The 65955-nt window shown below is 39.8% G+C and overlaps 1 protein-coding gene across 1 annotated transcript; it reads right to left on the bottom strand.

Annotated features, from left to right (window-relative positions):
- Window positions 1-6503: 6503 nt before the first annotated feature.
- On the bottom strand, window positions 6504-58338 carry IL6ST (interleukin 6 cytokine family signal transducer). Its single transcript, XM_048291263.1, has 18 exons — window positions 58138-58338; window positions 49356-49457; window positions 39619-39832; window positions 32490-32570; window positions 31590-31901; window positions 29646-29778; window positions 28240-28400; window positions 27751-27902; window positions 25155-25314; window positions 22734-22816; window positions 21649-21868; window positions 18991-19167; window positions 18187-18285; window positions 17179-17325; window positions 16107-16247; window positions 14829-14925; window positions 13444-13525; window positions 6504-12618 (listed from the first exon to the last, which is right to left on the bottom strand). The coding sequence occupies exons 1-18, from the start codon at window positions 58336-58338 to the stop codon at window positions 11893-11895; spliced, it is 3288 nt and encodes a 1095-aa protein (XP_048147220.1). The 3' UTR covers window positions 6504-11892.
- Window positions 58339-65955: the final 7617 nt, after the last annotated feature.

The following is a 65955-nucleotide window of genomic DNA, read 5'->3' as shown; positions in this document are numbered from 1 at the left end:
GGCCCTTGAGCAGAAACCGTAGCCTGTTGAGCTTTTGACGGGGTACCTTTCCTTCTCAGAACAGGGTAGAAGAGCAGAGGAAGCTGCTGTTCCGCTAAGTTCTTTATTTCATAGTCTCACAGCTTTCTTGAAGGCAGAGTTCAAGGGGGGGGGGGGGTTGGTTACATGATAAAACCAAGCAGCAACAGCAGGCAGAAGACAGCTGCTGCTTCTAATTCTAGTTTCCTCTATATTTTTTTTCTTACGGAAGTGTGGATTATATTTGTTAATTGACCAATAAGATTAACACACAATTCTAGTTTTTCTGTTCTTAACCTATCCTGGTCTAATTCTAACAATCGTAAGTTTTACACAAGTGTTACACAGGTATCACACAGATTTGGGTGTACAGTTTCTATCAGTTCTTATTGTTTATGTGAACTCTATTTAAAAAATGTGAACAGTATAGTTCTATCTGTATTTTGTCTGAAGTAAAGAATTCTGTGAAAAGGTAACACTGCTGCAGTAAGAACTGTATTTAAGGTCTCTGCTGCAGCTTTTTAATGTTTAAGGCACTTAGCATATATTTCTACTAAAAGTTAAAAAATCTGTATTTCTATTTCACTTTGGTGTGGCTTCATGTATCTCAGCTTGTCCAAAGGTTTTAATTCAGCCCCTGTGCTTTGGCTTCCCTGTGGGCCTGAGTCCAGAGAACCTTTCACTCCAACACTAGCCCATGTTTGTGCTGTATCTGTTGCTGTGCTTTTAGATTGAGGCTCCTTGCTTTTGAGTTTCCTGCATGAGGAGGTGACTGACTCCCTCCACCCACAGTTCAGTGCAGACCAGCACTCGGACAGTCTGGATGCTCAGGAAGCTTTAGACACATGGAGGCTCAAGTCCAGAACTACAGGGTGGGAGTATCACCCATTGCTCCCATGATAACAGGCAGTTTTTAAGATCAACAGTAAGATGGTCCTATGGAGTAGGTGAAGACTCTTGAGTTTGAACGTCTGTTTGAACGTCTGAATGTATCTTTCTCAGCCTCTTAGGTTGCCTTGATTTCCAGGCACTGCTCAGCTCCACACTGATGAGCAGCAAGCCTGCTGAGCCAAGTAGTGTATTGTTCCTGTATGACCGGCCAGAACTGAATTTTCTGAGTACTTATTTCTTGGAAAAGCAGCCTTATTTATATTTCCTGGGTTTGTCATTGCTATGCTCAGAGAGCAGTAGTAGCCTAGCCAAGACTAACTTCTGTAGAATTTTCACCACTCCATGAGTAACTGTATGTCTAAGAAGTTTAACAAAGAAGTAACATTTTCATAATCACATTATGCAATAGTACCTAGGGATGTCAGAGACAACGAGCATAAGATTATAATCACAGTTAATGCTCTGGGATGTCCACTTAGAACATCACTGATCTAAACCAAACACTTTATTCTGAAGCAAAAGAGCATAAAAGACTTTCTAAAATGTTACTATGGCGAATTATGTCCTAATGCAAGAAATTTCTTTAATTATACCAAATGAGCCCAGCACAATTCTGCAGTGAATCTTCTCATAGCTAGTGTCTGCTAAGTCTGGGCATGGACTCTATGTTGTATTTCTGTACTGTCTTAAACAGTTAGCTGAGAGGGTTTGAGCTGGGAGGGGTTTTAGTTTTTGTTTCTTTTTCCATTTTGGTTATGTTTTGTTCCCCTTTTGTGGTAGGAATTTATGCCAGCATCAATAGTTTATGAGCTACAGATACTTTTATTTATAAAATGTGTTTCTAAATCCTCTGAACACAAAAAGATTTGAACAGTGGGGGATGGTGTCTTTGCTTTGAATGTAAAGCTTTTTTGTCACTAGCATACTGCCCAGAAATATCCATACCCAGCTGTGTTCACGGCTTGCTGCCTTTGCTGCCTGCTTCTCTCTCCCATGACCTTACACCTCCTTCAAACATGCTCCATGCATTTAGTTTCATCTCCAGCAATTCTTTTGTTTTATACCTTGGCTCCCAAAGAGGCTTGGATATTGCTTGTCTTTAGGGACTGCATCTCTCTTTTGCTTTTATTTCCTGGAGAGCTTAATTGCTTTTACACTTCTGATGAAAGGTTTCTACAGTTTTTGGACCAGATAAGGTTTCCCAACGTCTGATCTGCAAGAAAGGAAGCAGGGGAGTGTTGAATTATTTTGTGTGAAAAGGAAAGCACGGGAGTTTAGATTTTGCTATTTTTCACCTTTCTTCCAGCATGCAGGGCTGGTTCTCTGTTTATGAGTACAGTCTTTATAAAGTAAAGGACGATCCTGGAAATAAGCTGTGCACTACACCTCCTGATACACTGTGGTGAGAGGGAGAGGAGATGCTTGATCTCAAATAGGGATGACCCCATCCTTTGCTCCCATGCCTTCTTACCCTTCCTGTGTACATTCCCACTTCCCCAGCCCCACTGTCTCAATGCAAAACTACCAAACAGATTGCTGTGAAATTACCTAAGCCTTGGGTTCATTAGCAGGTCTGCTAATGAACCAGGTTCCTGATCTAAGGTAGGAGCAAGGTACCTCATTCCTCGGGGAGTGAACTGGCGGTGCTGTGTCTAATATGGATAGGAGCATGCATGTGTGGGGTAAATCCCTCATGTGCCCCTGCTTGCTTTGTGGGGACTGGGTTTTTTTGTAGCCATGTCTTCAGATAAATTCTTGGATGTATTGTCTCCAGCTTGTGGTTGTTGTGCTACCATGACTGAGATTTAATTTTGTAAGGACTAATTTTTTCTTTAATGATAGGGCTAACTAGAGTTTCTCTCTAGAATCCCATGTTGTGCAATTTATCTCTGTTTACTCTAGTTTTTGTGGCTGAGCCTGAGTTTTACTGCCTTTACCTTTAAAGGCAGTGAAAGGAATTTGTACTCTGTCAGTGTTTATTTTTGGTGTTTTTATGCTGACATTTTTATTTAAGTTACTCCACATGCTGCACTCTCACAGAGTCTGACCTTTTTCTTGCATTACGTTCAAGCTAATTTTAAAGGCTGATACAAGATCCCTTATTCTTCAAGCTCACAAAATAATTCAATTTGCTTCCATTTATAGATGTGTATCTATGCATTATCTATCTAAATGGAATTAATTTATATAAATTAGTAAAGTGGAGAGGCTTTCTGACACTTTCAAGTATGTTAATAGTTTCACTTAAGGAAGATATCCAGCAGAGGAGTAAAAACATGTGCAGCAAATGGAGCATAACAGGGATGTGCTAGAAGACCTGTGCCCTGAGCAGGCTCTGGAGACATCTGCTATTGCCCTGGGGCTATTGGCAAGCTCTTGTGTCTGAAAAAAGAAGGTGGGGAGGGAAGGAGGGATGCTCTTCAGGTGTCTGGCTGAAAATGGTACGTTTCATGTAATACCTGATAAAGGATGATCAGAATATGTTTTAAAGTTTATTACAGTGACTCCATTTAGGAAAGTTGTCTTAATACCAAAATAGCATCCTTGCCTCGTCCACAACCAAGTCCTGAGTGGTGGTGGGGAGAGGCAGTGTGTGTGGTGGGGTGGTCCCCGTGGGTCTTTGGTGCACGTGCAGCCACATTTGCCAATGACGCATCTCCTCCAAATGGGGAAAAGCTGTATCTGTTCAAGCAGAAGAGTTGTGCTGCCACAGGTTTAGTCCAGAAAAGGTCTTCAGGAGCCTCGTGTTTTCTCCCAAAGCACGTGGGTCAGTGGTGATTACTCATCTGGGCAGAGCAGGGCAGTGATTCAGGCTGCAGTAGTGCATGAGAACAGGCTTCCTGTCAGCAAACCCCAGCATGACCTTCAGCCCGCAGGGACAAGGAACCGGTAATTGGGGCCTGTTTCATATGGACCGACTATTGTGCCGCCCCATCTGGGGGGAGGTGTGTCAAGGGTGTGACCTGCATGGCAACAGGTACGCAATGACCCTGCCCATGACCTGGATTTATTAATGCACTCAGGATTGCGGGTGATGGAAAAACTTAACAAGGGTCAAGGCTTTTGCTCACAAAGGAAGAGGAAGAAGAGACATCAAGGGGACTTGCTAAACTGCCAGAAAATAAATACTAAAACCATTTCAGGAGCTAGTGCTGGAGAAGTCAGCCTGCCGGCTATTACAAGCAACACGTGCTGCCATCTCCTGGCACGGTCCTGGCGGGCTGAACGGGAGGGCCGTGGGGTGCTGCCAGAAGCGCCGTGAGACGCCAGGAGCGGGGCTGTGCTGCTGAGAGCAGCGGATCTGCAGTGTGCTGGGTCCCCAGGTGCTGGCCAGGCTGCCCCTCTGCCCCAACACCACGGTGCTCCCTCGCTGGTCCCAGTTAACGCTGCCAGTTTGTCTGCTGCTCGGCTGCATCCTAGAGATAATGAGTGCCCCAGGCAGTCACAGCCCTCCACGGCATTCTCTGAGGACCTTTATTTGGAATTCTGGTGCCCAGAACCTGCTGTGTGACATGATGCACTCAGGTAACAGCCTATGCCAGCACCAGCAGAGGACCAGCTGAGAGAGGCTGGAGCTGGGTAGGTGGTTCCTGCAGAACTCTCACTGAAACCTGTTCCTGGTGATGCCTAAAGTGGCCACCTAAAAACAGAGACTAGACAAGAATAAGATAATAATAGTAGGTATTTATTTGAAGGGCCTTCAAAGGTACACCCTGGGCAGTCAAAAGGCTACACCCAAGATGGACCTCTGGGTCATGAGTTCTTTACCCTTTTATAAGCTTGGTTCATTTGCATATCAGGGTTAATTCTCCAATTATAACTTTAGCTAATGATGTAATTTCCCTAAGTTTACCCTCCCCCCCCCCACCTTAAGATTTTAGTTTACACATTTTGGGCCTAGAACAATCTCGGTGTCCTTGGAGAGCAAACTTAGAGAAGTTTGCTATGTCTAACCAGCATGAGAGAACAGCAGCTAACAGGCCACTAGAAACTTCAGAGTTACACACTAGGCAGCACAGGATTTGAAAAATATAGAAGTTAAAACCTAAGGCATCATTCACCCTGACCCAGCTCAGTGTCCAGGCTGGCTGTGTGACTCAGCAGTTATCACAAAAGGAAAGCCAGGGTGATGCCTAGTACACCAGTGCACAGAACGTTTCCACTTACAGGCGAGCCTGGAGTCAGATTACTCACTGGGAAGTCATCCTGCATCTCCCGGTTGGATCACTAGCACTCAGCCTCCTTGGCGGATGCAGGAGTTTCCTAGCTATTTTGTAGGGAGTGGGAGGAGTATTTTGGCTCTGCTAGTTGTTTCGTACAGATGGAGTCTGCTGGGAAACCAGAAAGGCACTGTATTACTCTGCCATGAATAGCACAAATGACTGGAAAATACATGTAAGATGGTTTAGATGGTTTTGCAGAGAGGTTCAATGTTACTGTGGTTATCGGGGTCAGAAGGAAGCAGAGATCCCCCAGCCGCACTGCAACCACATCGCCCGGAGCTGGGCAGGGCTGGCAGGGCTCCCATGCACCTCTCCAAGGCTGTTGAGCTGTATTGCTGCTCAGTGCCAATCGTGGCTGGACAGACCTAGGCTACTCCAAAGGTAGAACGTGGTTAGGCACACCCCCTGCTCCTCTGCAGCACTCTGTTGGCCCCTGCCACAGGGCTGGGGAACTGTGTCCAGGAACCTCGCTGCTGCTGGCCTTCTGAGTGTGCACTGCACAAGCATGTGTTTCCTGGCTGCCCTGGCAGCTGGGAGCAGCCTGTAAAAGACAAACTGCTGTCCCCTCTTCTGCACACGCTTTGCCCTGCACTGGTGGAGCTCCACTGCACTAATGCTCATCAGCTGTGAGCGCAGGGGAGCCGGACACACAAAAATGCTACGCCTCTGCAGAAAGGTGCAGGGCCTTATGTGAAACAGGGGTTAGTGAACTACTGTGTAGTAAACCAACATTTTGGAAAAGGAGTCTTTGCATCTAACACCGCCAAGCATTAACTCATGCATGACATGCCTCGGATGGCTCTTCCGTGGCAGTAATAATTTCTGGTGATGTATAATGGAACGCCCCCTTCCCCCCCCACTGCGCCCTCAGTTTTACAGGGGTTTGTCTATTCAAATAAGGACTTCAGGCAGGAAGGGGAAGCAGTCCTTCCCCAGCTGCCCACCTTAAAGCCTTTTGTAAAGGTGACCAGCCTTTCAAGAACCAACTCTGCTTTTTTAGTACTGTGATATAAGTTAGTAATTTTTAGTACTGAGATAAAAGCCTGTGAAGGTCCTCCACCCATGAGAAACAAATGAACTAAACCAGGTGGGACTGAGAGCAGTGCCAGACATAGCCAGGTCAGTGATGCCTTTCTTGGAAATGAGATGGTGTGGGAACAGAAACATTTTTTCTGTTTCCAGAGCAATTACAACGGGAGGACTAAAAGACCATTCACCTGCTGCTGAACATGGATTTACCTGCTAGGTGAGGTAGCTTTTATCCAGGTGTCATGGCCATGTATCTGTTTCTTGCATATGAGGCAGTGGCCCAGACTCTTCTGTGGTTACTACTTGGTCAGCCTTACAAAACACTGACTCCAGCACACCAGGTAAGTATGGACTTTTGTTTTGTTTTCTTTCTGCGTATTATGTACTACAGAAATGCAACATTCAGGCTCAGTCAGGTAACAAAGAGGAAGACATTCAAAACTGACCATAAAATAAATTGTAGAAAGCAGATTTTATATGACAGTACACATGCAGCTTGCAAAAGAATAAAGACAGTGAACAGATATTAAAACACATTTCCATACAGAGACAGCTTATGCAGCAATTTACAAGTTTAACCTCTGGCTGGAGTACGCAAGCCCTTTAAAGCTGGCATTCAAATTACCACTAGCTTAATCAGCCATACTTACTTAAGTACACAGCAAAATTTAACTTAATGTTTACATTCACTAGCCATCCAATCCAGCATCAAGGCACTTTCCTTGTTGGTACATCTGTTCCTGTGTCGCACACCTCCGCTTACCTGGATGCATATATTGGCACAGCAAACTGGGTGACCAGTAACTTCTTATCCCCAAATAAAAGCAGTTGGTTACTAGACAATCCCTGGCTGTATCAAAGTGTCAGGCTATAAGTGACACTGTAAACAAAACTGGTGTGTTAAAAAAAACACGACAAGTTGACTGGATCCATTACCAAATGTGCTTTGATGATGAAAAATGATGGGTGGTATCAGTTCCCACTCTGCAGAGAATGCACATCGGCCACGCCCGTGATGCCTGGAGAACAGCTGACACTTTAGTCTGAGCAGGAGGATGTGGATGAGGAGCTTTCCAGCCATCAGTCAACGGTTGTGCCATAAGTGTTTCTCATCTATTGTTACAGAAGTGTGCTTCTGCAGAGTAGCAATGACATTATTGCATATATCCCCTTCAGGTTGTTTTTGCAAATAAATACAAGTACTGGCTAAGGCTGCATGCTGGGAGGTGCTTGCTGCCCACCCTCTCTCTGCACTACAGTTAAGAGGCAGGGAAGCAGACAATTGTTGAAATCTGGCCCTTCATTATTATTTTTAGGTTTGTTTTATCAAATCTTGTGGCCTTAGAAACGCATCCTTGTGCATTAAGTCAGCACTGCTTTTATTTTCAAGAATGGCTCAGATTGCACAAGTCCTACAAACGAAGCAACAGTGAAAGCAAATCAAATACACATGAATTTTAGCTTTTGTTTGTTTGTTTTACTAATGCTTTCACTTTAAAGGAAGAGAAATGGGAATTCATGAGTCCAATGCAAAATACTTAATTTCAACCTCCTCCAGACTGTTGTATTTATACCTCCACTTTACTGCAGTTTTCTGGATCAAAAGCAAAGCTGAAGACTTGGGTTGGCTGCAATTCCCTAACAGGTGTTTCATGAGAAAAGACTCAACATTTTTATATGGACTTCTCCTGTATAACATTACAAGCAACTCCTGGAACTTAAAATGGCTGTGTGAATCCATCCTTGCAGACAGACAAGAGGTTACAGGGATTAATGAACTCTTACAGTTGATCAGTCAAGAGAACTTTTTAACACAGTTAAAGGAATGCATTCAAATAACAGTTATTCTCAACTACACTCACTGTCTAATGGGGAAAATAAACTAGTGTATTTAGTCCCACTTAATGCACACAAATTACGATGTAAAATGTGTATGTCCTGGAGTGGGGCAGACTATTAACAACCTGACAGTCTTTGGAGTTTCAGATCCCACTGAGAAGTCAATTCCATAGCAGCATATACTGATATGGATCTTGGGTATTTGAGACCTGGCTCTAATTAAACAAGCTCAATTACTGAATTGAAACCAGCACGGTGATCCCCACATACTGGGCATACTGACGTAAGTTTTAACCACCTGACAAAGCTCACAAAGGTGAAAGCTCCAAGCCCCACCCAGGTGACAGGGCTTCTCCAGAACCCAAGAATGGGATTCAGCCCTTGCATGCAAACTCCCTCATCCCCCCGGGCCAAGGTTTTTTCCAGTTTTTGCCAGGCTCCTGTACCACAGACAAGCAAATACTTGTCATAAACTCTCCAGAACAAAGTTCAAAAAAATTTTTGCTCTGCTGTGCTTGTGCTGCCACATTAAGGCTTAACAGGCAGCTTAGTTTTCTACAGTAGTATGTATGAAACAATCCCAACAATTTTGCTACAGCGGGAGAGGATATTCCTAGACTATCTGCCCTTGAAGTGAGCCAATACACTCCAGAAAACAATACCAATCATCTCCTGGTCTAACAGAACCACCACAATAGAACTACAAAGGTAATATATTCACTTCTCTTGTAAACAGAGGAGCATTAGCCAGCTTGCATTTAAGAGGTTTTTCAAATATGCTAATATATTTCTCCTAGCCTCCCTTCCCTACCACCAAATTAACAGTTCTTACAACTATTCTTCCACCTGTACCTGAAAAATTCCAGTCCAGGAAATCAAGCTGGACATGAAAGTGTCTATACTGAAATGTGACTTTAATAATGCCTTTATTTTGTTACATGCACCAATAGCTATTGGTGAAGGGGGGGGGGGGAATGGGGGAGGGAGAAAACTTTTTCTTTAGTTACTGTGTTAGGGCCAAGCTCAGAAAATTTCAGTGGATTGATGTAATCACACTACAGATACCCTTAAAAACCTGTATGCAACTGTTTGACACAATTAGATTCTTACAGTCCAAAGTAGAAAAAATCTTGTTAAACCCTGAACACTGCATGATATATTTGGCACATAGGTTTATGAACTAGCTGCAAACCTGTTATTTGTATGTACAGTGGCTTCTACAAGCTGTTCACCCACGAGGAGCTCCTGCTTAGTCTTTAGTATTTCAGCCCTAGATAAATGCACTATCTCAAAAGAGAGCATGTCACTGCTAGCCAGCCAGAACTCTCTCTAGGCTCCACTCCTGCACAATTCTGTGAGTTTACTACCACTGGCCCATAAACAACAATGAAAGATGCCAGAAGTGACAGACCAGAACTCTTGCTAGCACACACTTTAAAAATCAGAATCTCTTTAAGCTGTTTAACATTAGTTAAGTCCTGAATGGTCCATGATTAACAGCAACTGAGAAGAAAACGCCTCCCCTTTACAGAAAAGCAAGTAGCAACTTAAGGAATAATTGACATTCTCCCTCAAGTAACATATGCTATCAAAAGTTAGTATTACTGAATCACAAGAACATAATTAAAAAAAAAATCATCAGCATGCTCTTGAAAACATCCAGACCTTTGCAGCAATGTTTAGACTATGTAGCCAGGTTGTGGCCTACAATATTTCAGAGATGAGAAGATGGATTAAAAGCACGTGGCTGCTGGGCAGTTCTAATAAGCATGCACACTGCTCAACAGACACTTTCCCTTCTACTTGTGGTTTCTACAGTCACTATGAAGTTTGCATAGAAAAGATAACCCATCCCCCACTAAGTAACTGCTATTTTTTCCAAGAGGAATACATTCTGAAAAAGGAATGCTCCCTTAACCTCTGAAAAATGAAAGATGGTCTCTGCTGTCTCATGTCAGCATAGTTTTCATTATGCCTTTGACCTCTGGGAGGGAGTTTGAAGGTGCTGAGGTGCAGTGGGGTGAAAAGGAAGAGGACTGATCTGAAGAGAGATGTAATTATAGTAAACTGCAACATGGCCTTTTTTTAAAAAAGTGCTTAGATACAGAAAAATACTGTCAGGAGAAAGGAACTGTGGAATACTGAAATGTTATTAAAGATTCTGCATTCTTTATCTGTTTAAATATTCCAGACTTCAAGAGGTAATATTACGAAGTTACTCTTGCACTTAATTTCTTTGTAACAAAAGCAGAAGACACGTGGACATTTACATGTATACCCATCCTTCCATGCAAGCTTGCAGACAAGGACAAGGGAAGATGAAATGATACTGACACCTGCCATTCAAGGGCTTTTAGCAAGTGCTCTGCAGAACAGCAGTACCAGAGGTCACAGCACAAAAGGTTTCAGGTGGTTTTCAATACATAGTTACTTTGCTGAAGGAGAAATAAAACACTTGTTTTAGTCTCACAAAACAGCATTTAGTGTTTTGAAATGAAGTTTTAGTAGTGTCAGATTAGAAAGCTGACTAGCCTGTATTAGATTTAAAATTAATTTAAAAAAAAAAATCTTTACGAGTGCCCTAACATTTCTGGTTATCATTGGAGAAAGTGTTATTGTAATGCCATTTAATTTTTGTTTAAGCACTGGCAGAGGAAGTTTCCAAGAAATGTAGCTTCCTCAAAAAAATGTGAACTGTATGACCAGGAAAAAGTGAGGCATTAAGAAAAAAAAATATGGAATTTTAACAACCATTTAAGTGTTTTTTGTGGCTCATGATTGCTAACAGATACATACTACCAGCAAAGTTCAAATTCAGCATACAGGTTTTGGTTTTAGTTCCAAGAGTGTCAATGACTTCAATGCTTTGGCTGCTTTCAGGTTCAAGGATGTCCTGCAGTATTAGCAGTGAGGTTAGAGCACACTAATAGCTGCAGCCTGTCAAGAGGAAGGTCGTATTCCCTTTCTCCTGAGTACTTAGAAAAATGGTAAAAGCTTACAGCTTGTTACTTGAGCTGTACACAGCAAAGGTGCACTTATTAAACAAAGGCATAATATGACCACAGAAGTTTCATATAATCAGACAGTGATTGGAGCACAAAGCCTTTAAATAACTTCTGACCTGTGCTGTCATCTGATTTCCAAACTTTTGAATATGAGACTGAATTGCTGTGCGTCAAGTTGCAAGGCACATATTTTAGGCCAAATTACTCTATAGTTCATGTGTACACATATCTAAATAAAGGTAAAGTATCAATTACTATAGTAGCAGATTCAGATTCAAGCAATCTTTGTGTTTTCCTATTTGTACACCATAGCAAGTTCTATTTAATTTTTATAGTTTTTAAACAGGGATGAACATGACTTGCAGGTCTGGTAAGCTGAAAACTGAGGCACTGGGCCATGTCAAAATTCAGTAAGTCAATCAAGTTACTGGAAAGTGTATCACACAAATATTCTTCCATGTCAGAATACTGAGCTTCAGTCTTTCTTTTGCACAAAGCTACACTGTGCAACTAGAGCTGGCTTTTTAGGCTTGTACACTGTCACCTGTCGAAGTATTTCTTCTAGGCTGATGCAGGTATTTAAAACTTGCCCTTTTCAGTCAGTGAAATTCTGTTATGAAAAGACACAAAACCCTCAATGTAGCACAAAGGCTCGTTCAGCTATCCAGATGTAAGATTTTATGTAGTGCATAAAAGTAAATCTCCTGTAGGTCTGGACTGGAAATTTTCCACAAAACCAGTCCTTTTTGTATTTTGTCAAATTAGTCTTCACTTAATTTCAGTATTTCTATCTGCAGTCAGATAAAAATACCTAGCTTACTTTATCAGAAACACAGGGGAACATGTGAACAGGCACTAATGAAGGCCTAAACAGAGCCAGTCTTTTCTCACTGAGGCATATAGCCCCCTTGTCTCACAGTCTGTGGGAGGTAACTTTTTGGCATGTCATCACCTGACAGTGGATTTTCTTCCACTGTTTCAGGTCTCACAGTTTGTCCTTCAGTACATGCCTGTAAAATATTTGATAGAGCAGCTTCCTGGGTATTTTTTGCCATCCCAAGGCCCAATGGCTGTGAACTCTGACCTGAGACCTGCAGTTGAACAAATCCAACAAGATCTCCCTCACTAGCATGAGTAATTTGCTTTGCTCTTTCAAAGCATGGCCTGTCTATGTTGTTTTCATCCTGACCACCATTCTGTCTGAAATACTGCTGCCTCTGAGCTGCACTGTCAGCTCCTCCAGCGTGATCCTCTGATCTCTCTTCTGAATCTAGCAGTGGCTGGGTTGACTCAGACCTTGAAAAGACTTGCACAGGTGTCTGGTCTCTGTAGCCATTAAGTACTACAGTTGAATACTGCACAGTGCTCGAAGTGTTCTGTGCTGTTTCGCCTTCATCACTGTCAGAGACGCTTTGCCTAGGAGAAGACATGCACGAGGATCCTCCAATACCACTGCTGTGCCCTTCTGAAGTACTCTTTTCTTTTTTAAGCAAGTCAAAGGGTTTTAGATCTTGTTCTGAAAAAGACTTCTTGTCGTCAGCTTCTATTTCTACGACGCTTACATCTGTAAAGCTGCCTTCTGGGTACATCTGATTTTTGGAGTTAAAGTTATGCTGAAAGAAAGAGATGCATGTTGCCTAAGAGGAAGGTTATATTAAAAATCAAAATCCTCATTAAATACATTAATTTTTGTTCTGTAATGCCAGTTTCTTCATATACGTTTTCTCTTTACTAAGTCTGGCAATATCTCCAAAGCATGTGTTAAAAAATGAAGGATACAGCTTTGTTTCCAATACAGAGTCTTAATTATGCAACTATTCTAAAATCGTAGTGGATGTGTGAGCAAGTCTTTGCTCTCATTTAATTATTCTAATGAGCTGTAAACATAGAAGCATTTGCTGTGCAGCACAGGAACATTCTATACTGAGAATCACACATTACTTCAAATAATGTATTCAACATCAGAATACTTCTTCACAGAAATTAGCCACAATTTCTTGAACAGAATTTGCCTGGTCATTCACCCCATGTGAAGCATAAACGTTGCTGCCATCTTCTCATTCATGACTGAACTGTGCAAACAAGTCACTTCAAGGTTTTAAGAATGGGAATCAAGAATTGTTTACTTAATCCTGATTTCCCATGAGTGAGCAAAGAAATGAGTACTTGACTCTTCCACCTAGTAAACTGAATCTAACTCACAAATGTAAAGCCCATGCTAGACCGTCAATTTGTGGTAAGAGCCATGCATTTCTAACACTGAAGCTACAGATACAATACAGTGTTCTAACCATATTCTATCACAATGTCAATGAAACTTAATATTCAGGTTTTTCCTTGAAATCCGTGTGTGCTAGAAGACAGAAGACTCCCACCCGTTAGTTTGACTGAAACCTTGCAGACTAGGAAGATACAGGATGCAGAAAGGTGAGTATTACCTTAGCTGGAACTTGGGGAGACCACTGAGCAATGTTACTCTTGGACGGATCAGGTACGATAGGCCAGATATGTTTTTTAATTCTGTAAAGGATTAAAAATGGAATTAAGTCACAAGATGCACTCCCCAAATTCCCTGTTCATAGCAACAGAATCCAGGACACCACTCCCTTACATAGCAATTTTGCATTCCAAATAAGAATGCTTCCTGGGCTACATTTCATCTTTGTATGAGGCTGTACTACTTAGCAAAACACAGCACTGCACTCAACTCCTCCACACATTAGATGTAGCTATGAATGTAAAGCAAAACAACAAATGGTAACAGTTAGTGAGAGATTTTCAAATTTATAGCACTCTAGAACCTATAGAGCTATTACTTAGGTAGAATTTATGATGCATACCAGTATGAAAATACAATCCTGCTTCTTTTTAAATAACTATGAATACCAAAGGTCAAAATCTAAGCTAACCTCACAGTTGAAGTGAAAATATTTGGAAGAAAAACTTGCTTTGGAATTCTTAAGAACACACTGTTACTTAAAACCAGAAGCTTCTGTTGATACATCACCTCCAACCAAACCAGATTTGAAACTGATGCACCTATATCGCTCTTTATAAACAGACTCCAGCAACAGTTCCTCTGTAGGACAACTCTGAAGAACAATGCAAGATGGGCTTTCCAACTGATATCCATTAAGAACTAATTTTAGGAGCAGCAGGGAGGTCAGAAGGAAAAGGGCAAAAAATGCTGTCTTTAATTAGAAGGAAAGGATAGTTGACATGGGACATAGGAGAGGGGCTATGCCTTGCCAAGAGAAACACTGCAGCAATGACATCTTTATTAAAGCCACAGACAAGAGCTTTTGGGTGGGGGACCAGGAGGAGGCAGGCTGCTTCCCAGCAGACAATGAACAGGCACAGAGCTACTGGAGATCAAGGTGTCTCCCTAATTTTTTACGGTCATGAAGCTTAACGTTTGTTAATGCTGTAATTAAATAGCCCAAATGCAGCAAAGAGATCTCCTGTGCTTCACAAACTAGAGACCATCATTCCACTCACAGGATGACTAAGAAACACAGACAATATATCCTGATCAAAAGCTAACAAAGCTACTCCTAACTATGTTCAGAAAGAAAAGCACATTTTCTTGCAGGATTGAATCATGGAACATTTAGTGTTCCATGTATAATTAACAGCAAGAAATTAGTGTCAGAAGAGGCTCTGATTTCTCAAGGAAAACACAGAAGTTTTTAAAACCAATCACTACATGCATGTTTTAACTTTTTTTCTGATCTAACTGCAGAATACTTAACTGGTCTGTTATAAATTACTGACATTTCTTTTATGCTGAGAAATGTAAGAGAAGGAGTTCATTTGTACTTACAAGTCACGTTTGTTGAAGCAAAACAGAACTCCAAGGAGCACAATCAACAGGAATGCTAGACACACAGGTACAACTATGGCTTCAATTTCTCCTTTTCCTGAAGGAGGTGAAAAGAAGCAGTTATAGCCCACTCTGGCATTTAAGGAACTCAGCAGCAGTACATATTTCCAAAGGGTCAGGGAGAACCTGAAACTGAAGCACCTCAACGCTCAGTCTCAAAGCTTTACATTCAGAAGAACCCTTTCACCATATAAAAACATGAAAAGCTCTGTCCTGACAATCTAGTGCCTTGCATCAACAAAAAATATGGGTTGATCTAGAAGTTGCAATATTGACAGAGCAAATAATTTTGTAGCTTGGGCAGGTATGACAGTAACATCTCTGTCAATTCATCTGCTGCCCAGGTATTTCAGTGCCCTGGTAGCTGTCATAACGTGGTCATGGTCAAAAAAGTAAACAAAGTCACTACTCATCCATCAGTTCATTCTGTACATGAAGATCTCCTCTGCCTGCAAACATCAAAGTTTGCATTATTGTTAGGTATTCCTTCCAATGTTATACACGCTCTTAAGTAAACCTTACAGAATGCTTAGGGAAGAGCAACACTATACAGAAAAAAAGCCTCTGCTAAATTTAAGTAGAGCATCTTCCACAATTAAATTCAGTTAGTAATGTTGTTCTTACCCTTACATATAAGAAGCACTCTAAAGCTGAACATAACAATAAATTAAACTATTCAAAATGAGTCTCTGTAAAGAACTGTAGCAAATTTTCATAGTGATACGAAAGAATGTGGAAGGGCTGTGAGAATGGTATATGCTGACTGGTACCTACATCAACAGATCAAGATGCAAGCACAGCTCTCTACAGCTTCTTTAGGACACCTTATCAGGATTAAAACAAAAACTCTAACTAGGGGTAGGTGCCACTGGACACCAGAAGAGACAAGGGCACTGAGTAAATCCCAATGACTCATGAAAAGTCAGGGCAAAACAATATTATAACCTAAAGTATACACAAACCACATCCAAAACGGCATGCTTAATAACATAAGTTAATGAGGTTTGCAGAGGATATCTTGTTCTCTATATAATCAGAAAAATCCTGACTGAACTATCTCTTTGTGAATGAGCACTAGACAAGCCACCCGGGTATCATGCAGATTGCAAGCGGACTGAAACTTTAAAATAAAATCACCTTCCCCTCCTAACACATCTTGCACAGAGCCCTGCTGTATTGTTGCAACATTAATTCCTACTTCTACCAATTGTGCCTTACCAAATTTTTGTGTAGTAAACGTGAAATCGGGACCAGTCCTGCTTCCATTATCTGTGGATGCCATCATCCGCACAGTATACAGCGTGTCACTGGTTAGAGAGGAAAGGGTATACTCTGTCTTGGAAGGATCCACTGTCACAACTAAAGAGATGAAGAAATTTACACTAGTTTTCTGTACAATTTATTACATCTCCATAAAACCAGCAACATTAAGACATCACATCACATCAGATGTGAAAGGTAGTTTTAATACCATGCATAGCAGATGGAAAATAAAACAGCCCAAGACTACAAACTCATACAAGAAATGCTGAGATCCATTTGTTTCTGTTTAATTTAGTCTCTTTCTATATTTAATTTCCTATGAGATTTTTTCCCCCGGAATGCACCTACAAACTAAACTGGCAGTATAATCGAAGCTTAAAGGTGTCTAGTAAGGCAAATACACAGCACTAATGAGAAACTGCTAGTACTGACTAGAATAAAAACATGGTAAGGAATAGTAAGACATAGGTATACGCAAGTACCTGTCCCTTGCAATTTAAGCAAATCTAAAAATTAAAGTTTTGATAGTGCCAGCTGCCTGTAGTATGCCTGCAGGTCATACACACTATTGAAAACTAAGATGCACTTAAAACAAAATGATCTACATCAGTACTATACTGACCTACAGCTCCAAGAGGATTAAAAAACTCCTCCCCACTTCCTTTTTTTAAGGTTTTATCCTGCTTAAATGCAGTCAACTCCTTTTGTATCTAGAACGGTCTGCCATAATCTTGACTACCACCATCTCATTCTATATTTAGATAGCAATATGGGAGCACAAGAATCAAAAATCAGCTTTCACAAATTAAACTCAGTACCCTGCTATACACAGACTGAATGTTCTGAATTCTTTACTAGGGACTTTCTGTTCTATATGGAGGAGAATGAAGGCTCAGACACCAGCTTTATGTTCTCAGAACAGATTGTCAGCTATAACTGATTCTGTGTATTTTTTCAGGAACAAATATTAGGAAGGAGACAGATGAAACACTTCAATTACACAAAACACTTCTCCGTTTTCTGGTACCTGTTTCATTCCCATCAATAGTTTTGTAAAGTATTGTGTAGTTTCGGATAAATCCATTTTGTTCCTCAACTGTGAGATGGTTCCATGTCAAAACAGCTTCAGCTTTTCCTACTTTTTTTGTCTGAACAGTAGGTCCTTTTGAAGGACCTGTAATGGGAGATGAAGATTAGTTTTTGCTTGGCAACCTTGCATTCACAGAAGCAGCATATTAACAAGCACTGAACTGTTCTAGCATAAAAGCTTCAATGGAATAGTTTGACTAATTCATCTGGAAAGCACTGTTTTCAGACAACATAAAAACTACAAAGATATTTTAAAAAAGAAACATTCCGGAAAACAGATATGAAAAGAATAATCAGCAGGTTGTGGGAAACCTTCAACTTAAGTCTTGATTCACACTTGGAATTTAAAATAAATCTGCATATAAATATCATTATTATATATTATAAACATATATTAATATATTATATGTTACAATAGCTCTTTGGTTTTGCAACTCTTTCTGCAAACATCTCGTCTGTTTCTTTTTGAAACTCTAATTGCAGGAATTAGGCAAACCAAAAGCTGTACTTCTCCCTCTTTGCTTCTGCTGGATATCAGCTTTGCAGCTACTATTTGCTGCTTTTAGAGCTACTAAAGTGCTGGATTGCCCGTGCTGCCTCTCTAGGGTGCCCGAGGCTTTCTAAGGCATTGAACTACGAGCCTAGCAGGTAAAAAGCTATATTTCCACAATTATATACTATAAATATATCATTAAAATAACAAATTCATGTCTAATTATCTGGTAAAGGTTGGAAAAACAAAGAGCCAGTCACAGACATCTGTTTAGCTCCCAAACACTGTAAAAAAGCAGAATGGATGATAACAGAAGGGAAAAAGATCAATGATGTCACCCGACTCTCAAGTATTAAACCATTTTTCATTACACAGTCCACATTAAAGCACGTTTCTTTCATTTTTTTGTCAAAAAGCACAGTATGTGCTTCAAGGTGATGATTTTGTACTTACGATCTTGCTTAAGATAAGCCTTCACAGACTCTCCACTTCCCTGACCATCAGCATACAGAGGGTACACGGTTATCAAGTAACACTTGAAAGGCTTTATACCTAATAAAAGGAATTTAAAAGGTGTTGTTTCACAGACAGTCAAATTGCTCACCATCCTTCTCATTTACTTTAGATATAGGCTTGTGAGTTCTGGTAGTTTAACTAGGTGCACTTGTATCTAATGCAGCTGAGTATTTTCTAGAGCTCATTGATATACTGCTCCAAAATATTAACTAAAGGAACAATAAAATGGTTCACACTGAAATCTAAAATTTAATAAAAAGACTTCAGAGAAGTCAGGGTGGTTTTTTCCAATTTATTTTAAATAAAAAGCCTTTATTTATCTGTAGCATGAACTCCCAAAATTATTGATTTCAGAGACTGATCATAATCTCAAAAGAACAGTAAAGCTGATCAAGTTGCACTGTTTGAACTGAGTGACCAAAGATCTTGATTTTGAAAGAACTCAGCCTTTTCACTATTTTCATGGCTTCCAAGAATGACAAGACTAAAACCAAAATGCAGATAAACCCCTTGTTGTTACATAATACATGTTTCAAAATGCAAGATCAGATATAGTTGTATATTTGACAAAAATATACAAATACTTCTGCAGACTCATAATAAACTACTTGAAACCCTCAGCATTAAACACCTGTAATACCATAAAATTCTAATCACCATGAGGCTGTTCCTCATCTTCAGAATACTAAGCAGGTTTTTAGAGTGTCCTACAAACTGTACATAGATTTATGAGCTAAATACCTTTTAAGTCTATTCCTTGAACATCTCCTAGTGCAATCTGCCACTCTATGATGCAGTCTGAGCTGCTGGACACCAGACACCATTCGATCACATATTTAAGAACGTAACTGTTAGGAGCAGTCCACCCTACCCACAACTTGTCATGTTTAGGTAACGTTCTAAGATTCTTCACAGGAGCTGTAATGAAAGAAAAGATAAAAGTGATCAATATTGACAGTTCTTCCACTAGATATTCATGATAGGAGCTGTTCTGGCAAATGTTGATACTTTTGGGTTATTGTAATGGCAGCAACTTGACAGAACCTACATAATTGTAAATGCCATCTTCTGACATTTGGAGGTTTACACTTGAATCTTTGTATCAGAGATCCAAAAAGCCCTATTAGGCTATTCAAAAACCGGAAGTTAGAATCAGCTTCGCTATTCTTATAGACACTATGTTCCTTTCTTCCAAAAGAAGGGTCTATTTCAAGAGAGAAATCAGACTTAGAATGGGAATTTACAAGTGTATCAAACAGTCACATTCAAGTACCTTACTGAGTACTTATACCTGATGTATAGTGTGTGTATATATAAAGTAGATAGCATATATAACATCCAGGTCACAGCTGGATAAACACATCCTGTGGTGGGTGAGCAACTGGCTCAGGGGTCAGGCACTAAAGGTTACAGTGATTGGGGTGACATCAGACTGGGGACCTGTCACTGGAGGGGTTACCCAGGGCTCCATCCTCAGGCTTGTGCTCTTCACCATCTTCATAAATGACTTAGACTCAGGACCGGAAGGGACACTAAGCAAGTTTTCAGATGATACAAAACTGGGAGGAACTGTTGACTCCCTCCCAGACAGGGAGGCCCTGCAGAGAGACCCCAACAAACTAGAGAGATGGGCATTCACCAACCATATGAAGGTCAACAAGGGAAAGTTCAGAATTCTGCACCTGGGATGGGACAACCCTGGATGTATGGACAGACTGGGGAGTGAGAGGCTGGAGAGCAGTGCCATGGAAAGGGCCCTGGGGGTCCTGCTCAGTGGCAAGTTGAACAGGAGGCAGCAGTGCTCTGGCAGCCAGGAGGGCCAAGCGTGTCCTGGGGGGCATCAGGCACAGCATCGCCAGCCGGGCAAGGGAGGGGATTGTCCCCTCTGCTCTGCACTGGGGCGGCCTCACCTCCAGTGCTGGGGCAGCTTTGGGTGCTGCAGTATAATAAAGTTATTAAACTGTTAGAGAGCATCCAAAGGAGGGCAACAAAGATGATGAAGAGCCTTGAGGTGAAGTTGTATGAGGAGCAACTGAGGTCACTTGTTCTGTTCAGCCTGGAGGAGACTGAGGGGAGTCCTCATTGCAGTCTGCAACTTTCTCGTGAGGGGAAGTGGAGGAGCAGGCACCGACCTCTGATCTGTGGTGACCAGTGACATGACCCAAGGGAATGGCCTGAAGTTGTGTCAGGAGAGATTTGGGTTGGATATTAGGAAAAGGTTCTTCACCCAGAGGGTGGTTGGGCACAGGGACAGGCTCCCCAGGGCAGTGGTCACAGCACCAAGCCTGACAGAGTTCAAGAAGCATTTGGACAATGCTCTTGGGCACATGGTGTGACTCTTGGGGTGTCCTGTGCAGGACCAGGAGCTGGGACTTTGAGATACTTGTGTGTCCCTTCCAACTCAGCTAATTCTGTAATACATATTACATGTACACCTTACTGAGTACTTCCTCCTGGCTGCAGTACTACTTTGCTTGAATTATACCCTTAACTTACTAATCTAATAGTTTTAGAACTGGTGGGTCTCCCTTGCTGTTTACCTGCATCTGTCCATATATTTATTTTTTTGCTTCCTATCCTGGCAGTGACCATATTGCGAAAATATGGGAGCACAGGACTCACAAATCAGCTTTCACAAACTAAACTCAGTACCCTGCTATACACAGACTGAATGTTCTGAATTCTTTACTAGGGACTTTCTGTTCTATATGGAGGAGAATGAAGGCTCAGACACCAGCTTTATGTTCTCAGAACAGATTGTCAGCTATAACTGATTCTGTGTATTTTTTCAGGAACAAATATTAGGAAGGAGACATATGAGGAGAAATATTAGGAGATTGTCTAAGAAAAGGCTGGAAATAAGGATAAACCAGCATGTACTTACTATTATTGCATAATGAAAAGAACATAATAAAAAACATGAACAGTAAGGAAATAGTAGAAGCAGATGACAAAACAACCAGGTAAGATACTGAAAATGTGGGAGAGTGAGACTGGGACAAAGAAAGAAAGGAGTGGGAATGAGATCAGGAAATTAAAGGAGGAATGGCAGAATGGTATATACATAATTATATACCAACCCTTTGATATTTTTTAAGAAATACAGAAAAATGCCTACTATGCTTAGAAAAGAAACAATAGGGAATATAGTACACAGAAGCGCTAAGAATCAAAAACCAGCAAAACAACACACATCTTCAAATGACTCTGTGAGTACACAAATCCACACGTTCCCTGGTACACAAATAGCAGAATAGTTACAAAGGCATAAGACTGTAGATAATTCCGTAATACTTTAATTAGGTGCCCATGTAAAAGGTATTATTGTACAACATTGAAGATTTCTTATAAAAAAGGCCATGTAGATATATTTGACAGTGACATTACTAGGACACTCACCTTTTGAATTACTTTCTGGGATAAGCAGAACTGATGGAGGAGATGCCCCAACACTGTTACGAGCAATCAGAGTCACTTCGTAAGTTCCTTTTGGCAGCTGTAATGTATGGTTGGTGCTGGTAACATTGTATTTCTTCAGTGGACTGGAAAGAGATGATTTATCTCTGACAGTCACTTCATACTGCAAGATTACTCCATTGGCTTCAAATGGCTTCAGTGCCTGTCAGAAACACATCTTTGATTGAGCTGATACCGAATATATGTGACGTAACTCTTACTGTCCTTAAGGCACAATTAAAAAATAAGAGAACAAGACAAGTTCCATAGACCTGCATATTTAAGAAAAGCATAAATAACCTGTGCTCATTTCTATAAATCAGTAACTTCCAAAGCTTATTTCTGGTTTAACTACTCCTTTTCTTCGATCATACCTAGTGATTTCATAAAAGCTATTCTGTGAGGATTGCAAAACTTGTTGATAAAACCTCTGTTTTATGTGACTTTACAACACAATGACATAAAAGGAATCTCACATCTTTGGTCGTGTTAACGTGACAAATATGAGTTTATGGACCAAAAGAAAGGAGGGGGTGGGGAGTGACCATAATTACATTCCCCTTCTCAGCTGAACTTATCATCCAATTGGACACTGCAGCCTTACTGCACACAAACGTGGAGTGCTGTTTTTAACAACCCTGGCCTCTGCAGTATCTCAAGGCTTAATGGATTTTGTAGCTGGGCTATCTATCGCTGTCCCGACAGTGTTGCCACGTTTTAGGTTACAGCAAAAGGCATGACATGAAGGTATGCATTGTTCAAGTGGCAGCTCCAAATCCACATAAGGACAACAAATGAGGAATCTGAAAGTGTATTCTGTGTATTTTAGGGCACAGATGAGCATCAGTTAAATGATGCCCTTTACATCTGTACATTTAATTTTCCATAACTAATTAGTATAATAAGAATACTAAAGTCAATTCTCACCTCAAAAAAAGCTATACTATCTCTCAAGGCTGTTGGGTATATTTTTCGACTTAAAACTCATGCTTCTAAAAGAATGCTCAACTCCTGCAAATTAGTTTTACCTTCCACATTAGATGCACAGTCCAGGAAGCTGGTGAGTGAGATGCATCAATGATCCTCCATATGGGTGGTCCTTTAGATGGTTCTGATGAAACAAACAATGCTTAATAGTAGAAATATTTTTATTTAATCTGTTTTAATTCATCTGTTGATTATCACTATATGCTTACTTTCTTTAAGGAAATAAAAGCATATTAAAAAGCATTTCCTTACTTTCTCGATGAAAATAATGCTTGGCATATTAAGTGGAAAAATCTCCTGAAGAGATGAGCAAGACACCAGTTCTGCTTTAAGTATACAGTAGCAAAACAAGTACGAGTCACAATGGTGCACATCTGCAAGATTAGGCTGAAGGTGACAATGCTGAATGAGGCACGATCACACCTACAGTATGCAGCCTGCATCCAGAGGCACAGCCCTGCATACCTACACCCTGAAAACTTTGCTACAGTCTGTATCCAACACTGTTCCTACCCATCAATATCAAGCCACCTAAAAAAACGAAAGTGCACAAGAGTTAACAAGGAGACAAATGTCTCCTGGCAGTAAGACTCCCTGATTCTAAAAGGGTAACAGAACTGCAGTACTTTTGTACTACAGTACGTTTTGGCATCCATACTACAAAAAAAGTGGTATTTCCACAACAAATTCCATTTCAAAGTAAAATGAACCTACCTTACAATATTTCAAAGTAGAATGAACCAACCAATACTACACTGCACAAAGCAATAAAAAGTGGCCAATCTTTTGTGAGGGTCTTAGCCCCAACAGAAAGTTGATCTTAAAATGAATTATATCTTTAATGCTATAAGACTATTTTTTCTCAGAGTTCTTTCATAGCATTTAGTGTATTAATCATTACGAGGTTTTGGCTTTTAACCTCAAACACCCCTCAGTACCAAGTACACAGCTTGCCCCATATTTTTTACGCTTTACATTGTGAGAGGAGAACTAGGAATTGAGGCAAAGGGAGCTCTTTTACTCATCTGAGTACCTGAATTTGATTCACATGAAAGAGAAGCAATTGTACATCTTGCCTAATAGAGATCATGAATCTAATGTGATCTGCCTGACCACATTCGCTACTGTAACAGCTTTGTTCTGAGGCTGAAGTAAGACATGGGTACTTAATATTAGCAGTATTTTTGCAAAGCCAGTCACCACAGCAGAACAGCAATGCAACCTAAATAGGTAGGCAGTCCTGAAACCATCATTGCTCAGCCTGAGACAGAAAACACAGAAAATGAAGCTATACTATCATTAGGACTTGAAAAGCAGACACAAGAATACTGACATATTTTACAATATCTATACAATACCAAAGAAAGTAAATTTTGCACAGAACTAAAGCAATGCCATTATGCATAAAAATTCCACTTTGTTTAAACAAAAACTACAACAATCTCTCTTATTTCTTATCTAAGATGACAAATGAACTCAATCAGGATAAAAAAAGGAAGAATTTCCAATCTGTTTTAACAATGGAACCTGCACTGGTTTAACTTGATGTGCTCTGAAAGGCTGCAGTGAACAGACTGCTCAGAAAATACATGCCTTGGAAGGTACTATGGGACACACAGGATATTACAGAGACAACACCACAAAGATGCAAGCAGGAAAAACTAAAGCACATTTAAAAAACAGAAAAATACCAAGCAGCTTGGCACTGAAGTCAAACAGCTATCACAAAGTATTCATTGCAATTGGACGCAAGAATAGATTCCCTACTAAGTATTAAGTGCATAACACTGGCTCCTTATTGGGTAGCATCAGCATAAGCCAGAAACAAAACCAACCGTGCAGGCTATCAAAGTGGAAAAGAAATGAAAATTAATACATTGGTAAAACTTAAAACTAAACCAGAATGTCTTATTTACATGCTTTAGTGCATAAGAGGCTACACTTACCAGATGTACATTACTTTATATCATTGCTTTACTAAGTTTGTGAGGAAGTCTATGCATCCTATATGACTAAAATCTTCTGTTTCACAATTGTTGAAGATTGTTCACCTATGACTTTTACTGGCCTACTTAACATGAAGTTGTTCGTAAACTAAGGCAGCTGGTCTACTAAGAAAACCTTTTCTAACAGGCAGGATAACTTCTGCTACAGAGAATAATCTTCAGAATAAAAAAACAAGCATAAAGCCTAGATCTCTTCTAGAAGAGACTCTGAGAGTACTGTTTTCCCTGCTGCCCATTCTAGCTGTTTTCAGGGAGCACCTATAGATCAGCTTAATGGGGAGCTATTCTAATGCTCCTTGACATGCATAGGTCATGCTGAAAGTAACTGAGGAGAGCTTTGTTGCTTATACAAGCAAGCAGTTCAAGCAAGGATACACCATATCAGCTGGCCATTGCCAAATTGCTGAGCACTCACACACTTTGGAAGTCAGTGACCTACTTTTATATATTACTTACGATCTTCAGTGGTAATCCCGGTCTTTTCTTCACTCCAGTCACTCCAGTAGCCCACTCCATCTTCCTTCATGCAACGAATGGAAAAGGCATACTCTGTGTAAGGTCTAAGCCCTTGAACACTGAATGAAGTTCTTGGGGAAGCTGTATCTTCAGAAGGAACCTGCAAATGTGAGAAAGATTTTAAGGCACTGATCAAAATACTGTAAAGCTAAGTTCTGTGCTACTGCAGCTGTCATTCAAGAAAGCTCCCCACCACATACACACCTAACAAACAAGTTTTCCTTCCCTCTCATTTCCAGAAACTTCAATTCTCAAACACTGTTTGGTAAAGGTTCGGTCAGAGTTGTTGGTCTTTACCAGGTACAAGAACATACATACACTAGAACAGTTAGGCAGCTACCTCAGGACAATCTCATTCTCTTTTTTTAAAAATTAGCTTACATCTCTCTCCTTCCTTCCCATACAACTCTGCTGCTTACGGATCTGTAACATCCTGCCTCACAATTCAGAACCTAGCTAGGTTACCTGCTTGATTACTGATTACAAAATTATTGGTTACTAGAAGTTAGAAGTCCAGGATCACTGCTTCCACTGATCCAGAACAGTGCTTCTTCAGTGAAATTGGAAAGAGTTTTAGAGTAGCTTATAGTTTTGCCAATAAATTATTTTCATAAGCTCTTTCATTCATCTTAGGTGAGCAACCAAATGGCAGAAAAGTATTCTTAGTGCATATATAGGGAAGGAGGCATGGAGTAGGTAATAGACACAAGTAGGTACACACACTGACTCTTCACGTTATTCCACTTGCAAGTAAGGGCTTTTTACAGTGAGGACCCCTGCAAGGGGAATGCCTGCAGATTAAACGTAAATGTGGGACATTTAAGAGGTTAATCCTGAGGGCAAAGAATTATCAAAATAGTCCAATTTTACCACAGCCAAGCAAGTTCACCTGATTTAAAAGCTACTATTTCAATGGTCTTGAGCATATGTTAAAAGGGCAAGACAAGTTAGGAGAACTTGTCCTATTTTCCTATCAGGACAACATATCCACAAACCCAGGAGTTGCAGACAAGATCATACAGACCAGTGCTTTTTAAAATATCCATACAGGTGACCTTAATAAATAGTTGCTGCATCTAAAGCCACATTAGTCACAAGGAGCTATGTTATGCTACTTGCTCCAAACACAGTATTTTGGTAAAATCAGAAGCAGACTTCCTTCCAAGAACTCACAGAATTCAGAATACTTTTGGGCCTCTGCTGGAGTACTACTGCTCTGAGAGAAGGCTTAAAGTAAGGAAAAACTGAGGAGCTATTAGAAATATATCCCCAGATTGATGTAGAAGAAAAAAACCCCACAGCTTTTGATGAAAGGAACATATCATAGTACATTACACTTAAGTCTTACTCCTTACCCTTTTCCTCTTCTTGACTGCATCACATGTGAGGAATGTACACAGGGCAACCAGATTATACCAAATTACACAATCATTTAGGTTGGAAGAGACCACTGAGTCCAATCATATGCTTGTCACTGCTAAATCCACTCCTGGACTATGTCCCTGAAAGCCACATCTAGACCTTTTCTGAACACTTCCAGGGATGGTAACTCTAAATAGTAATTTCCCTTGGCCAATCCTTGACAATTCTTTCCAGGAAGAAATTTTTCCTCTCATCCAATGTAAACCATCCCTGGCACATCTTGAGGCCATTTCCTCTCGTCCTGATGCTTGTTACTTGGGAGAATAGACTGACCCTGACCTTACTACAATCTCCTTTCAGGTAATTGTAGAGTGATAATGTCACTTCTGAGCCTTTCCTCCAGGCTGAACAATCCCAGCTTCCTCAGCTGTTTCTTGTAACACTTGTGCTCCAGATCCTTCCCCAGCTGTGTTGCTCTTCTCTGGACATGCTCTGCTCAACCCCTCAAGGTCCTTCATGGAGAGAGGGGCCCAAAAACAAGATTCAAGGTAAGGCTTCACCAGTGACAAATACAGGTGGACAGTCACTGGTCCTGCTGGCCACACTATTGCTGATCCAGGTCAGGATGCCATTGGCCTTCTTGGACACCTGGGCATACTCTGGCTCATGTCCAGCTGCTGTCACCAGCAACCCCAGGTCCTTTTTCACTGTGCAGTTTCCAGCCACTCTGTCCCAGCCTGTGGCCCTGCCTGGGGCTGTTGCAGCCCAACTGCAGGTACAGTAAATTCTAAAGAACATCCCAGCATGATACAGTTTTCACCCAAGCTTTAAATGACATTTAGATCACTCATGTTGCACATGCATGGGAAGACAAAAATTCATGAATGTTCTGTATGTCACATGTGCAGAATAAAATTCAAAATAAACATTCTGCACTGTGACAGGAAGGACAGCAGAAAAGTCCACAAAGACATGAAAAGCCCACTGTACTCAGACTGTGCCAAAAAATACCTAGATCACAGCCTTCATAAACAGGCCAGATAAACTTCCTTGGGTGGCCATGTAAGACATAAGGAAATAAAGGTGAATGCTCTGAACTGCAACAGAGGGAACTGCAGTTCAACAAATGGCTGGGTTACAGCAGAATCATGGCAAGGGACTTCAGTGGTATTACCTCCATCCAGCTTGTGTCGCCAGTGATCCTATAGCGAATATTGAATTTCAGTGTCATCACAGCATCTGAAATCCAATTCTCCCAGGAAAGCTTCAGAACAGTAGGTAGTATTCCTGAGCTGACTGATACATTCTGTGGAGACAGTGGTTTAACTAGAAGAGAAGAAATTAAAGTCAACTCCACAGCTGTACTTGACCATGCCTTTAGAAGCTGGCACACTATGTTGCAGCACTACTATTAAAGCCTCTCAGGACCTGAAATGGCTGCTACTTTACACTATTTTCTAAAGCAGAATACTCAACACAAACTTGCTGTCTGAATTGTGATGGAATCTCACACCATCCCTTTGCCCAGCACAGTTCAAGTTCTAGTCAACAACACTTTTGCACTGTTAATTTTTATAGTGAAGAAACATTAACATACCAATTCAGCAATAAGCACAGAAGCAGCAGTAATGTTCTATTAGAGCCTTAAGGGGCATATAGTTACCAATGTCAATGGGATCAACAACAAGAGGATCAGATTCAGCCTTCCCAAGTGCATTTGCTGCTTCTACCCAGATCTCCGTGTTAACAAAGAACTGAATATCAGTAATGGTGCAAGAATTGTTTACACCTTTCGGTATACAGTCAGGAAAGACCTCTTCTGGCCTAAATAAAAGAGAACGAAAAAACAAGATACAAAGCAGTAAGTTTGGTTTCCTTTAGAGAATATTTTAAGGTAGATCAGACTAATCAATCAGTTTATCTTGCATGTTTATCCTCTGGTTTAACTTTGTAAGCAGAGAGAGGGGAAGAAGTGGGAATGGCTTGTTCAGCCACAAACACGTGATTGCATTAGAATTGAACAAAACAAAATCTCTTGACTTCCAGTCACATATCTTCAAAAGCACAAGTAACATCACTGTAATTAAATTTGTATAAAAACCTGACTTGGCTTAAAAAAAAAAAAAGAAGGTCAAGAACTGATACAATTGATCAAAAGCAACATGGCCAGTAATGAGAATGCATTAGAAAATGTAGTCAGTGCTACCCACATACCTTTCAAGAGTACAGTGTTAGAGGTGCAATACATAACTTCTATTCACCATCTTCTGCTACACTAACACCAGATAGCTCTAGGGGCATCAGGAAATGTGCAAAGCATTAACATTTTATATCTGTACATACTTCCTACTACAACTGTTACCAAAACACTTCAGCAGAATGGGGTAGCTGGAAAGCTGTAGGCAATCATTCCTGTTCCCAGAGCAGAGCAACAATCCTGTTCACTCCACTTTAAACTATGAGAGACCCTCCAAAGAGTTTGGAAAGTAACTTAACTTACTTTCACAGGAGAAATACTTTGCTGAAGCTTTCATGTTAAGATTAACTCAGAATAGTGTTTGTCCACAGTTCCTATGAAGTGCAGAGTAGGTAACATCTCCGCAAAATTCAGTCATTTTATATTAGTTTCTCTACTTAGAATCATAGAATGGTTTGGACTGAAATGGACCTTTAAAAGTCATCTAGTCTGATCCTCCTGCAATAAGCAGGGACATCTACTTGTTTAGAATGGGATAGAACTGTCAACCTAGAAAAGTGTAAAAATTTGGGTACAGCCCCCTATTTTTAGATGTATTGTACTCAAGCCACACTAACCATGTATTTGAATAATAGAAAAATATGAGATTCTTGTTTCTCTGAAACAAGTTCAGCACCAAAACTTCAGGTCTGACTTAGAATTACTTTGAATGCCAACTTCTTCCCTTCCCCTCAAACCACAGACAGCAATGCTTCAGAAAACTGGACTTATGGAAAGAACTCCTCCAAGGTATCAGGAATTTCAAGGAATGCTGGTTTAGCACAAAAAATATTCTTCAGAATTATTTAGATATTCTGTGTAGTGCTACTTACCAGCTGTATCTCAACCTGAACTCAGTATCCAGGAATGTATGCCTTCCAGGGTTCCAGGTACAAGTCATAACATATGTGAACCTTGATATCTGATGCACAATGCAACTTAAATTCTTGGGCTTCTCTGGGGCCACTGTACAGAAAGAGTTAGCAGTAATTAATCTGTACACACATTTCAGTCCAGCAAGAATCATTTTACGTGTCCCACTTAAAGGGGGATTTCTGTGAACATCGGAAGCATTTAATTAATTTTTTTTCTAAAGGGTGCAGCACAAAGTTGTGGATACCATCCTGCAATCAAAGCCAAGAAACTTAAATAGCTGCCCTGACAAACAGTAGGCTGTATAAGGAAAAAGCACCTACTAGTAAGGAACAAGAAAGATTTCTCATTCTGAGGCAGAAAACCTTATATTAACCGTCTCTCAACTAAATATATTTTAATTCACACAGAAGAAAAATAAATTAATAACCACTACTGAATTGGCATATGGTGACTTTGCCAGTAACTGGAGCTCTAAAGGCAATTTGATAGGTCTGCTCTCCCCCAGCTGAGGTATGGAAGAAGTTTGAGCTGCAAACCCACACAAGAAAGCTTAGGGATCTTCATCAATGCACTGTAGTGTGTAAGGAACGTCTTCAGAATGCAGCAAAACTATTTTCTTTCCCTTTTAAACTCAAATTATAGCACACACAGAGTTTGTTTCTACTTCCTATATCACCACTATTTAAAACAGTATAATGTACTTAGAGAATCTTATTTTTTTCAATCAGAGTGCTAGTTTCAACAGAACAACCTTATGAAGCTTATTTCTTTCTTCCTGAATAATTGTATTCTTCTCAAACCTGTTTCTAGCCTCATTATTTATTTTAACTGAACTATCAAAATACAACAGCTTTAAATACAAAAGCATCTCAAGACTTGTAACATGAATTAAAAATGCAGAATGTCATCTGTACTGTCATTCCATTTATAATCTTAGCATAATTTATCTGTCCTCACCTTTCCATATATTCTACCTCTTTAAAATATTTTTTATTTTATCTTTCCTGGTAAAATATTTACTCCTCAGAAGTTGAAATGGAAAACATTACTTTCCTGTGAAAGCATTTTGTAAGTCATGCCAAAAGCACATCATTTTACATTGTGAACTCAAGCTGGCCTTTTGCACGCAGACCATTCAGCAACTGCAATACCTTCTGCCATCACTAGGAGACAACATAATTCATGAGCCATGAAATGCAATATTTAGGACACTTCAACACCTGTCCGATTAGCAGGACACCAAGTAATTACAAAGTAGCATATTAAGTTATTCACATGGCTTTCTCAAGACAGTCTGGTCTAAAAGAGCACTTACTCTGAACGATGCAAGTGCTACCATTCTAGAACAAAGAATGTTTTTAAGTAGCTACAAGTATTTTTTTAGGTATGGAGGTAAAGTAATCCAAGTATGTTCCATCCTTAAGGCAATTCTGGTTAGCTTTAGTGGTACAGATGGACTAAATATTTCTCAGTCCATTAATTAAGAAAACATTATTTTCAAAATGTTAGTATGAAACCAGATGTATCACCTAGAAGTATTTCCTCCAATTCTGATACAGAAGCAAGAAGTAAGGAAAAGCTAATTTCCTACTATCTATTTCAGTTAAATTCACATCTTAATTCTGTAATTTAAATCTGCCACTTCAACATCTCTGTTATTCCATTTTTTTCCTATTTCAACACTGAAATACTCCAGACTACTTTCTATTTTTTAGGAAACTTTATTCAGTGCATATTTAACACCTGTGGTGGCATGTAATTTGACAATATTTTTACTCCATTATCCATGAACTGAGGGAATGAAAATAAGTACCTCAAGATATGCATACTCTCTATTTGCATTTCCCATTTCTCAGAAACAATTTTTTTAAGACCAGGGTAAAACAAAAAAAGGTACTCACAGCCTACTGTAACTGTAATTCCATAAATGTTCTGTTCAATCTGTCCATCTGCTAAAATGTTGCATGTCAGAGGAGTAGCTAGTGAAGAAGTGTCATTGAATGTGACACTGGAAACTGTTCTGTTTATTTCCCGATACTGTTCTTTAGGTACCACTCTATTTTTTATCTTCCAGATAATCTGATTGGCATAGATATTGCCAAAGTCAAGACAACTCTCATTCAGAATGCATAATGCTGTGAAATTGGAACCAAGGGCCAGTACAGGCGACTCCGGGATGATGTGACCACATGACTGCACAAGTCCACCTGAAGCTAAAAAGAAAATTAATTTCACATTTATTAAAAACTACAGAGCATTCCCTAATCAATATTGCTGATACATCACTAGTGCAATGTTAAAAACACTATGTGTGTTCTAAGCAACACGTTCAGTAGTTATTTTACAATTAAAAAACTGAAATGCATCAGTAGACCACCAAAAAGAATTAAGGGGAAAAACCAGCGTAGTGTTCTTTAGGCTTTGCAAAAGCATTTAACAAAGCTAGAAAAGTTCTATTAATGAACAGAGGCACTTAGAGAGAGAGGTGAGTCAAGGGTTGCATGTCTATATCTTTTGAAGAAGGAAATTATTATACTTGAGGTTACTCTTTTGATGAAAAAGTATTTTGATAATAAAGTATAAAGAAGCATATTTCTTAAGAAAGTTATCATAGGAAAATTGGGGCAACTGTGCACCTTTGTTGTGGTGAACTAGTGTTAGAAGACTAGGTGTGTCTATCCCAACATACCTTGCTTTCTATCTCCATCCAACAAGTAACTAGACAAAAAGCAAGTAGGTGCTTCAAACATCTGATTTAACAAATTCTACATCCTCTTGTATTTGAGACACAGAACTCTTACCGTCAGGAGAACAAATATTCAACACCAGATAGAAGCCACAGGCCACCCAGCTCCACCTAGAAAACATGCTGCACAGAATTTCTGTAACAAGAGAAAAAATATATTCTTAAATTTAAACTATTACTCTTTACTTTAGATTAATGTCAAATTCAGATTTGTATTTGCTCTAAGATAACTTCTCACACATGCACATTAAATTTCATGGAAGTGTTTCTATCTTCTCACATTAGAATGGGCATCTTGTTTCTATTTTCCTCACTGCTAATCTAGACAAAATCAAATGTCTACTTAACAAAACTGAGGCTGTTTAAAGCTGCTTTAATTGCAAGTTTAAGAAATGTTATCAGCTTTAGGTTTCCACATTGTAATATGAAAACAAACTTCACTGGTACTTCTGTTGGAATACAGACCATAACACTGTGGTTCAGGTTTTAAAACATAACCCTATGAAATTGATTATGGTTATCATATTTAACCTAACTTTCAAGGGCACTGATATAAAAGCTTCAGACAAGGTTCAGAACAACTCACCACACAACTGTATGTCTCATTCACAAGAGTAACTTAAAATACATTCAGGAATTACGAAGCACAAAGCTTCCATATCAAGAACTGTTGTCCACTATAAAAAGAGCACTAATTAATTCCTCAAAACTTTACAAGGGAGCTTCCAATTCCCCAAAAGCTGGAGCAAATTTTATAACATAATATTAATTTCTGTATTGCAACAGAGCTCACTTGTTCTCAAGTTTTGATATTTCCAGAATACACTTTAGAGAAACTGAAGCATTCACATAGCAGCTTCCACCCCCATTGTTCTGAAGCCACTAAGTCTGTTCTGGTTTTCTCAACTTGCAGTTTTAAAGCAGCCCTAAACTCCTAAAAGCAAGTGACCATTCCCTACTAAGCATATGAGCTATATTATTTTTAGCTACATTTACGCATCTTTACAGGAACAAGTACATTGGCTTAGTAAAATAAGGCATTTAGTTCACAAGCTGATTTCTAGAAGCGGACTTTATTCTATTCTTACACCTAGAAACTAAACATAGGCTCTTTAGGTTTACTAAAATTTGAGATGAGATGGCCTACAGCAACGCTGTTTCTGAAGTCTTATTTTCCACTAACCTTCTTTGGAAGCTAGTATTCTGAGCTTTACCCTATAAAAGGAAACTCAGTAAAAAATTTAAAGGAGTTCACAATATTCCCTAGACAGGAAAATTAATAAGCTACACTTATTATTATCAGAAGAAAAATAAACTGCAATTTATGACAGTAAACATGTCTTTGCTTTGATTGCATGTAATTTACTTAATAATAGTGACAGAAGGACACAAGGTATTTCACATATATAAGTAAAACTAAACATACATTTATGCATGAATCACTACCAAGTCAGAACCTCATTCCTTACACATCAACAAAACTAAGCCATTTTTTCTTTACAAATCAAGATAAACAGTGTAACATAAAGAAAATCTCTATTCACAGGAACAACAACTAAATGAAAGCAGATCTCAAATATTTACAGCAGAGTCCTCGTAGGGTCCACCAATCTAGATGTCTTTCAGTTAGAATTAAAATAAAAGCCATCAGAATCACCCAGCAGTATCTTTATTTGCATCTATACTTGTGAGTTCATTACTCAAAGCCCACCAAAATTTCCTGTATAGAAACTTTATAGTAGAAACATTGCTGATTGAAAGACTTGACAAACATATTAACAAAGGCACTGGAAGTTTGTTGGTTTGTTTTTTGACTAAATAACAAGTAATTTATCATCGGACCATAGCTATATGGCATTGACAATCAAAAAGCTATTAATTTTTTCTATATTCTACTCAAGGACTCTCACAGGGCTGGATATAAAAACCATTATTGCTTTAAATGCAATATGTATTTGGATATTTATTACAAGGGTAGAGCAAAACAACTATATCAATTGATTTTTGCTTATTTTGGATGTAAAGTGTCCAATATCTGAAAAATAAGGTTTCTACCCACTCATTAATTTCTGCATTTAAAAATCCCAACTAGCTTCACAGATTTTTATATATTTTTTATAAATTTGCATGGTGAATACAACCAAATTCTAAAGAGTATTCTCTTTTAGTTTAAATCACTAAAGAAAACCAGGACATAGAGATCTACTTTAATGACCTGACTTATGCTAACGCTTACCAGAATACTGCTTGTTAACCAGAGCCTGTTGAGCTCTACTACAGATAGACCTTAGGATCTGTCAGATAGACCTTAGGATCTGATCTGTTAATCAAGATTAATTTAAAATTTATTTAGTCAGAACAACTTGAGTTGCAGAAGATCTGAAATTCATCAGAAGCCTGAGGGCAACTACAAGATAGGTGGAAAGAAGCAGAAGCTCCGCTTCACTGCTAATTGCCAAAAACTGCAAAACAACAGCATAAGCACCTCTCACACTGAAGGGGAAAGAATGAAACAGATGTAAAAAGGTAAAAAGGAAAGTTTTTAAAACGTTGTTGAATTTCTCTCCCCATTTGCTATCATGATTCATGCCACCTCAGAGTAAGGGGAGTGTCACCTAAGCTAACTATTACATCATTACAAAGTTACTGGTTTTCTTTTGGGACATTAATTATGAAAGTCAAACAGCATTTCCACAAAACTATCCACTGATTTTCATAGCAGCAGTTATTAAGTATGGCTCAGGTTAGTAAAAATAAATACTGCAAAGCAACTGAAAGAATAAACAAATAAAAAGCAATAACCAATAAAAGTAAGCAATAATGCATAATTATCATGTATTTTGTCCTAAAGTATGATTTTTCCCACTGGAAATTAAAATTAAATTACTATATTTTCAAATAAATGCCATTTCTATATTCAACTGTCTTCCAGACTTGAAAACAACATTTCAGTTGTTCAGAGCAGATTCATTCACACATAAAGAGACTGAAGTCCAAATCTCTACTACTTTGGAAAGTTTAGCAACTGTTTTGAGGCAGCAGTGAAGCCCTCCACAAATCATACTACTCAATTCCACTGCAGTAGGCTCCTGAAAGGCAAGAGGACAGAGCTTCATGCTCCATCACCTGCAAAGAAGAGTTAAGTGGAAAGCCCACCCACCTACACTATGGGAACAAAGCAGTTGAAACTATAGTGTCAAAACCATGCCACAATTCAGCATATACCTGCTTTAGGCTGTTCTGATGTATTTTACTTACCCCCATCCCCTGCTGACCAATGCAGTTTGAAGAAGACTGAAGCTACACACCTCCAAACCCACAAAGGGGCTATTACAATCCCTTCTAATGTGTGCTATTTTAAAAAACATTAGTGTCTCTGGCTTTTACAAGACTGATTCTTAATTGAAATTTAATTCTAGGGGAAAGATCCAGAGTTACACTAGACACTTCCATCCATCTTGCCTACATGAAAGCCATAAAAGAAATGAAAATAAAAACCAAAACGTGGGACTTAAACCGAACAAAAGCAGCCATACTTCATATTAGAATGAGGAAGATACTTCTATCCAAAGTAGCATTTTCTTATCTGAGTGTGTAAAAATGCTCAGGTGAAGATAGTGCAGAAACCCTGCATATAAGCTACACCAAACTTTAAAAGATAGTGCCATCATTCAACAGAAATGCTAAACACTAATTGTTCACCATTAACGATTTTAAGCCAGACTAAGCTGTTAGTCTAGACAACAGAAAACTCCATTTCTTTCAGTCACTATGCACAGCTCAACCCAAGTTTTATGCTTTACAGACTAGTACAGTATATGAAGTATCTAAGGTGAAAGCTGAACCTGATGCTGAACTAACATAGCAGCTAGTCAGTTCAGATGCTTTTTATTAAAAACAAACAAAACCAAAGAGCCAAACTAACACTTTTATCTATACTATGTAGTTGCTGTGAATCACTGAGTGAAGAGGCAAGAGAGACAGAGAAAGAAGCTGACTTTAGAAGTTTGTCAGGTTATTCTCATAATTTAGTGGCAAAAGATCAAAATCCATCAAAATGTTACTGAATAAAACCAACATGGTCAATTTAGAATACTGCTGGTGATGGTCCTTAATTCGCAGACGAAAAATTACCTCAAAGAGGAAAAAAACTGTTAAAATGCTCTTATTATTTCCATAAAGACAGACTTATAAAACTCGTGCCATAAGATCACCCCATTTAATCTCCAAATCAAATGGGACTTCCATTATTCCTCATATCCTGCAGCCATTTTGAAAGGAAAGCACTAAGCCTTTATGCCTAACCCATAAACTGATGCTTCATGCAGTGTCCTATGAAAAGCTAATAACAACCCTAAAATCAAACCTTATATGCACAAAGTAGCAACAGTGTTGAGTTTTAAGATTAACCTGTGACTAACAGTTTGTGAAGAAGTATCAGGCTTTCATGCAAAACAGGTATCACTACATATTCTGAGCAAGAGAGAAATCTTAAAAAATAATCTTATATTGTAAATCATGAGATTTACCCCCAAAAGAATACAGGCATACGTCATATAATGAGTTATCTCTCCATTTCAGAGAAGTGGCAATTCCTGTCCAAGTGACCTACAAATCACAGTGTCAGTTTTAAGAAACTATAGCTAAAATAACATGTACTTGCCAGCAAAGCCAGCTTGCAAGTCAGGAAGCACAGATAACACCACAACCACCACAGGAAGGTGGTCAGTCTATTAAGGCTCATCATCACATCAATCACAAGAGACCAAAGGTTGATGGAAAATGGATTTCCAGAAATTCCTCAAAAAATTAAAAGCTATGTTTACAGCTTCAAGTGGTAATCTCTCACTATAAATCCACATAGCTCAGGCAGACAGAACCAGGGATGCTTCACAAAGCAGCTGCTGCTCGAGGTTTTATAACAAGCCAGACCATACTTAAAGCCATCTAAAAGCTGTAACTATCCTCAAGGAATTTTGATTACTCAAACATTAACTGCTTTCTAATTAAGCATATTTCATCTGCAAGCTTCCTTCCTTCCTCCAAGCTTCCTTCCTTCTTGGAAATATTTATGAGAGTCACAAAACACCAGACACCTCTAAGGGAAGCACATGAAAATATTACTCAACATTATATGAACAGAATATTCTGAAATACATTTTCTTATTTAAAATTGCTACATACAAATGACATCTCTATCTCTTTCACCATCTAAACAAGTAATTTCTCTACATTACTTATTCCTCTGCCTCTAGAAGGAGGCTTAACCCTAGAGTTTTAGTAGAGCCCTCAGAATAAAAAGTAAAGAGAAAAAAAGAAAAGAAAGAAAGGTTCACAGATTAAAATTACTGAAATACCTAATTAGAGACACCAAATACTTGTTTGCAATAACTGAGTTCTTTCTGGCACCTTCTTAAAATGATAAATCATTTTCTCTGAAATACTTCAGAATTTTCTCACCGCTAGAAAGTCGTTTCAGTCCAAAAATCAAATTAATTTGTACAACTGAATGTCTTAGCACTTCATGTTCTCATTTTGCAGTCAAACCTTCCAAACTGATCACAAGCACTGCTGCTTCTCTAATCTAGACAGTTGTTGCTAATACAAGAATAACAGATGAAAAAAATGGCCAAAAAGTTCATTTAATTTCATATAATTGTGCTAGTGCTAATCCTCCAGACAAGCAGCACAGGAAACAGTGTATCTCCATTTGGTGTACTCGCTTATAAATGTGCATGTGTCTTTCCCCTCAGCCAAAAATATTTATCTATTGACTTTACTTGAAGCACCGTATTTCTAGACATATAAACAAGATCCAAATAATTACTTTGAATGCTCAACTTCTAGGAAGTAACATCAAATTTTCATCATCCCCACTTACATTCTTATTGTGCTACACCAACATACGGATAAAAAAAATCTGTTAAGTTCAGAAGTTACATGCTTTCAACAGTATATTTTACATAACTATTCTTCTGAAAATAACAGTATACAGGAAGTATAACCGTTATATTTTTATAGAAAAGAGAGAGAAAGAAAAAGACCTTAACCCCCAATAGTATCCAACCTTTTCAGGTTGTGGACTTCCTTGGCCCCTCCACCCCTCTGTGACAGGACAGATCACTAACGACAGAACTATAACCCCATATAGTTCTACTACGAGGTTTCTCCTTCAGAATGGCTCAGTAGTAACAAGCAGCCACCAGCTGGCAAACCCCTAGTCAGCCTGAAACACGGAAGAAAACTGAGACTGGGAATTATTCCCCTCAATCCTGCCAACACACTTGGCAGACGGCTTTCCTTTGTGCCTCAGTTTCATCATCTGAGAGACTAAAATAATGATGCAGATTTTTTTTTTAGGGAAAGCATCAGAGCCCCACTACAGGGATGACTGGAGCTCAGGAGCGCACTGGAAGTTACCAGACGGCCACTGTACCCGCTCCTCCCTAATTCCTCAGGGATTCCCCTCCAGAACTTGGACCAACAATAGGACGAAGTATGCGTATCTTTCAGAGCAGCAGTTTTCTACCTTCTAATCTACAGGCAACAAGAACAGACCACTTGAGGTGACAGCAACAAAACGCAAATCTCTGCACCAAGGAAATGCCTGCCGGTGGTACAGCCACGCTTATCTGACAGTCGAAAAAGCCCGAAAGACCCGAGTCCCGCGAGGGTCGCGACACGTTTGCCAACTCAGACGGCCAGCACTAACCACCACCGCTCCGGGGAAGAGGGCAAATAACCTTCAGCCTGACCCTCCGCGCCACGCCGGGGACAGGGCTGCGGATGGGGCACCGCGGAGCGGCCCCGCGAGGGGCCCGGCACCCGCCGGCCCAGCAGCGAGTGGCCCCGGGAGAGGTCATGTTGCGCTCTGAGCGCCACCGCCGGGCAGCTCGGCCGGCGCCCGCGAGGGCAGGCTGGACGAGACGAGACACCGCCGCAGGGCACGGCTGGCGATCGGCCCCGGAACCGAGTGGCGCAAGGCTGCCGTCCACCCGCCCGCCCCGGCCCACCTCCCGGTCAGCCCTGGACGAACGCCCCGGTGCCCCCGCCCGCGGCACGCGGCCCAGAGAGAAAGACGGCCCAGCACGACCCCCGCCGGCGGACGCCCCTCAGGGAGAGGACGCTGGGACGGTACAGGGGAAGGGGAACCCCGCACACGGACGCACCCCCGCAGCCCTTACCCAGCGCCGGCACCGCCCGCGCCCCGCGGCCGCTGTCTCTAAATACCGGCACCGGCACCGCCGCCTCCCGCCATCGTGCCGCCGTCCCGCACGCGCGGCCCCGCGCCTGGTCACGCTCCCGCCCCGCCCCAGCCCCCGCGCGCCCCTCCCTCCTCCTCCAGCCACGCCGCCATTGGCCCACGGGGCCCGTGACGTGGCCGCAGAGGGGGCGCGGCTGCAGGAAGGGGCGGGGCTTCCCGTAACGCGGGGGCCGTGGCAGGATCTGGGGGGCGCGGGGGGCGCGCGCGGGGGGCGGGAGCGGCGGCGGGGGGCCCTGAGGGAGGCGGTGCCCCTCCCCCGCGTCTCTCTATCTGTCAATGAGCCGTGCCCGACACCCGCCGCAGGGTGCTCCCTTCAAGGTGTGCTTTAGCTCTGGGCGGCAGCCGCGGGACGCCCGGCTGAGAGCTGGACCTCACCCGGGCCGCCGGCGGCCAGGCCTCTGGAAGCTTCTGCTGGCCCTTGACCGGCCGGGCCTGCGCGGGCGGCGCGGCGGGGGTGTTGTCCTGAGCAGGCCAGAGGAGCTAGCGGCCTTCCCGGCGTTTCGCAAGACTCCTTTGGGAGCACGGGCGGCTGGAGAATGCTCTTGTCAACAGCCGCGGTGTGAACAAAGCGCTGTGATCCGGAGCAGTCTCGATATTTCAGTCCCTGAAAGTCATTTGGGATTCCAGTCTCTGAAAAAGGTGTTTGTGGAAGGCTAGGTTTCTTAGGAATGGTCCTTAATATAGATCGTTAAGATGATCATGATCCAGCTTATCCTTGGACATTTCCTCATTCAATAACTCTGAGAAACTACTTTTGTAAATCAGACAGAGTCATGTGCTCTAAGATGCCTTCGTCATTCCAGGTTAATTTTTTTTCCAGTTCATGAGTAAGAAAGAGCACATTTCAGTGCCACGCCACAAACTTGGTGCTGAGAGTGTCAAAGGAGGCTGTTCCTAGTCAGGAAAGTATCAGACATCACTGATGCAAGCCCGAGTGTCTTCCAGCCATATGTTTTAGGCTTTTGCCCCTTCTTAAATTATCTTTGGGCTCAAGTAGGATATGAGGTATATTACACTTTTAGTTACATCTTTAGAGGAGTGGGCAGATTGGCTCGATGAGAAAGACATCTAGTTCAATACCCTGTTTCCAGCACTGGCATGAGCAAACAGGCATGAGCTGCTAGTAAGATTTAGAACTTTGGAAAAAGATAGTGGAAGGTAAACTACTTCTCACGTATTTAGTACCAGTCTCTGATTATGCTTGGTGTACTGTCTCAGATTGCTTAACATCCAACAAAAATATTGTTGTTAACTCTGAGAATATTGTATTTTTTCTACGCAACAGAGTAAAGCTGGATAGACACTTTTAAATGGTCATTTAGTTGCTCTGCTTTCCTAACAACAAAATTGTCTGTACTTACATAATTTCCAGTAGGTATTTGTCTAACCTGCAGATTATTACTTTATGTCCCTGCTCACAGCTGATGCTGTCTAGTAACCTTAGGTGCTATAGATGCTGCTGTTTTCTCCCACTGGTGGTCTCTACACTCAATAGACTCAGTCCTTTCCATTTACTCCTTCAGGACTTTTGGTGTTCAAACCCTTCTTAATGTATCAAGACAAATGACATCTGGGGAATAAGTTTCACAGTTTTTTCAGTATGATAAAAGCATTACAGTTTGTCACCTTTGCTTTCTCACCAGATTATGGTTAGTGTGTTTGTGTTTACATTGATTCCGGGTTGCAGTTTGAGATTGTACAAATACAAGTACAGTTTGATTGTATAATTGGTAGATTTCAGTCTGTATGGATATGCCTGCTTCAGCACCCTTAAAAAATTGGTGTTTGGCAACAAAACTTTAAGTGGAACTAGGCTCTAACTAGAAGGACCAAAAAAAAAATGTTTTTTCTCTTGTTTTAACATGTCTTCTGTCTCTTGTAAGATCACTCAAGTTCTGCTGCTAAATAGGCATTCCAGAATTAGACTCTCCACTCTCCTCCCTCCCCCAGCCAACAAAAAGCTTCTTAGGACATTCTTATTCTGAAATCCTATAGCCTGAAGCGATTCCTGGTATATTGCCAGAACTTGTAGAACAACCCCCCACCTTCCTTCAAAACCAGTCCTGTGACAGGCTCCACTTACATATGACATGCATAGTAACTCTTCAAATAAGCAAGAGATCATGTACTTCACAGGCTATTTGTGGACTCAGTGTAGAACTATTTACACATTTCTGAAGCCGTGTAGGAAAACAAAATAATTTATTTGTAACTGTACTTAATTTTTCTGTATTGGCACAAAGTACTATTTATTCATTAACAATTTAGTTGCCGAAAATCTGATTGTTCTTAGACACCAGCCATTTTCTGGTGCAAGCAGGTAAAAAGTTAATAGCATTACAACTGCCACTGGATAGAGTAGGACATTTGGGATCCCTGGTAAAGAAGAGAATTAAGCCATTCAAGCATGTTGTGAAGTGCTTTTTCTGCACATGGGTGATTTCCTGGAAAGACTCTTTAGTTTGATTTACTGCTTTATAGTCTTTCCTACTGAGACATGTTATATGGCTTTATACTGTACTGCATATGCAGTATAGTACTGGTATATAGGTAATATAAACACCAGTTATTTAAACTTTCAAGTACAGAGAGAAATGAAAAATTCTGACCACATTTTAAAAATATTCCTGTCAGCTAGCATTTTAATCTGCACATTGAATAAAGCATTGTATGAAATGTTTATGTATTTAATAAAATGTTTGATCATATATTCCCTAAATATATGAGGCAAGAATGAAAGAAAGTTAATTGTCAGGAACTGGAAAGTCTTTGAGATCAATTCCCATCTGCTTATTTACACTGCAATTTGTATTCCAACACAGTGCTCAGATCAGGACTATCTAGGATATTTCCAAGCTCCCGTGATCACAGTTAAGATATAAGTAGGTGAAGCATGCCTTCACATTCTCTGCTTTCTCAGTCCCAGGAAGAAAGAGGTAGCCTGGGAGTGTAGAGATGGGCAATGACACTTGAAAAACATGTAGCTGTTGGCAAAGGTTCATAGCTGTTCGTCTGTGGGTGCAGAGCTATTTTTGGAGAAGCTGTTAGAGATTGCTGAGGAACAAACTTGTACCATTCTTTATGGATATTTTCAGGAGTTTTGTAACAAGTTGTGACAAAATTTGCAGTCTTTGCAAAATCCACCGAATCTTACAATAGGTGAGCCACAGAGAGGAAAAGATCTTTCTGGAATGTATTATCATCTCGGTATGAGGACATGGAGCATCCTATAGATGCATCAGGAGTGTGAAAAATTTCCTTACTCTGACTACATGTGGTTTTTTTTTTTTTGGTAATGCATCACTCTCAGAACAGGGATGTTGGGAAAGATTCTCAAAGTAAAGGAGAAGCTGAACAACGACACCCTTTAATGGCAATGTTCTGACCCATGCCAAGATATTTTCTGTGACACAGCTGAATCACTATATAGAGCTATTTGCCTGGGAAGTTCAGTGAAACATCTGAGCCTCTTGCCAAAGTGATGATGTTATCTCAGCTTGTATCACTTCTCCTGAGCTTGAACTTAGGATCTCCAACATCTGACATTTTTTAACATGAAGAAGAGTCACTTTATTTTTTCCCCTGATAGTAGAGAGGACTAGTCCTTTGGCCTCAGTGGTCAGCACTGTAGCAGACTGTTGTGTTGAAGCCACAACAGGTCATGAAATAATGGTGAAGTCCTCTGAAGAGGTAGGGAGGAGACAGCAGCAAGGAAAAAAATGGCTAATGGAATTGTTGGAAGTGATTTAGTGACAGTTGAGGCACTTCACAGACTTAGGACTTACCAAACATGGGTAGCTCAGTGGCAGCAAAAAATGGGCTTGGTAATTCATTACTTCCTCTTAAGGGAGATGGAAGCGTACTGCTTTTTTATGAGAGCAAGTAGGTGTTTGCAATTTGTGTCACAAATTAGTAAAGTTCACTGAGCCACAAGCAGCCATTATGGCAACCTTATATGTACAACTGGATGCTTGATGGCATCTCTTTACAAGGGAATGGATGATGCATATGGCAACAGGACCGACCTCATTCTTTAGCATTGCTATGCCCTGTGAAAGGGCATAAAATCTGAGACTCTGGATGAGATCTTGCAAAATTCAGCCAGGGTCTGTAAAGCTTCATCAGGACTTCAGAACTTTAGGAGAATCTTGTGATCATTGGAAGAAGTTAGGAATGGGGATAGCTGACTCCACCACACTCCTGAGCTTTGGGTTGCTGAAGAGGGCTTGACCTAGTTCTTTTGTTCTGATTCTCAAGAACAGGAATGGTAACACCATGAAGCTGCAGCAGAGTATATAGAATAGAAGGGAGATTGATTATAGCCCACTTTAAATTAATGGCACATCTAATGGAGCAGTGTGGAACCTAGCAATCTGCTTGTTTTTCTGTAGTGGAAATTGCAGAGCTAATGACATTTTAGACCTAGACTGGAAGCTTTGACTGATGGAACATGTTTCTAGGGGGTGTTTTTTTTGAAAAGGTAGTGGGTATGATAATCAGAAAAAAAGCGATCTGTTCTTCACTGGAGGAACAAGACCAAAAGTGAGACCAGAAAAAAGAAAACAAATATGAAATTTCAGCGAAGATAAAAATACTGTAGAGGATTAAGTTGATCAAACATGGAAAATGGTTAAGTCAGAATGAGCAATACAGTTCACTGTGGAGAAATGCTGGTTCAGAGCTAAGGTGAGGTGAAGGTATTATGCTGCAGTCTCTTACACCACATGGGAGAGCTGCCCATTAATTTAGTATGCTTTTGGCAGCTGCTGAAGCTAAAATGGCTTTGGAATAATTCTGCACACACAGACCAGAATGTGGATGTGTCCTAAAGGCAGAACTCTTGGACAGTGGGTAAGAAGACCCAACTAGGAGTAGCAAAAGATGATTAAAAAGAAGAAGATGACATCTCAGATTTACTGGAATTATGTTTCCTTCTTGGCTACAAAGACTTTCATGAGCAGTATAGCCAATAAAAAATATGCCAGAAAATATAAGTCAGTACTCTTTTGCCAAAGTAATGAACTATTTGCACAAAATAAAGTCATGTGTGAAGAACAACTGAGCTGGGCCTAATTATTTGGGCTGATAAAAGGCCTGCTAGCAATAGAAAAAGGCATTCTGAAACCAAGGCTGCGGTTCAGTCTCTCTATTACAGGAAGCCAGTCTGTCTTATATCGATGTAATTGTGGAATTCTTTCTAATGTCGACCTTTTAGAAAACACATGGGTGGCACTTTTGTCCTTTCCAGTGAGTGAGGGAACAGTTCTAGCCAGGCAAATTAGCACTGGCCATGCTTATCCAGGCTTTCCCTTGAGTTTTGGGCAGGCTGTAACAAGTTTGTAGTTGGTACAGAACAGTGCCATGGACGTGCCTTTTCAGGTTGTACGATGACTGGTGTACAAGGTGCGGAATCACAAATGGAGCTTGTGTTCTTGGTCCTCAGCTGCAGAGTGTAGCAGGGACAGCACAGGGGTGCCTGACTCTGTACAACACACTGTAGTTAATCCATTTAGCCTTACCCTCTCCAGACTAAGTCTAAAACTTGTCTGTGGGAGGGCTGGTCTTAAGGAGTGGAATGACTCTAAACACAAAGAGTGTGTATGAGTTAAGCTGTTGTTAGATATGTTGGCTTTCTGATATTACAGCTTGTGACTTCTCACAAGTAAAGGATAGTAGAGACATATTGAAGAAACAGATATAGAGCTTACAGAGGGGAAATACGCTACAGGCAAACTACTGACAAATCCTTTTTGTATTTTTCCATGCTATACCTAGAGTTCTACACTATACCACTGAAATCAATACAGTGAGATATCACTTGATTGCCAGGAAGAGAGCTATCAGCAGTGATAGATAGGTAATTGTCTTAAAGTGACACGTTTTAAAAAAGAGGTCTTGACATCATTGTGCTTGAACTGTTAGAAAACACAAAAGGCCGAAGCCTGTTGCTACAAGTAAAGACTGTAGAATTTACAGGGAAGTACATTCTCATCACTAAAACTGAAACTAAGTTAGCATTAGATAACCCCTCCCTGCTGCCTTATAGTTAAATTGGCTAATGCTATTGAGAGCAATTAAGGATACACATGGTAAAATATATTCAGTCCTGAGTACTTTGCTGATACAATCATCAAAATGAATGCTTCTGTGAGAAAGAATAACAACTTTGTATGATGAAGGAATGAAGAATTGAAAAAGCAGTGGCAAAGTTCAACATGCCCGGTATATTTGTGTGTGAACATCTAACTAAGAGATGCAGGAAGGAATGTAGGAATTTTTACATGAAATTGAATAGAGCATAAAGTAAACAAAATAACAGAAGAGAATGAAGAGAATGAAGGAGAATATTGGCTTTTGATAATAATTTCTAATTGCTGAGATGTACTCTCTCTCTCTCTCTCTCTCTATTTATAAATATGTAGTATAACTTCCATCAGCTACAAGACTAAATAATTTATATCTGAAGTGAAGAAGTACCTAGGAAAGTCAGGCGTTCACTAAAACGTGAAAGAAACAGCAATGATTTGTATTAGTCAATTCATGTGGCAACTTCATATATGGTACAAAGATACAGGTAAAGATGTTTGCCCTGTATGTTTCACTGCCTCTGAAGATCTACTTTGTACTTTACATTTCTGGTCTCATTGATCTATCTTCTCATTTTCTTCTGCTACCCTACCATTTATTTACCATTCTTTACCATTTGTTAAGAGTTCTTCCTTTCTTTTATCTCCTTTTGCTTTTTTTGTCCTTTGCCATTGCCAAACTTACATTCATGTATTTTCCTGGTTTTTTCTGCTCCCTTTAGCATTACCTATTGTATTTACAACTTGTCCAGCATCAGTCTGTCAAAATAATTCCTTTTAAGAGTTATCTTTGGAGAAAGTTAATTGGCTAAAAGTATTTTTGTGCTCAATTTATACTATCACTCAGCTATATAACAAATCAAATTCTGCCAAAAATCTGAAATGACAGTTCCTTTTCCTCTTGTCTCACCAACATGGCATAACAAGTGCTTTGCTGTCAGAATTTAGCAAGCAAAAATGATGGTGGTCGTGCATAATCAAGCTCAGTTTGTCAGTATTGAAACTCCTCCATAGTGCCAATAGCACTGAAAGCTTGCTTTAAGAGATAAGCCAGAGACATATAAACTATAGCCTGAGAGCGTCTCCTTCACTGATCTGTGAAGCATTCTTTTTAGAGCCAAGGCCCCAATGTGAAAATTGTCATTGTTACTTGAAATTTTGATATGAATATTTGTAATCAAGCTTTAGCTTCCAAGAACAAAGCTTGGTATGTTCAGTGATTTCTTTTTTGTTTTGTTCTCTCACTCATATTTCCCAGACTGGAGTAGGAGCACATTGTCTTGCTGATGTATAAAAGTATGTATGTAGACCTTCTTCAGAATCAGGATCCTAAAAGATAAAAGAAAATGGCAGACAAACATTAGTTGTAAGAAATGTAATATACACACCAAACTCTTTGTGTAAATGTGGACTAGTCTTCCCTCATTCTTTACTTTATCATTGACTACTCATTTCTTTTTCACTTTCCTGTCTCTTTTCTTTTGCACTTCCTTTCTTCTGTAATTGGAGCCACTTGTCATTCATTCTGTAAAGGTCGACTTAAATATATTTTGTCTATAGTTAATTAAGCAATGGGAGAATCCTCTTGGAGAGATCCACATACTCATGATGAAGTTAAAAGTCACATCGTCATCAGTATGTCCTGACAGATACAAACTGTTCATATTTCAGTGCCTTTTCTGAATAGATCCTTTAACTACTTGCTAGTATTTGCTCCAAAGTTACAGTTCACTACATATTACTTGAATTTTATTATATGACTGTGACAATCAGTATCAACTAAAAGTATATTGCATTCACCAGTCAGAAGAGGAATTAAAATTTTTACTATCCTGATAATTTGTATGCAGAACTTAACAATGTAAATGAATGTATTTCAGAAATGCTTATAAATTCACATACCACTCATTATTTCCTGATAAGCTTGATTCAAAGGAGTCATTAAAAAATTACTTTTAATGCCTTGGATGTGATGAAAATTTCTGAGATAATGTTGACAATCTCATGGTAGCTTCTTATTGTCAGCTTCATACTGTAAATTACATGCATGTCAGCATGTAACTTGTAGGTACAGAGAATATACATAGGTTCTTTTAAATTAAAGTTTTGAAAAATAATAGTGTGGAGTTGAGTCATCTCATCTTTGGATGTGTTGAGAGCACTGTTCCCCCATAAGCTGATAGTGGATAATACAGGCTTTGGGAGAAGGGTAGAACCACAGTGCCTGCAGAATTTGCTTTCTGAATTATTTACTAAATTATTTTACAATTCTATGATAATCAATAACTTATCACTAAAGATCGGGCTATTAGCCCACGTGCTGTCCAATGCATTTACTATTTACAAGATTACTGGAAGGTATTCAACATATCTTCTTAATTTTTTTTATGTTACATTTATGCATACCTTATTACAAGGTTAATTGTGCATCACTGATAATATACCTACTTTCTACAGACTGAGATGACCATTAATGCCTGAAATACAGCAATACATTCACAATAACCTTTGGAGTGATTCCATGTTTAGTGTAAAGATGTATTCCATATCTCATTTTGAAATAACCTGCCTTATAGTGCCTTTGTGTTACCCCTCCTAGTTCTGGGAAACCTTTTCAAATGTTGTGTAAGATATGGTGTAAAGTTGCTTTGCAAATTGTTGGCAGCTCAGGGTTTTGTAGAACACTTGATATTCTCAAGAATGACCTGGTAGTTGCTGTCTGTCTGATCTCCTGCAGTGTTTCAAGTGTTGGGCTGTCCTTTTCGTTCCTTGTCTCCCTTAAATCTTCTTGTTCCACTGTATTTCTTTTCCTTGACTTTTGCATCTGGACTTATTTAGTGTTGTCCAGGGCATGTCTCACCATCCAGAGGCAAATTTGATTAGGTAGATTGGTATCACAGCCTGTGATCAGGCTACTGATAGAAGTACTAGGAGCAGGTACAGACAGGGAAGAAAAGGAAGCTGTGAATAACGAGGTGCTATTCTCAGTGCCTGAGTTAGGAGTTTATGGTGGCTGTACTCAGCACTGGTGAGGCCACACCTTGAGTGCTGTGTCCAGTTCTGGGCCCCTGACTCCTGGAAAGACATTGAAAGTGTTGGAGTGAGTCCAGAGAAGGGCAATGGAGCTGAGGAAGGGTCTGGAGCAGAAGTTCTATGAGAAGCAGTGTTTGGTCTGGAGAAAAGGAGGCTCAGGAGTGACTTTATCACTCTCTACAACTGCCTGGAAGGAGGTCATGGCCAGGTGAGGGTCAGCCTCTTTTCCCAAGCAGCCAGTGACAGGATGAGAAGACATGGCCTCAAGCTGTTCAAGATTATGATGTACAATCTGAACCAAGCCAAGGTTGGTTCAGATTGTTCATCAGTAGGAAGTTTTTCATGGAAAGGGTTGTTAAATATTGGAATGACTGCTCAGGGAGATGGTGGAGTCCCCATCCCTGGAGGTGTTCAAGAAATGACTGGAAGTGGCATGTAGTGCTTGTGACACTTAGTGGTTTTTGGTCAAAGATGGGACTTGATGGTCTTAGAGGTATTTTCCAACAGAAGTGATTCTGTGATTAAGAAAAACTAGTACCTCACGTACAGATGAGCTATTGACGGTATGGCGGTGGGATCTTGTCTCCTGGGAAGCAGCAGTTCCTGGCTCCTGCTGAGTTCCTTCCAGCAAGTCCAGCCACTAAGTTAGAAAAGAAAAACACAATCTGACATATAATCCTTGACAAATTGCTGACCCCTGTATCCGAGGGATGAGAGGAATCTATTATCTATGTTCACACAATTCTTTTCTCTGTAAGCAGCAATTCTTTGTCCTCAGCCTTAAGAAAAAAGTCTGAGTTGGAGACGGTTCGGTCTCATTTCTCTGTGTAAGAAATCCCGTTTACAGATGATTGAATTCAGCTGTGTCTGGAGTGAATGTAACAATTGTTTAAAAATGTGAAGTTTTAAATTATATCCAGCTGATTCTGTAGGGGGATTTTGCAGGCAGGAAGAAGTTAATTATTTAAAGCTGGATCCAAATCAGGATTAGGTTTATTGGCTCACACACTGTAAACTTGATAGCTCTAAAGTGGTAACTGACATACTTTTTAAAATATCATTTGTAAATATGTACAATGCTGTAAGGAGGTGTTTTTCCAGCCAGCTCAAGAAACAACTTTTTGCCTGTTCATTATTCAATTACACTTTTCTTGAGAAAAGGAATGTAAGCTAACATAATATTTACTGAAATAAATACCAATATTTACTGAAAAAAATATCTAAGTAGAAACTTCTCAGGTCATGGTTTAGAATTCCTTGGTTTTGCTTTCCCCTCCTCAAAATGGTCAGGGTCAACATGATCAGTATGTTTCCAGTGTTCTCATTTGTAGTAATGTGATGTTATCTTGGTGGTGTGATTATGCTGAAGAATCACAGCTAGATTTTCATCATATGAAGGGCTAGCAGATTTGGTTCCTGAACTGTGAAGTGAAACTTACTGATGAAAATCTAGACTAGCAAAGCTATTGAGTGTTTTATTACTGATCCTGTAGGGTAAGGATGTTCTCCAAGGAATTAAATCTTCAGCCATTTTTAGAAAGTTAAACACAAGTATGATTTTATATTAATCCTGATTTTTAGAAAATAAATAGATGTTTGCTGTTGAGTTCAGTAGCAGCTGGACTGGACTTCCTTGTTGAATTCTGCAAGATTCAGCTGACCTCTGCTAATCCCTCTTGTTTATATGGAACCTAAGGTACAAGTACCATAAATGAGAAAAGATTTTCAAGAAAACACTCGAGAATGAATTTTCATAAGAGTTATCCTAATTAAGCTCTAACTTCAAATTTGACTTAATGCACAAGTTAAAAAATTTTAGAGGTTATAGCCCATACTTAGAGTGATGTTAATATTGCCTTCTAAAAATTCAGACTCAGATGAAATTCAGACTTAAAAAAGAATGGAAATAAATCTGTCACTGTGCTGTTAAGACAAGCTGGTACTCAGAAATTAATGAGAAGAAAATACCAATTTTTAGTAAAATAGGCAAGACATTTTGAGTTACTTACAGAAAAATAGGATCATTATGAAAGTACCTTGAACTATTCAGAAACTTTATAAAATATTGGTACAAAAGTAAAGTTCTTTCAAGATACAGTGGTACTGTTTTTTTCCTTTTTGTATGTTGTTAAAGTTAACTGAGGAAGAAAAGTTTTCTAGGATACATAAAGCCTGTATCAGGTAAAAGAATCTTCAGCAGGAGCCGTCTTAAGCTGTATAAGACTTGATACTGTTAATGCAGTGTATCTGTGTTAAATGAGTTTGACCTATTTGTGCCTGTTTGTAGAACTTTTTTTTTTTGTAGATAAGTCCAAAATGCAGACAAAAAGATGTCAGCTCTGGCAGACAGAATTGATTTTCTGCAAGGGAGTTTAATCTGTTTTGTGAACAAAAAATGTAATGCCCAAATAATGTTTTGTGACATTGCCTGTGTACAAATGGAGACTGAAAAACAACCTTTTTTGGAAAAGCTTAATATAAAAAAGAAGAAGAAGTAAAGGAAATTCTGTACTCAGTGAAGTTAAATTTTTTTCCATTGTCTTCTAGAAGGTCAGTTTTCATCCTCAGTTTTCCAAAAATGGACTATCCAGGTGAGTAAATGCAACCTAACCAAACTGTAAAGAAATGTCACAGTAATAGAGGTAATCTACATTTTCAGCCTTTAATGGCACATTTTTTACAGTATGTATCTTTTCAATTACAGTTGATTTTTGAAACACATCTTTATTTTTGAATCAGGCAAGACAATACTAGTGTCAATTTCTTTATTAAATGAAACTACAGTGTAATAGTGAAGAACAGGATGCTAACTGCTTGACTGACCAACACACAGCTTGAAAGGAAAGGAAGCACGGTGGATACACTTCCTGTTTGAGTCAAACCCTAGTGCTAAAAAAAGAATCACTGATAATATCAACGAAGTAAGTTATGTGAAAAGGGCCACAAAGTGTCAAGGTAAAAAGGAGGAAAACACAAGTAACAAGATTATTGAAGAGATAGAGAGGACATTGTGCCTCTGTCAATGATATTTGGGGTACTGTATAAATTTTAGCTACTGCAAGAAAAAGGGAATTTATCTTCTATTGTTTACTTTACACAAGTAATGCTTCAAATAAATTGCTTTAAGCAATAGATTTCTTTAAAGCCCCACCAAGTTTCAACCTTTAATCTTCTGTATTTCTTACACCAGGACCTCTGGGGTTTCTATTGGTTACTTTGGTACAATGGCCATACAACTCCCAACAAAACTAATTATCACGAATGTGTTATATTACCTAGCTCACTTCTTTGGATTCTTACTGACTTTTCTAAAGTATATTAGATGACTGTATTAGGTATAGTAAGTGTTGTGTTGTCTTATGTGGGTGTGGGAAATGCTTCTTAGCCCATCTAATAACACCAGGAGGAGTTTGGATAATTTTATCATCTTAGTCTTATGTTGATTGTGGTATACTAGTAGTAGAGTGAAACCCTGCACCATTCCCCTCAGGTACAGGTAAGCTTGTTAAAGCTTTTCCTAGAAGCCTGTTTTTCCTAGACAACAGTCAACATCTAAGCAAGGCCTTGCATTTAAATGGAGGGTTTGAATTTGTGATCCAGACTATATAAATTTACTGACTCCAGACTTTTCAGAATCTGTAAAATTTTCATTTTTTGGGGACATCTGTTATTTTGCTAAGCCTGATCATCAAGAAAAGCCCTTTGTGTTCTCCACTAACCATGATTAGCCATCTGGCAGCTATCTCTAGATTTAGTTTCCCAAACTGTGCTAAGCCTAGGCAGATGACCAGGGGCCTCCATTGGCGTCTGCCTTTCTGTTATTTTTAAAAATTACTTCCAGTATTTCTGCCCAGTACTTAGCACCCTTGTTTACTTTAGAGTATTTCCAGCAGATGGGGAAGAATGTTCCATTTTCCTCACATTCAGCACATTTCCAAAGAATGCCGATTTCTTTTTTTTTTTGGAGCTATAGTGGAACAAGATACCACTGGAATAATATGTTTCAAAAGGATTTTCTTTCATGGTTGCACTTCTTGATGATCCTAGAGATCTCTTAGAGGCCACTGTTCATCTTGCCTTGTGTTGCTTTGACTGTGGCATGAAAACCGAAGCATAGTCTGTAGAATGAATCTGCTCCGAAGAAGTACTCCAGGCCTTCTCCCCTGCTTTGTACAGCTCTGTATTCATGCTAACTGAGGCTGACAGTTAAAACTGAGAAAACAAACAGCTGCTCCAGATTACAGGAAGAGCAAAATAGTCCTCAATTCCAAGATAAGAATGTTAAAATAGTGAAAAACCCCACTGCAATATTATCTGTAGTTTTTCTCCTGGTTTGAGAGTGCTATATTTGCATGCTATGGAGACTTGTAGAAGCTTTGAGTTATAAAGACAGTGATTTTGGTAGTGCTTTATGCCAGTGACATGGCTTCCCCAGCCTCTGTTCAATATACAGGGTTCATATTCTAAATATAGTGATCAATACCCCTACAAGACTGGAAAGCACACACATTCTTCATGCACTTTTAGCAGTGTTGGGAAACCAGTAAAGCTAAGATGAAGTTATGCTGATGTGGTTTACTTTTAAGGGCGATGAGGATGGTGCTTTACTCCACTTGTGTAATGTATTGTCAGAAAAAAGAAAAGCTGGTTCTTTCCACTTGCATATTTCGTGGCTCACTCTCAAGTTTTACCTGGGTAATATTCTCAGCAGACAGACTACTACATTTCCACTGTAACAATTCAGTTCCAAGCCCTGGAAACACAGATAAGAAATGAAATAGAAACATTGATCTAAACTTTGTGGTTAAATAATTATTGGTAACAAGAAGTCTGCCTTTCCATTTTACTCATCAGCTGATTCATCTAGATCAGGCCTTAAATCAGTTTTGAATGGACTGAAGTCAACGTAGTTTAGAAAGCTGTAATAGAGATTTCTGAAACTTTTCAATCTTACATTAAGAAAGGCTGTGGGTAGTGTAGCTGTGTGATAGGAGTCTCTGTATGCATAAAAAATTATTATGCAGGACACAGAATACACTCAAATAACATTGGTGGTAAAAGTCCAGGGAAGGATTGTGGGAGTAGGTTAGAGTTTCTAATATTTCCAGGCTACAACACAGGCAGAAACTGTATTCTGGAAGAGTGGGTGTAGAAAGTCATGCAGTGCTCAACAAGCTCATGATTTGGCAGGTGAATTCCCTCTTCAAAACATGCTCATAGCCTGTAGCTCCTGGCATTTTGCCTGCTTTTCTAGTTTGAGATGGGAGGAGTGAATTTCCATGTATAAAAGTACTTTTGTCTACAATTCACCTCAAATAGTTGTTGAGCAGCTGCCACACTTTCTAGCTGGCCTTAAGCCTCAAACCCTGTGACAGAGAAACTTTTTTTTCTAAAGCACTAGGGAACACAAATATATTTTTTTGGCGATTTTTAAAAAATATAAACATTTGAACTACATTGGAGTATTGTTCAGACACAAATTGGACTTTCTTTTAAAGAAGCCAAGAAATACTTGGGAAGAAAGATATTTGTGTTTCTATTTTCACTTTCTGTATTAAATCATTCGAAGCCTGTGTGTGCTGATTACAGCATTTCCTCTTTATTTCTTGTAGTGTTCTCTAAGAGAAACACTCATATAAGCATTGCAGCAAATGTGTCTAGCATATATTTCGTTTTTCTCTTCACCTCAGGAGTGTAAATGAGCCTAAAAAAAAGACTGTAAAATTCTAAAAAATGCTTTAAATTACTAACAAAACACGAAGAACTTATACTAAATATATCTTGAAGCTCTTGTGGCATGAGACATAAAGGGTTCTGAAAGTCCTGTTGCACTTATCTACTAGTATGTTATGCAGTGCAATAGCGTCCCAGAGCTCTATAAACATTGTTTTAGAATTGACTGGAACATTTGAAGCTGAGTCACAACTGTTTGATTCTGACTGGCCCCTTCTGAATTCTGAGTGTTCTTCTACAATCATTTTACACTAGCATATGCAAGAATTCCAACAGCTGTACTTTTCAACTGGCCTTGCAATTTTAGACAATATGTTTACATTTCCGTCTTCTAAAAATAGTAGCAGGAATGAGGTGAAGGGTGAGAAATGCTTTGCAGGAAGGCTAAAGAGCACTCTGTAAAAGATTCTTCAAAAGCATGAAGCTATGTAGCTGTTAAAAGAACGTGTATTTCTTAGTTTATATACACTGCTGACATATTTGAATGAGCACAGGCTGTTACCATTAATTTAAAAATAGTTAATAGTTAGAGAAAGTCTAAGGAATTATGCATATATGAGAGTTATGCTTTATCCGCTGCTAAAATGCAGCCCCCTCCTAGGGTGAAACATAGTGACAGTTCAAAAGGGGTTATCAGCCTTAAAAGAGTTCTATGTGTCTGATAACCAGAGTGACTGATATTAATGGGTGACTTGACAATACCACCATTTTCAGTAATTAACTGCAAATGGGCATCATGTTTTCAATTTCAGAAAGCTGCTACTGATGTGCATGGCTGAAACGAGAAACCAACTAAGATATCTTTGCTGTATCACCTTGACCAAAAGAGCCTCATTTTTCCTCTCTGTGTAGCCTGCTAATTTCAGTTATAAATTTGGGGATTACAGGGTCTACTTATAATGTATTTGCAAAGTAAGAAGCGCAATGAGGTTTAAATCTTCACTGGAATGTCTAGGTGCTACTTTGATATGAGGAAATAAATTACAAACATTTAAATAGGTAGTCACATCTTATGTATAAAAGATGCTCTTTAGTGCAATTTGAGTCTAATGGAACAAGAATGAATAACAAAAGATTTGCCTGCAGCTTGGGAGAGGACAGATGCAGTCTGAGACAATGCTGGCTTCTGCCACAAGCTGTATTTCCAGTTAGGCTGACTGCAAAGTGAAAGAATATTTTGCATAATGGAATTCGCCTTTTTTTTTCTGTATAAGCCGACCGCATGAACCACACCCAAAATGGCTGATGTTTTATAAATCACAGTACAGATTACTGTCATGTCCCCTGCTTCTCTGTGACATTCAGCTCTTTCATAAACTGAAATTTATTGCTTCCTTTCTTAAACTCCTGCTAGAGACTATTGAAAGTATTCACCTGTGAGATCTTAATTTAAACTGGGTAGAAGAAAAGAAAGTCAAAATTGTTAGCATAGTCCTGGCATTTTATGGCATAGCGGTATGATGCTGAACAGCTTGGGAGTATATAGAAAACATTCCTGAGGTGATGTGTGAGCCAGCTACGTTGGTGCTGGCCAGTATGAACAGGTGATGTGAAAATCTGTGCAGGATCACAGCAGAAGGTGGCCAGGAATCCACCGCAAGAGAGACACCGTTAGGATGACAATGGGAAGAGAAACAATAAGCTCCTCTGGCTCTGCCTGGAAAGAAGGTTCCCATTTTTGAATACAAAACCAGAAACTTGATTCTAGTGCTTGTTTCTTTGTATGTAGGAAGCATAACCCTGCAGATATTCTTGAAAAATAATCAGACCAAGTCAGAGACCATGCTGCTTGCCTTTCATATATCTTATTTAGATTTATTTGCTAGTCACATAGGATCCATGCAATAGTTGCTCTCACAACTTCTGGGAATACCTCCCTGCAAATTCTTAATTTAACTCAAATCACATTGTGAGGTTCACTGTGGAAACAGGGCATCATGTGGTTGTTCCTCAGTTCCTTCCTTCCCCCTTGCAAGAGCTTTCCAGCATGCTGCTGTATGGACATATGGGACTTATAGCTCAACACTGAGTTCCATTTTATTGCTCTGCTGCTCTATTCTGTTGAACTAGGCCCTACAATTTCCTCTTTGCAGAGGTTGGGAAGTGTAAATTTCAGGAAGCAGGTTCTAATTTAAAAAAAAAGTATCTTACTAATCCATTAAAAACACCACTAAAATAAATGAATGTGATATACCATTTTTATATAGAAAGTGACTTTTTTTCAGAGTACACAGTGGAAATTAACTGGTGATCTGAGATAGCCATTTCTATTTTCCTAGAACTTCAACATTCTGACACTCCTTTACCATTAAAAACAAAACAAAACCACACCCAACTATCACACACCACCAAGTATTCATATTCAGTGTTTTCTTAGTCACTGTACAGACAAAACTACACACTCTTGGAGACCTGCCCAGAAAGACTGGGTAATCAGTTTAAAAATGACAAACTGAAAGTTTTAGTCCAAAAATATAATGCTTGAACAAATGCCTGTCGTTACAGGGAGGTGGTACACCATACCCTGATGTACTGCAGCTAAGTGCAGGTGCTTGATATTGTGACATGGTTATTTTACTGAGCTCACATGTTATCATTTCCAATAATACTTCACTATTACTCTGTGTTGTCGGCATTAAGGGGTTACTACTCTTCTACCATGTAGATCAACGTAGATCTTCACCCATGTAGCTGGAGGATCAGTGCTGGCTACTTTCAGGAGTCACCCACAAAGAGAAGAAAGGAATAGTCCCCCTGCAAAATTCAGACTCTTGAAGAAATCCAGATGGTTGTCAAATCAAAAATGTCATAGAATCACAGAATTGTTTAGGTTGGAAAAGACCCCTAAGATCATTGAGTCCCACCATTAATCCAGAACTACCAAGTCCACCACTTAACCATGTCATGAAGTGCGACATCAAAGTTGTCTTTTAAACAACCTCAGGGATGGTAACCCTCCAATTCCCTGGGCACTCTGTGCCAATGCTTGACTACTCTTTCCATGAAGAAAGTTTTCCTAGTTTGCAACGTAACCCTCCCCTGGTGCCGCTTGAAGTTGTTTCCTCTTGTCCAATTGCTTGTTACTTCAGAGAAGGGGCTGACCCCCACCTGGCTACAACCTCCTTTCAGACAGTTGAGGAGAGTGAGAAGATTACCCCTGAGTCTCCTTTTCTCTAGCCTGAACAACCCTGGTTCCCTCAGCCACTCCTCACAGGACTTGTGCTCCGGACCCTTCATCAGCTCTGTTATCCTTCTCTGGACTCACTGGACTCGCTCCAGTACCTCAATCCCTTTCTTGCAGTGAGGGGCCCAGAACTGGACACAGCACTCAAGGTGTGGCCTCACCAGTGCCCAGTACAGGAGGACAATCCCTGCCCTGGTCCTGCTGGCCACACTATTGCTGATCCAGGCCACAATGCCATTGGCCTTCTTGGCTACCTGGGCACACCCTGGCTCATGTTCCAGCTCATGTCAACCAGCACCACCACGTCCTTTTCCACTGGGCAGCTTTCTAGTTACTCTTCCCCAAGCCTGGGACTGTTGTGATCCAAGGGCAGGACCCAGCACTTGGCCTTGTTGAACCTCACACCATTGGCCTTGGCCTGTTGATCCATCCTGTCCAGATTCTTCGGCAGAGCCTTCCTGCCCTGCAGCAGGTCAGCATTCACACTCAACTTGGTGTCGTCTGCAAAGTGACTGAGGGTGCACTCAATCCCCTCATCTAGATCACTGATAAAGATATTAAACAGAAGTACTCCCAGTATTGAGCATAGGGGAACCCCACCCATGACCGGCCACCAGTTGGATATAACTCCACTCTCCACCACTCTCAAGGCCTGGACATCCTGGCAGTTTCTACCAAGTGACCAGTGCACCAGTCCAAGCCATGGGCTGTCAGCTTTTCCATGAGAATATTATGGGAAATGGTGTGAAAGGCTTTACTGAAGTCAGGTAGACAGCATCCACAGCTTCTTCCTCAGGAGACTGGGTGGTCAAGCAGAACCTGCCTTTCATAAGTCCATGCTGGTGAGGCCCAATCTCCTGGTTGTGCTGCAAATGCAGTGTGATGACACTTAAGATGACCTATTCCATGACTTTCCCAGCATTAACGTCAGGTTGACAGGCCTGTAGTTCCCCAGATCCTCCTTCCAGCCTGTGTTGTATTTGGGCATCATATTTGCCAACCTCTGGTTAACTGGGACTAGCCTCGTTAGCCAGGATTGCTGGTAAGTGATGGAAAGTGGCTTGGCGAGCTCTTCTGCCAGATCCCTCTGTACCCTTGGGTGGATTTCGTCTAATCCCATAAATTTGTGGGGTAGCAGGTAATAGACTATGTCCCCTTGGATTAAGGGGGCTTCATTCTTCTCCCCATCCCTGTCCTCCAGCTCAGAGGGCTAGGTATTCAGAGAAAAACTGGTATTGCTATTAAAGATGGAGACAAATAAGGCATTAAGTACCTCATCTGTTTTCTCCTTTGTCACAATGTTTCTCCCCATATCCAGTAAAGGATGGAGATTATCTTTACCTCTCCTTTTGTTGCTGGTATATTTATAGAAACAGTTTTTACTGTCTTTTATGGCCATAGGCATATTAAACTTTTGTTGAGCTTTGGCCCTTAGCTAGGATGTTTTTCTCTGTAAAAATTCTCTTTTGAGCTGAGACATGATTTCTGTTATGAAAATATACTTTAAAATAGCTTGAAAGATAGTTTCTCAGACTAACTCTAGGGTTGAAATCATTGGTAGATATGCTTGAAAGGAAGTAGTTCACACCTGTGGTGGCATTTCTTTGAAAGTCTTTTTATTTAGAGAACATTTTGACACAGATCTCAGACATCTCTCAGCTTTAGTCAGCTGAGGGATTGGATTTTTTCTTGAAAAATGTTTGGAATAAAAAAAAATCAACTTGGCTGCTAATGTAATATTGCTACATAGTTAAATAATACAATGTGATAATGCATAGCAACCAACAGAAAAAGCCTCCCAAACTGTTGTGTGGAATGCAGAATTTATCACACTCTTGCAGATTGTAAAGTTGCAGAAATGCATATGAACTGATGGTTTGACAGAGTTGAGAAGATGGGCCAGGAGATAAGTAAAGCTTCTACTGGTGTAAGAGCATATTGAAAGAAAACCATAAACAAGTGACATTTAGTGCAGAGATAAAAGTTCATGTTTTAAATTAGGATAGTTTAAGTCATCACTTGAAGCAATTCATACTTGTTGCTTTGAACTGTCCCAGTTTTTGAGTTTAGCCCAACATTTGGGTTAGTAAACTTGTATTATGGAGTTTAGAATGTTAAACAAGGGAGTTAGCTAATGTGGATTTTATTTGCATGTCATTTGGTTGGCGCAGGAATACAAGAAACTTTTCAGACCAGCCTGTTGCCTAAAGCAGAGTCTGTCAGTAAGAACTGAACTCATCCTGTAGCTTTCCAGTGGCCTCTGTGGTTTGAATTGATGATTTTGGTTCAGCTCACAGAATCCAGTTGTAAGCACTGTTACCACTGGCCTTTTTAATCTTAAAGACAAGTTAAAGAACAAATTAACTTGTCATTTAGATTTACTGTGAGAGTTTTCCATTTGGTACAAGCGGAGAACATGACAACCCCATCATGCCTTCATCCCTTTGCTATAGTTTACCTGTAAATACAGTTCTGCATTCTCAAGTGCTTTTCACCCATCAACTTTTTTGGGGGAAAATGATGTGCTGAGGTGCTTACTAAAGGGTGCTGCCCAAGAAAGGTTGTGCTGACCACAAGTACCACGTCTGGTGTTCCTTCATGGGTGGTACTACAAGGCAGCAGCATTTTAATTTGGATCAGCTAGAGAATGTGAAACAAAACCGTCCGTTGTGATGGTAAGTATTATGTGATGAGTTCAGTTAGAATTCACAAAACATGTCAGGAGAGCAGCTGGAATGCACTTTTTATGGATTAGTTTGTTTAATCTCTTTTCTTTAGTTTGCGAGAGCAGAGTGGTACTGTGACTCCAAAACATCTGCCTTTTCTCTTCCATCATCTAAGGAGATTAAGGAGATGAGAGGACAAGGAGGATCAAGGAGACAAAGAGCTCATCTCAGCCAGCAGAGATTCTGCGCCTTTCCTAGCCCAGAGAGTAATCACACAAAGTAACTGTCAAGAGGAGGTTCCACTTAATTTTTCTGAAGATACAGGCTGTTTCCAGTCCTTTGCTACTGCTCTGAAGCTGTGGTTCTGGGCTAAGATTACCAGTGTCCTGAGTGAACTGTCCATAGCCATGGGTAATGTTACTTTCCAGTCTGTCAGTGATAGCACTGTGACTACTACATATTCCCCAGCAGAAGCCTTTCAGCTGAGCTGGCCAAGGTGGCTTTTGGTGAAGAATAAGCATAGGCCAGTGGCCAGGATCTGCTGTCAGACTCTGACTCTCTGCACTGTGCCGTGAGAAGAACCATTTATCATCTTTACATTTCACCCGTTAAATTGCTTCTTGCATTCCTCATCTGATTGTCATAAATACAGAACACTCAAAGCAAGTTCCTGTAAGGAGGGAATATATAAACCACATTTTGAAGATTTAACACCTGAGCATTGAAGTTAGCTCCCACTAGCCCCAGTTCTAAGAAGCCACTATTGGAAATTTAATCTCTAATCTTTCTGCCTTAGTTTCTTCATATGTGACACTGGGTTAATACTAACCTACTGGGAAGTTTTCAATGATGGAATGATTACTTTTTAGTTAAGTGTTAAATTTCATTAGAACACATAAATATATCCTCCAGTTGGCTACAAGATCCGTGTGGATTTTAGTAACCAGTTGCTATCATCACATAAAAGCTGAGAGGAAAATAAAACCTCTGTGAAAGCAGACTATCTTCCTGTCTGCCACCTTACCAGAAAGCACCAGAAGCATGCAAAAACTGGTACTTGCTTTTTTTTATTTGCATAAAGAACTTACACTGATTCCTGCCACTGTTTTACAGTGTGCTTTTTACCTTTGACATGTGCTGATCTTACATTTACAAAAATAACATTGAAAACTAGTGTTGATAGATCTGACAATAAAATGAAATTTTCATTGTGAAAAAGAATTTGGAAAAGTATTTTTTTCTGTTGTGTGTAACAATTGCCTCAGTTAAGAAGGTGGTGTCTGAATTAAGAATAACTACTCCAGTAAAGGAGTAATATAGCTGAAAGTCCTGACACATTGATTTTTGCATTTCTGAAACTAAGTAGTATGCAATCTGCATCAGGAGCAGTGTAGGAAGGGCTTGAGCTGTCCTTTTAAAGTGCCTATAAATGCAGCATTTGATTAACTGTACAGGAGGTATGTATCCAGGAGTGAAAACAATAAAATCTTGATGTAACTTTATCTGACATAAAAACCCACAACAGAACAGAAGGCAATAGAAGGACAGCGAGGGCACAAATTGCTCCTCTTGGCCTATGGCACTGAGAAGTCATTACATGGAAATTCCCATGTGTATTAATTATAATGGACCCTCTTAGTGGACATGATTTTGTGTTTCATGAAGAAACCTAAGCAGTGACAAATCAGAGGCAGCTTTCCCAAGACATGTCTTGGAGTCTACGAAAAAAATAAGATGGCAAATTTATTTACAGGAAAATCAATCTTTTCAAAATATATCGCTGAGAGAGAAAGACTACAGAGACAATGAGAAACTTCAAGTGGTTTCAGTGTGTAGTTTCTAGGACATTATGGAAAAATTGCTCAAATCAACAACAGGAAGAAAATCTTTATAAGATCATAACATGGTGAACTGTGGAAAAAATGCTAGATGCTGTAACAGGAGAGGTCATAGCACAAAAAATATTTTTAGAGTTTCAAGTATTAGAATTTTCAAAAGCATCCAACTCTTTTCTGGTAAACTGCCTACACAGGATGTCTCTTTGGATCAAAAGCTGGAGACCAAATGAATCTTTAAGAAGCTCCAGACCTCTAGATCTGAAAAAATTACATCTCTTGGGTGCTAGGAATTGAACAGAAGGGGTTGCAGAGCCTCTCTCTGGGTTCACATAATTATTTAATATTATATTATTTAATATTTTTAATTTTAATTTTTAATTTTTAATTCTTAATATTTAATATATTATTTAATACTATATGATTTAATATTATATTTGGTTTATCTGTCCTTGCTAATAAATCTCTTCTTACTTCTAAGAGTCTACTGCAAGAATCACTTCAGGTGAATTTCAGAAACCAAAAATGCTGTCTTTACAACTGTATTGCATAACCAGCATTTCTGGTCAGACCTTATATTTCTTCCTTCCTCAGATTATATTTACCCTCAGCTTCTTATGTGAAAGATACAGGGCCATTTCTCTTCAATTGTTTAAGTGCAGCCAACTATTCATGCACTGTAGGAAGGTCTCCCTTCTCATCTTTTCAGTGTGTATGCTCAGTTTTCAGCTCAGTTGGCAAGCTGAAAGTACAGCTGAAGTTTGTGGCACTGTGTGTGAGAAGGGGATCTGCTTCTCCTGACCTTTCCTCTCAGTTCTACTCTTACCAACTAATCCTCCTTATGTAATCTTGATAGGAAAGGCTATGACTTTGGAGTCTTTTGTAGTGGTGCTGATAGCTACAGAGACACATTGGGAGAGCTGGACCAAGCCTTTTCTTAGTGCATTAATGTGTTCAGTTTCAGTCGGCTCCTGTGTGATACAAGGAACTCTGCCACATTCTTCTAAAGGATGGAATTCCACGCACTGAGCCTAGAAGCCTATGTGCAAAGGTCAGGAAGGCACATGTGTGTAGAGTCAAATAATACTCTTAGACAGGTACGAATATACCCCTGACTCTTCAGGTTCTTCTGGCGTTTGCATAGCCACAGAAAGTCACACCATGATGCCAAGTACCTTAAAGTGCCACAAACAGTGAGATGGGAATGGAAACTTAACTGCAGAAGGCTGTACAATGTAAGTGAGCAGAGATGCTGGACCAGATGACCTACTGAGGTCCCTTCCAGCCTGCCCATTCAGTAATTCTGTGACCTTACTAAGCTCGGTAGCAGCTGGATGAGGCAGGGCCTTGTCAGTGTTGGCTGTCTGTGAGGAACAGTTGGACTTTAGGATTCTGACAGGCACAGAGTTAATTTTTTGTCTCTGTGTCAACTGCTTCACATCAAGTACTACTCTGTGCCCTTGGTCTGAGTTGGCTCTGAGGCTGGACACTGGACAAACTGGTCTAAACTGCCTCTGTTATAATGGTGAGCTTTTGCATCAATAGGGCCAGCACAGAAAAATCTCAGAATCTAAGGAATTTCCTATGATTCTCTGAATCCTCAGAAAACCCTATGAAAATAATGAGAAAAAAAGTACACCTTTAAAATACAAAGGCATATAATGTATACTTTCAATATTTCTTCTAAATCATTATGACGATGCCGATGCAGAGGAAGAGGTGCAGTAAGTCATGATGACAGTATGATCACATGAGCTCTTAAAGCCCTCTTAGAATTGTTTGAAAAGTTGATACGTTTTTATGCCCCAAAGTGCTAACTATGATGCTTCTGGTGTTTTGCTGTGGAAAAACATATAGATTGTGCAGGCAATCCTTTGGTGATGGTAGCAGAATGCAGTCTATTAAGTGGTGAGGGGACAGAGATCTCCACTTTTGGCAGCGGTAGGGATATTTAAAATGCTTTATTAGGACTGAATTTTAGAGGATATAGCTTCCACTGTAGGTATTTATACAAGAAAATTAGCCTGCTCATCAGATATTCTGCTCAGCAATAGAGTAGCCTTTGAAAGATCGTCATAATAGTGGGTGATCCTTTGTTTTACATGTGAATGTTTTTCCCTGTTTTAAATAATGGACTAAGGCTAATCACCTGCACAGTTTACTGCAAGAGTGGACCAGTCCATTCAGTATAAGTAAATGGTCCACTGGAATAAAGGCTGCTTTTAAAAGCTTTTTGAAATTATATTCATAGGACTGGTATAAGGAATGTAGAGCGTATGCCAGTGAGGAGATATATTGTGTTTTGTTCAGAAAATATATCCGTTTTGTGTATATATTTTCTTAGCTCCCTGTGCCAAGCTGAACTCCCCAGACACCTGAATACTTCACACTCTGTGAGTAAACACTCAACTAGAGTCAGAGAAGAATGTGCCAGGATTATTTAATCTCTAGACAGAGAGGGAAAAAATCTCTGTCATGACCTACTGACCAGACATTTCTTGGCAATTGCTAATCAACAGTGTTAGCCTTTTATTGTCTCTCCTGCCATTATCTTCCAGGAAAGGTCTGAGCAAGAGGTCAGAGCAGCTTAAGTGGGTATTGGTTCATTTGTTATCTTTCATGCAGAATGCTGCCGTCAACAGTCTGCTCTCCGCTGAAGGTGAAATACTTCACCTTAATATGTCATGTTCATTTACTGTAGAATTTGGCAACCAAACTCAAAAGATAAGAATAGTTTCTGGTGGAAGTGTTTCTGAGAATAATTTTTAATGCTTTCTATAAGCAATAATTTTTGAAAGATCTATATTTGATTAATTACAAACTACTTCCTTATTGACAGTCTACAGAAGAAACACATTAGAAAAGTGACCTGGATCTTATTTCAGATTACCAGCTTCTAAGACTGTCTCTGTTCAGGTAAGAACTATGATCACCTTTGAACAGGCAATTGGATTTGCATTCCTTTCCTGAAAAAGCCTTTTCTTGGTTGCAGACCCACAGAAGAAAACATTCATTCCTAGAAAAGATGAGGAAAAAAGGGACAAATTATAGGAAAAATTCACCTAGCACCTGCCTTCTGTCACACAAATATATTGTGTAGAGAGTGGTAACGTATATGGTAACAAGTGACTGCACCTGGAATTCTGCATTTTTTGGGAAGGAATTTAATTTGAAAGACAGTGTTACCTTTGATCAGAAATTGTTCATTATTCAGCCTTGTTAACCCATGCTGCCTTAAAAAAGTACTGCTGAACAGGAAAACCAGAAATCTGATTGCTTCCTTTCTGGGAATGGAAGTGTCTAGCTTAAGGCATGGGGGAATTTCTCTCCTTTTCTCTCTTGCTGTAATACTGGAACCATTTAAAATTTGTTCAAGCTTCTATGGGAAGACAACACAGACTGCTCTTCTATCTTTCTCTCCAGCATAGAAGAGCAGCTGGCAAAAAAATGAGTGCCACCACAGCTTTTATAGTTGCCAATAGACGGCCCAGGACTCTGGACCCTGGAGAGGCAAGGTAATGCAAGAAATGAGAGGTGTTCACCTCCTCTCTCAAATCCAGCAGAAGCAATGAGGATCCCCTTCTATTCAGGAAAAACTGGAGTTGCATCATGGGACCATCCTCTTTTGAGGCATCCCAGTAGATAGCTCAAGGCATGGTTTCCATACCCACTGAAAAGGGCTAATGTGGCAATGGAATTACAAATGTTTGACCTCACTAG

The sequence above is a fragment of the Corvus hawaiiensis genome, chromosome Z (genome assembly GCF_020740725.1).
Source record: "Corvus hawaiiensis isolate bCorHaw1 chromosome Z, bCorHaw1.pri.cur, whole genome shotgun sequence".
NCBI classification, from domain to species: domain Eukaryota; kingdom Metazoa; phylum Chordata; class Aves; order Passeriformes; family Corvidae; genus Corvus; species Corvus hawaiiensis.
This window is presented reverse-complemented; position numbering and strand designations above follow the sequence as displayed.

Bases quoted from the DNA above. Each gene is read 5' to 3' on its own strand.
- IL6ST (XM_048291263.1), bottom strand. From the start codon at position 58,338: ATGGGTGGGGTTCCCCTATGCTCAATACTGGGAGTACTTCTGTTTAAT. The intron at 39,833-49,355 runs GTACTAGTTTTT...CCCTTCCTGCAG, and splicing joins ATAGCTCATCTGTACGTGAG to CCGCGCCCCCTCTGCGGCCA. The intron at 13,526-14,828 runs GTAAGTACAAAT...AATCCTTTACAG, and splicing joins TGCTTCAACAAACGTGACTT to AATTAAAAAACATATCTGGC.